At 38.1% G+C, this 72,089-nt stretch overlaps 1 protein-coding gene and 1 long non-coding RNA gene across 3 annotated transcripts; one reads left to right on the forward strand and one right to left on the reverse strand.

Annotated features, from left to right (window-relative positions):
• Window positions 1-5,768: 5,768 nt before the first annotated feature.
• LOC143560537 (uncharacterized) lies at window positions 5,769-11,588 on the reverse strand. Of its 2 annotated transcripts, none has more exons than XM_077048819.1 (10): window positions 11,283-11,588; window positions 10,470-10,513; window positions 9,749-9,866; window positions 9,542-9,662; window positions 8,882-9,459; window positions 8,516-8,804; window positions 8,057-8,339; window positions 7,794-7,955; window positions 7,120-7,563; window positions 5,769-6,260 (listed from the first exon to the last, which is right to left on the reverse strand). In XM_077048819.1, exons 1-10 carry the CDS (start codon window positions 11,467-11,469, stop codon window positions 5,937-5,939), a joined length of 2,550 nt encoding a protein of 849 aa, XP_076904934.1. In that variant the 5' UTR covers window positions 11,470-11,588; the 3' UTR covers window positions 5,769-5,936. The 2 variants fall into 2 exon arrangements, with proteins under 2 accessions (XP_076904934.1, XP_076904933.1); XM_077048818.1 differs by having other exon boundaries at window positions 7,794-7,958; window positions 11,283-11,587.
• A 1,448-nt stretch (window positions 11,589-13,036) lies between these two features.
• On the forward strand, window positions 13,037-14,524 carry LOC143560534 (uncharacterized). The gene is made up of 3 exons (XR_013140139.1): window positions 13,037-13,101; window positions 13,209-13,732; window positions 14,113-14,524. It is a non-coding gene; the product is annotated as an uncharacterized LOC143560534 (long non-coding RNA).
• The last annotated feature ends 57,565 nt before the right edge of the window (window positions 14,525-72,089 follow it).

Genomic DNA, 72,089 nt, shown 5'->3' on the forward strand with positions numbered 1-72,089 from the left:
TCAACAAGCGGTGAATTCCGCTGAAGGACCTCAGTGGAGGGAGGCCATCAAATGTGAGATAGATTCTATCTTACAAAATCATACTTGGGAACTAGTGGATCTTCCTCAAGGATGTAAACCACTAGGATATCGATGGATCTTCAAGAAGAAGATGAAACCTGATGGCACCATCGATAAGTATAAGGCAAGGTTGGTGATCAAAGGATATAAACAACGAGAAGGTTTAGATTACTTTGATACATATTCGCCGGTTACGCGAATAACATCTATAAGGTTGGTGCTTGCCATTGCCGCCATTAGAAACTTGGAATTTCACCAAATGGATGTAAAAACGGCTTTCTTGAATGGAAATCTAGAGGAAGAAATTTACAATGAACAACCGAAGGCTTCATAGCCGTTGGGCGAGAAAAGAAAGTATGTAAACTTGTGAAATCCTTGTATGGATTGAAACAAGCTCCTAAACAATGGCACCAAAAGTTTGATCATGTCATGATTGATGCTGGGTTCAAAATCAATGAATGTGACAAATGTGTATACGTGAAAGACACATCCGATGGATATGTCATTTTGTGTTTATACGTAGACGATATGCTCATTACTGGAAGTGATGACAAAATCATAACGTCCACAAAGAACATGCTAAAAGCAAGATTTGACATGAAGGACATAGGTATTGCGGATGTGATTTTGGGAGTTAAAATCACACGAACCCAAGATGGACTTGTTTTAAGTCAATCCCATTACGTGAGCAAATTCTTGAGAAGTTTAATGCAAATGACTCTAATGTAGCTAGAACTCCAATTGACACGAGTCAACATCTAGCTAAGAATAGAGGTGAACCCGTTAACCAGTTGGAATACTCAAGAATTATTGGCAGTTTGATGTATCTTATGAGTTGCACTAGACCCGACTTAGCATATGCTGTGAGCAAGCTAAGTAGATACACAAGCAACCCAAGTTCAAGTCATTAGAACTGTGTGATTCGGTTGCTTCGGTACCTAAGATACACTAGAGAATACGGGTTACATTATAACAGATATCCTGCAGTTGTCGAAGGACATTGTGATGCAAATTGGATATCTGACACGAATGATTCCAGAGCAACAAGTGGGTATGTATTCACACTTGGAAGTGCTGCTATATCGTGGAAATCGTCTAAACAAACGGTTATAGCTAGATCCACGATGGAATCAGAATTCATCGCCCTAGATAAAGCGGGCGAAGAGGCAGAATGGTTACGTCAATTTGTTGAGGATATACCAAGATGGCCTAAGCCGGCATCGGCCATCTGTATACATTGTGATAGCCAATCGGCAATTGGCAGAGCTCATAGGACAATGTATAATGGTAAGAATAGACATATTAGACGTAGACATAATACTGTACAGCAACTAATATCTACTGGAATTATCACTGTTGACTACGTGAAGTCAAAGGATAATATTGCGGATCCGCTAACAAAAGGCCTAAGTAGAGAGTTAGTTCAGAAGTCGTCCATGGGAATGGGACTGAAGCCCTTGAAAAATTAAAGTTCATGCGAAGGAAACCTAACTCAACAGACTGGAGATCTCAAGAGTTGAGTTCAATAGGAAAACCTACTTGTATGAATTAGTGCGGTCACTGTGGGGGGGGGGGGGGGGATAACCCTACAATTTTAAGTGGGAGTTTACCACGTGGCAAGGTAACCTTCCTAGTCCATTCCTAAAAGTGACAAGTGTGAGGCTAAGCATATGGCTTTTAATGATTCGACCAAGGTAGTCATACATAGTGAATCACCTATGTGAGAGAGAAGTGGGGTCGCTTCGAAGGGTGTTGTTGGGCACAATACTTAATAGCTCTTGCAGAACCAGGCTCATGTTCATGACCATAACGAACATAACTATGAGGACTTGACTTTGTCAGGGAGAGTCTTGTGTGAAGTATATTGTCGTCTACACAAACGGCAGACGAGTTCAAAGACATCACTGTCTACTCAGAGCCAGTGGGCTAAGTATGCTTCATAAGCAAAGGTTTAGAGGATAACACCTACCTATTGTATGCAAGATTCAACTGTTGAAATCTAATCGGAATAATGTTGTTGTTTCTACCTCCATTCTTGTGGGGGATTGTTGGAAGTTTTAAGTGTGAATGAGGGAAGTGGTAAAGGTTTGTCCCACATCGGTTTGGGAACAAAATGATGAATGGTTTATAAGGTGGAATCCTTACACCCATTTGAATTATTTGTGACATGTTTTACCATAAGTTCTACGCGCGCACAGGGGGGGGGGGGGTTGCAAATTTGGGTTTCTGGACTAGAAATCCATCGAACTCGTGCGTGCCCGCACGTCCCGTGGACACGAATGCAACTCCGAAAACCCGAGCCCGCGTCAGACGATTTTTTGAAATTCAAATTATATTGGTCTAGTCAATACCATTAATAATCATAATGATTATGATTATTATGTTTCAGTTTCTATTCTTTGTGATAATGGTCATTAGATGAGTATTATTATTATTTAATATTCTTTAATGGTCATAACTAAGAGTTGATTATATGGTTATGACTATTGGTAATAAATACCATGGCCATCCTTCATTTGTAGACACACCAAACGAAAATCACTTCATCTTCTTCCTACTGCAACAATACTATTTCGTTTTCGTTTTCAGGCAAGTGATCGAGTCCGGCAGAGCACCGATTCTGTTTCGAACCGGAGTACCCTGGGAACAAACCGAGAATCTGTTTAAGGGAATTGTGTTAAACACAATCCCGGTTTACTGTGTTGATTGTTTCATTATTTCTGTTGATTATTAATACAAGATTTCCAACAGTTATCCGGTACAGAACACCGACGGCGATGATTCCGCATGTCGCCGGTGAGGACTTCCGGTTAACGGAATCGTATACGATTCCCAAGGGTGCGATTGTTTTCCCTTCGGTGTTTGAGTCTTCCTTTCAAGGGTTTGTTGACCCGGAGCGGTTTGACCCGGACCGGTTTATGGGGAACGGCAAGAGGACCGGGTTTATAAGAAGAATTACTTGGCGTTTGGAGTTGGGGCCCACCAATGTGTGGGGGCAGAGATACGCGATTAATCATCTGGTTCTTTTAATCGCGATGTTTACTGCGCTGTTTGATTTTAAGAGAGATCGAACGGAGGGTTGTGATGAGATTGTGTATCTTCCTGCTATCTATCCACGTGACGGTTGCAAAGTTGTGTTGTCACGTAGATGTGTCTCATAAGTTGTCTTTGTTTCAGATTATATGGTTAATAAATGTGACAAGGTGTTTAACTGTTTATCCATGAATAATCAATAAATGTATTTTGAATCTTGTATAACTATCACTCACAAAGTGTGTACATGAGGCTGAAGAATCGACCTGTAACCAAAATAACTGATATAGCTTTGGCAAAATAATCAAACCCAATTTAAAACTAGTAAAGTTAACAAAATACAAAGGGATATTGGTTTTTAATACTCTCAACTTTCACCCGTTGGTTAATATCACTCCCAACTTTCACTTTGTCTCCCAACTTTCAACCTATTTGCTTTTACCCCCCCCTTAACCGACGACTAACGCCGTTAGTGAAGATGCTGACGCGGTTTTTTTTTTAAATTAAGTCAGACATGAGGTGGCATGCCTACATGGAAATCCTTTTTTTGTATATCAAACTTTATTATATATATCAAACATCAATAATAATACTTAAACAAAGCATGAGATTCAACAATTTGCAAATCAACCTCACCGTCACCATCATCATCATCCCACTCGTCACCACCGGGTTCTGAAACCCGAGCTCCGGATTCCGATATCCCCTGAATAACAAAACCCACCTCCCATCATCTTCAATTTCAAAATTCTCATCCAAAAATCTCACCTTTCATCAAAAGTCAAAACCCTAACTCTTGTATCCACCAACGGGAACACGTTCTAGGTTTCAATTACACATTTATTCACAACCAAATTCAACTTCTTATCATCCAACTTTGAGCCGTATAGAATCTCATCATCATAGCTTGGAATCCTAACGGTATCAATCGGGCGAATATCCGGCAACGACGATGATTTTACCAGCGGGAGGACATAGATTGGAGTACAGATTGTCGAACTCATTGTCTTCCACTGGATTATTAAGCTAGGGTGAAAAAAAACTGTGAAATTGGATTCTGGTGGTGAGTCGTACGGGTTATGTGGGTTGATTCATGACCAGTGTGATGGTTTGAAGGTGAATGATAATGTGGATTGTGTTAATTTTGATATGGATTTTAGGGTCTGGTGGTTTTAGGGTTTAAAGATGAATGATAATGTGGATTGTGTTATTGATGTTTGTTATAAATAAAAAGAAGGTAATTTCCAAGTAGGCATGCCACCTCATGTCTGACTTAATTAAAAAAAATTTAAAAAAGCCACGTCAGCATCTTTACTAACGGCGTTAGTCGTCGGTTAACGGGGGAGTGACAAAAACGAATAGGTTGAAAATTGGGAGTGGTGGGAGACAAAATAATGTTTTATATTTATCTCACAACTGGTTTGATTATCACAAACAACATATTTAAATAAGCAAGGTAAAACCCGAGTGTTGAGGCAGTAAGTCTACACAAATTCGGTTGGTCCGGGTCACATTTGTTACAATACCGGAACTAAAAAAAAGAAACAAGTTTGGCATTCGGCCGGTTTTCGTTACGGTACCGGAACTAAAACAAAATGGGTGAGCCTACGTGAATTCGGTTGGTTTACGTCACATTCGTTACGGTACGGGAACTAAAACAAAAAAAAATCAAAACAAAACTAACATTCAATCGGTTTATGTTATGTTCGTTACGATACTGAAACTAAAAAAAATATTGTCAACCACTAAGGTGCCGCGAAGTGATGCGACGCCAAAGTTGTCTTTTATTCTTTTAAAATAATTCGCTATAGAACCGACAACGTTGCGCAACACGCCGGATGAAACTAGTTATCCTATATATTAAAGAACTAATCTTTCTCAATTTAATATATAGACAACGTTGCGCAACACGCCGGATGAAACACTGGTTATCCTATATATTAAAGAACTAATCTTTCCCAATTTAATATATAGTTATCCTATATATTAAAGGTTTGACGTGTTAAAATGATTTTGTAATTAGTTGATCTTAAAATGATGTGATTTAAAATAGCACCTGTGTGGTGATTAACTTAAAAGCCATTGCTTTGACTGTTAGGTACATCACAACAGGAGCGAAGTTTTAAAATACAGGATAACGATGATTAGTGCATAATATTGTCGTTGATTGAATAATGGCTAAGATCCCTTCAGGACCTCCTCAAGTCTAGAGAATGCGGGCAACGATCCCAGAATCCTCTCATAAGCACAGCGCATTCTGTGATTAGCAAATACTTGCTGCAGCATGTCTGTCTTCGTTTTAACTGACCTAGTGGTGCACATGTCGGCCCAGGCTGGCCTAAAACAGAGTATAACAGTTTTAAAGACATCGTACTGATTATTATGATTCAATTCGCCAATGTAGTTTCAAGCTTTGATTAATAAGTTTAAATCCAGTTTTGAGCCATAGCAAAGACCAAATCTGTAATTAATTGTCAAAAACTGAGTTTTGTAGCATTATCTGCCATGCAAACAAATATAGCATAAACTCGCACCATTTAACTCAAAACAGGACATAACTAAAACCATATTAAACATCGCTTCATCATTAAAACCTATAAATTACTAAGGAGGAATTAACGCCCATTAATATAAAGCAACAAAAACCAAAAACAGTGAGGAACAATAAATAAATAAAAAGTCAAAAACTAACAAAAAATTAGCACGCGTGAACGTTCCTACAAACTAACCAAGAACCATAACCATAAACCACTAGTAGTAGTAGCAGTAAAATACAACCTCTCAAGGCACAGAGCAGCAGCAGCTACAAGACCCTGAAAAACTCGAGTCGGGTATGAAACCGATTAGTAGCTGTTTTGCCAAAGCTGTTGTGACTGCTGCTGAGGTTTTGGTTGACCCTGGGACCCACCAACAAGGGACCCATCCCTAGTGTTCTGTTGTAGTTGATGCTCCTGGGAGATTCCCGTCTGAGAATGATAGTAGTTTGGGTAGTTAAGAGTGGCCCCACCAAAACTCTGTGAAGGCAACTGCTGTTGCTGCGGTTGTTGGCCTTGCCTGAACCCACTTGGCTGCTGGTTTTGACCCTGGAAACCGTAATATGTGCTTCCTGGTACAGCTGACATTGTTCTTGAACCGGCTCCATGAACCCACGTTGCTGGATTCTCGTTCTGAAAACCATTCCAAGAAAACAAGTGACAGATCATTAAAAAAATATTATATAACATAAAAAAGCAGACTATTGGGCAGGGTAAATTGGGTAACATGTCAAAACAGTAAATTTTCGGTACAGGTTAACACTCTCTGTCCAAATGATTACAATAATAAAATTATTTCAATAAAAATGAAAAACTAGACTCGAATAGCATGGCTTATGCTTTATGGTATCGAGAACACACTTTTGGCGAGTTACAACATGTTTACCGTTTTACCCATTGTTATATTAAATTAGGTTTACAGTGGTTACATATATGATATTAATTCAATAACAAAATGGCAAACTGTTATCGTATTAATAACATGTTATTACGCAACTTCCAACCCGAGATTATAATAAAATTGGATTATACTATAATTAAAAATACAATATTACTTCAATAAAAATCTAGATTTGTAAAGAAATGGTGTATATTTTATAGTACTAATAACGTACCTTGACACTTATTTAACGTTTTTGTCCAAGATTATTATAAAAACAAAAGGACTTTATGTTTTCAAAGTATAAATAACATGCTTTTTGGCAACTTTCAACCCAAGATTATAAATATTAGGGTTCTTGTGATTAAAATATTATATTATTTCAATATAATCAATATTTGAATAAAGTGACTTATGCTTATAGTATTAACAACAAACTTTTAGCACTCATTTGCTTTTTTGTACAAAGATTATAAAACGATTACAAATATTATAGTAATGCAATAGCAACATGACTTCTGTTTTATAGCATTCGTCACATACGTTTTGGCGACTTGCAACCCAAAATCATAATATATTAAGTGTTAAACAAAATGTAAAAGAAATTAATACCTGTTGAAGAGAGAGCAACTGACTGTTCTCTTTATAATTATCATCGTAACTTAAATTGGACCCAGCAGGGCCCGCAGGTTGATTAACTTGATAGTTTCCAGGAAGTGCTGTGGAATTACCAAACAGCCCATAACCCGAAGGAACAGCTGCGGACTGAGGCAAGCTACTAACAGAAACACTGTTTTTATATTGAGGAAGAATAGCTGCCAGCTGTTGATAACTGCTATTACCAGCAAACGCTTGTTGAAATCCAGATGGCATGTATGTATAACTTTGAGGTAAAAAGGGGTAGCCAATCATGTTTGCAAACGGGCCCAATGGTAGTGTGTGTTGAGAGTACGGGTGCAGAAGGTGGTGTGGAAGAGCGGGCCCGGTAGGAATGGTGTTGCCAGGTGGTGTCTGTTGTGTCGGTTGAGATGATGAAAAAACACCAGTCTTTAAAGCCTGCATTTGCAATACAGTAATGTTACTGCTTAGTCTAGTTTTAATAGTTTTTTAGGTACAACACATTGTTCTTCACATTTACTTATAATTAGGTTTAGCCAGCTTACTTCAGTTACAATCGTTTGTTTATATTGTTAACAAACGAACATAAACGACCACGAACAATTTGTGTACGTTCGGTTTGTTTACAGGCCTAGAAGGACGAAAGCATCTTAAATTCATCACAATACCTCTGCCATAGAAATAGTTGACCCACTGATAGAAGGCGCTGAGTTGGCATATTTAGTAGCCATTGATTGACTAAGAGGAAACGGTGAGTATGAAAGATCTGATTCTCTAACTGAATGACCATTTGCTGCCAACGGATTTGGCAACGAGTTTGTAAATGCAGCCTGCTGCAAAATTTCACCAAAAATAATTAAAAAAATCAAAATTTGAAAACTTTATTCACTTTAGTAAAAGAAATAAAAGAGCGGTAGTTATATAACCATACCATAACGTTTGAAAAGGGAGTTGTGTCTGGCATCTGTTCAGATGTTTGAGATTGAGGGAAACCCGGGTTCAAAAGCTGGGTACTATCAAATGAATAACCAGATCCAGGTGTAGATGAAGGAAAGCCAAATTGATTCCCATGTGCCACCTCAGCATTTTCTTGCTTCAAACTGTCTCTTTGTGAACCAGAAGGTAAATCATAATTCCCAGAACTTGGTCCCGTTCGAAGAACTGGATTGTTTTCTGGTGCTATTATAGACTCGTCGCCAAAATACTCAGATTTTCTGCAAAAGAGTATTGAAAACCAATTAAATCCAAAAGAAAATAGATTAACATATACAGTTGGGTTATGTTTTATCTAGGCCTTTAAAAAACCGAACGTTCGGTGAACCGTACGACAAGAAGTGCGTTTATTTTGTTCATTTAATGCCACCTGTAATATTGAAAGAAAGATTTATACCTGGTTTCAGAAGGCCCAACAGATGAAGGATCCACCTCCACAGGTGTGTCTTCTACTTTGTTTCTTAACTGTCTAGATGCAAAAGATTCAGAAAACCCGGGATTCATTGTAGTAGAACCAAAGCTCCCAAAACTCAAATGTGAGCAATCAGCAGTTTGAACTTGAAGATAATTTGGAATTACTACAGAAGGAACTTCATCTTCTGGTTCATCCAAATGTCTTTCGTCTTGGATATTAAGTTGCTGCATGTTTTCATTCACTGCAGATGCCAACGCATCATCTTGTTCAACTAAACAAACAAAGTTCATTTTAAAAAACATCAGGTATTAAAAAAGAGTACATGTCAGTTTGGTACCAAGAACATACCTTCCCGGTGCTCATAAGCATGATCCTCAGGATGAAAGGAATCCATGTTTTTATACAAATCATTATCATAATTAGGTGCACTCACAGCTGCATCTTCTTGTATATTTCTACTAGAAACATGTTGTGCAGTATGATCTTCATAGACACGATCCACATTTTCATCTTCCGCATGACCCTCTTCAGTCTCAGAATCAACATATTGGTTGCTTCTTTCGTAACCCACACTCTCAGACTCCACGTGTGGCTCAGGCCCCACTACAGATTGCACACTAACGGTTTGTGGCTGCTCAACAGGCCAGTCATCATCATTAGAAGCATGATAACTGTCATGTTGTTCTCCATGCGTGATTGGAGCTTTTGAAGCATAGTCATCATAATGTGTTGATGGAGGCTGGGGTGGAACCTGGGTGCTGTAAGCCTTGTTTTGTGGTCTGCCCATTTTCACAATGTCAGCCATTGACTTTTGACCAGGTGCACCCCAAGAGGATTGAAAGACAGGGAGTGGTTGTTGTGAAACGGTTGCAGTACTGTCAGTTACACTGAAAGTCGATGCTTTATTATCATAGCCAACAGAACTACTGCAGTAGCAAGAAACTATTGATAAACAAACATGTGGGAACAACTAAAAAACAAGAAAAAGGTCCAACAAATTTTCAGTACCTGTAAGCTGGAGGTGTACGATATGTATTAGTTGGTGCAGCTCCATAAGATGGTGTAAATGAACTTGTGTAGGAACTTGTCCCGTTTTCCCTTTTGGATTTTCCATGTAAGCCACCAGATTCTATCAAAATGTGTTAAATGAGAATTAATATAGAATTTATAATTACAGATTATTGAATTCTTTACAAAAAAGAAACAGCCATATACCAGATGAGCTAAACTGTGATGAAACACCACGTCCAGCATAACGGTCTGTACCACTTCTGGAACCACGGTTTGAAGTGCTACCGCCACCACGAGGCCTAGACTCTGTTGTATCCTTAAACTGATGCAAATAAAGAAAAACCATAACTATTTATATCGGAGATTTGATGTAATGTGAAGACTTTGGACAGCTAAACACAGTAAACAAGACAGTCCCCAGCTACCAGTAGATTGAAAAAAATTGAAATTCATTGTATACAAGAAATTCAATGAACCATGAGTGAAAGAAAGATTCACACAAACGGGACAGGTCAGAAAAAAACAGTATAAATGCAAAAAAAAAGTAAGGCTGTTAAAAATATGTTTTGGGAAAGGGTGAAGCAAACAACATATTTTTTTGTGCCTCTTTCGAACCTAAGGGTGTGAATTTCTGACATAAAACAAACCTAACATGAAATTTGTGGGTTTAGGTTTAGTCAAAACGAGTCCGGCTGAGTGTACGTAACTTATGCCAAACTTGAAAAGTTAAAAGAGAAAAGGGTGTTAAGTTTTAATGTTTAAACTTAGGTTACATAACTATTTTATGTATTTTATTGTAAACCTGTTTAGTTAATATGCAAAAACACGAAAATAAATTTCCGTTTCAGGTTACACAGCTTATGTTCGTGTTCAAGTTCAACCTGTGAACACGAACCATCTAGCACCTCTACTAAAACCCACGCACCTCTTTTTTCTTCTCTCGCTTGCTCTTCACCTCGTGAAAAGGATCTACAAACAAAAACAAAAACTTTATGTTAGAAACAAAGTTTAAATACATAGACACATATATACTTATCATAATATGCTAAAACTTTACCATACGTTTAAAATACTTAAAAAACCCCCAACAACAACCAAAAGCAATGCTAGAACAGGTGTTTATTTCATGAAGTTAAAACTTAAAAGTTAAAAAGTGGTGTTCACACGCCATCAAATTAAGTTGTGACTTTCTCCTTGAGTTCTAAATCTTAACACAAACACATGCATACTTATCATAATATGCTAAAACTTTACCATACGTTTAAAATACTTAAAAAACCCCCAACAACAACCAAAAGCAATGCTAGAACAGGTGTTTGTTTCATGAAGTTAAAACTTAAAAGTTAAAAAGTGGTGTTCACACACCATCAAATTAAGTTGTGACTTTCTCCTTGAGTTCTAAATCTTAACAACAGTTATGCTTTCATATACAACTAAATTAAAAAAAAAAGATTTTTTTACAAAACAAGTCCCATGTGAATCAGTGACATGTACTCAAAAACAAGATCATAGTGTAAAAATATACAAAAAATCATAATACAAAAAGGCATAAGATATAACTAATTATTAAATCTTATCAAAGCAACAACTGCAGTTTCTTTCAATTAATTAACCCTAACTAAATCCCACACAATCAATAACCTTTTTTTCAAAATTAGGTTAAACTATTATTTAAATTAGGGCAAAAAAAAAAAAGAAAAGAAAACTAGTTTATAATAATAATAATAATTAAGCTAACCTTGAGAGAGAAGACGATTAACAGCTTCATTAGGGTCCATATTAGAGTCTTTAAGGGCAGCATAGATCTCAGCATCCGATAGACCACCACCACCGTTTACAATCTCCTTAAGACTCTCTACCATCTTCCTACATGCCGCCGGTATATTATTATTAGTATTATTATGATTACCTCTGGTGCTGGCCATCAGATCTATAAACTCACTCAACCACCACCGCCGATTGGTGAAGAAGAAGAAGAAGAAGAAGAAGAAGAAGAAGAGTGATTGGGGATTTGATGAATGAATGAACGAATGAAGTCCGCCGCGTATATCAAAACAAAACAACCAGAGATAATAATAACAATATTATTATTAACAATATTATTATTAATAATTGAAAACCCTTCTCTCCTCCTCTATTTATATAAACAAACTATTTTCTTTTTATTTTCTTTTCTTAATTTGAAATTTATTTTGATGATAAACATAACTATTTTTGGAATTCTTAAATTTATGAATCTTATTATTATTTTTATAGAAGTTTCCACATGTCATACCAATTAATATCATAAATAGAGGTGTATAAATCGGTTTAAAACATAAAACCGTTTGGTCACAAAAGTCAAAACCAGTTTATAATCGGTTTTGGTTCGGGTTGAAATCGGTTTCTTTTCATGTTACAATCGATTTTGGTTCAGGGTTTGACCGGTTTTTGCCTGGTTTTGGCCGATTTCGTTTCGGTGCTCAGGTACTATAAGCAAAAATCCTGACTGGGTTGTCAATTAATCCCTGATTAATCGCTACTCACCACTTCATTGATTAAATTTTGGGCTAGTCGGACAATTAATCGGTCAATGTTTAAATCCAGCCACAATCAAGATTAATCGGACATTATTGGCTTTTTTAGACGAGTTTCTGGTGAGATTCGGACCAAAATCAGTAGTTTTCGGCGAGATTCAAGCAAAAATCAGTGGTTTCCTTCGAGATTTCAACCAATTTTCAGTCAAAATGTGTTTGTGTATGTATAAAACTAAAAATTACATATAAAAATGTGTGCGTGTATATATAAAATTGAAAATTATACATTAAAATCTGATCCGATTAATTAATCCTGATTAATCGCTAGTCCCTGCCCTACCGGCCGACTAGCGACTAATACTTTTACAACAATTACTATATAGGTGATTCATAAAAGCATATTATATATATATTTAAAAGCCAAATGTTGGCTCACTCATATATTACACTGTTTAACTTTTGTACAACTACTCAAGCATGAAATACAAGCTTTTAATGCTATATTTGTTATGGTTGCTTAATGATAAGGTACAATCAAACAGGGTGGCCCCGTCCACGTACACCTACACTTTTGAGACACGTTAGCCACCTCCACATAGATCGATCTTTATTTACATCATGCTCAAAGTTTTTATATCTCTCTCAGAACATGTCTTCTCTGCTACCCATCCGATTAATGGTTGAGGTTTGTTTTGATTCTTTAATGTAAATAAATGTTTGTATCTCTGTATTCTTTGCCATTTTAGTAGTTCCTTATTATTTGTGTATCAAATTTGTAATAGGAAGCTGCAATCGACGGCCTGACTTTTGCATACGATTAAGGTCAGTTTCGATTTCTCATTTAGGGTTTTTACTAAATTTCTGATGTTCGCTTACTTCGTTTATCCTTTTCCCGCATTCAAACCCAAAATAGCATGAAATACAAGCTTTTAATGTATATTTGTTCTCTCTTGCAGAAATATGTTGGTTGGCTTCCTTTTTATTTTACTCGGAGTTAGGGTTCGATTGGGGTTCGTTCATCCGATGCATCGGCGAGTTATGGTTTTAACATGCTATGATTCACTTGATTTCCTTTTTGTTTTGCCCCGGATTTTGTATGTTTAAGTGACGTTTTGTTTTCCGTTGTCAACGATTGCGTTATTCTTAAGGGGTTAAATCCTGATGGTGATTCGGATTATATTTGGTGGAATTAGGATTCAAAGCATCGAATATTTTCTCTTGGATCATTCAATTTCATCATCACCACTGTTTTGCCATTAGTTAAATTTCCCTAATTTAATTGTTTTATAGTCATTATTAGATGAATTTGTGGCTTGGAAATATGCTATCTCAAAGCAGAATGCCAGTATGGCCATCTCCACTTTCTACCATCACTTATCAAAAGATTGTTCGTTGTAAGTATTCATTTTAGATTGGATGATATTATGTGATCTACAAGTAAACTCAATTATTGAAGAACATATTTATGTAATAATGTTTTTAACAAGTAAGGTTGCATCTGCATCAGTACCTCTTAGCGTTAGGAGTCGAAAGAGCCAGACCTGGATCCTGGGGTTTGCAAATTTGAAATGTTTTACTTCTGAATATGGGCATCAAGCAGCAAGAGTTGGATGGCATTTTAGCTTCTATGCGGTTCAAGGCCTTCCTCGCGGATCGACTCATGTTTTCTTTGGTAAGTTTTGTAACGTGTTTGCCTTTTTTATAAGTAAATTGATTTTCGTTTGCATTTGCATTTCTACCAAATGAATTTACCTTTAGTTTTATAGGGTTATTTTTAAGGTTTCGGGGATTACGTTATGCGAATAAATTTTTGTTGGTGCCATAGGTTTTTATTTTTATTTTTTATTTAAGTTTTGGTGTTTAGTTGTATTTATTAGTCTATATTAGTATGTTGTTCATGGCTTGGCCTGCACAGCCCACTGTCAAAGTAGTTCTGGCTATTATACAATTGATAATATATATTTAATCTATTTCGTCCCAAATTATAACATATACTAAGATATTTGTTTTGTGAAATTCCCGAAAGAAACCCATAACCCGTCTTTAGTGCAGTTAGAAAAACAAAGGAGATGATGGTAACTATCAAGATAGACCACATATTTGCTATCAACAACGTAACAGAGACGCAAAACACTGTCACGATGGACATACCACAAGTTGCACTCCCAATTCACCCCACAAACCCCGCTCCAAAATGTGAAGGAAAAAGGCCCTCTACTGAACAAAGGTGAGCAAGGAGGGAGCCTTTTAACCATACAATGAAGTCACAAGACGTTTGAAAAATATACTATTAGGCTAACTGTGGATAAATGTGTATGCAAAGACTACTACTTATTTTGGACATACCGACTTTTAGTTTACCAATGATGTGGCTGCTCTATAAAACAAATGACAATCTGAAACATGTGTTAACACAAGCTAAACACGTCACTTACTCGGCCCGTAGCAACGCGCGGGTACGAATACTAGTAACAATTATTAAGCGTAATATAACAATTGATATAACAATTGAATTTCATAATTCTTCTATATCACAATCAAAATCTTTTTAAGATTGAGTTACATATCTAGTTTAAAGAACTAGATATGAATGAGATATTGTTGTGTGTGGAGGACCGCATTTTGGGGACCTCCAGTGGAGGTTGGCTTCCTTCCCTATGCGTTGCGGAGGCTTAGGAATTTTCTCGGCTGAGGATGTCTCCGCATATGCATTTGTGGCTTCCAGGTCTCAGTCGTGGAAATTGCAGGACCACGTCCTGCGAAACGCGTGTGTTACGGGGGTAGATCCTGACTACTCTTTTGCACTTGGTAATATTGGAACAACTCTCTCGAACCTTGATATAGGCGGTTTTACTGATAAGGAGACCGCCCCCAAGAAACCTCAACAAACTTTGCTCTTTATGGTAAACACGTACATGATTTGGAGGAGCGATTCGATATGACCCCGAGACAAAAGACAGTTTTAGCTTGTCTCAAGGGGGCTCATGCCCAGGATTTTTTGACTGTTGTGCCCATTGAAGGTCTTGGGCAACGGATGTCGGCAGTTGAATACAGAGCCATCCTTAAATACCGGCTTATGATTCCCCTTTTCCCTCCAGATGAATTATGCCCCATTTGTAAAAAAGCTTGTTTGGATAGATTCGGTGAGCATGCCCTCCACTGTAAGGAATTGCCGGGATTCAAGTATCGTCATGACTGGGTTAGAGATGTGTTATAGGATGTGCTTAGACGTGCCAGGATCTCAGCCAAGAAAGAGGCACCTGTTAACTTTTTGACTGATCCGCGTGAGGGAAGATCTACCCTGCGTCCTGCGGATGTTCTTGTGTTTGGCTGGGCAGGTGGTAAGCATGCGTGTGTTGACCTCACTGGGGTGTCCCCGTTGGTGGGGCTGAGAGACAGTGGCTTCGTACCGGGACAGGCGGTTTTGAGAGCGGAGTCTAGGAAGGTTGCTAAGCATGAGACATCGTGTTTGGAGAATCAGCACGTGTTCATTCCATTTGCCTTCGACACTTTTGGATCCCTAGCTCCCGAGGCGGTTCGCTTCTTGGAGCGGGTGCAGAAGGTGGTCCACAGTGACTCGCAGAGCCCGAGGAACCAATGATTTATATTTAGTAGAATAGGCTTTGCGATTCAAAAGGGGATAGCGGCGCAGCTTGTTGCTCGCTTACCCATTATCCAAATGTAGTTGTGTTATATATAAAAGGATCAATATTTATTAAAAAAAAAGTTTAAAGAAATCTTAAAGCATTGCGAAATTTTATAAGAAATTCCTTTTGTAATTGGGCTTGGTGAGCCTTCCATCCCAGTTGTAAAAATTTAAGAATCTAATATCTGATCCAGACTTAACCGCATCAATCATATATAAAAATAACTAAAAGACGTTGTGATCTTTTAATAATTTATTCTCTCTCTCTCACTCTCTCATTTATAAGACATCCTCGTACACAAGTCAACTCAATTCAATATTTATTATAAAACTAAGTTCTCTCTCTTTCACCTACTCAACCTAACCAAACCAAAATTTCCACACTCATTGATAACACAACTTTTAATAATTTTTGTTATATAAATAAAATTTATAATTGTTTTTTAATTAAAAGTGAATAGAAATATAAAAAAATTATTTCTTTATGTAAAATAAACAATGTATATTTAATCTGAAATTATTTAAAAAAAATAAAAAAGTTCGATAATGATTAATATTTATTTTATATAAAAAGTATGTTTTTAAACAAACTCAGTTTTTTTATAAAATTTACACCGGTGTGTTTACAAGAAAAAAAAAACTAAACAAGACTATGTTTTTTGATTTATTTAAAAACTTAATCATTAAAAGTTATTAGAAAAAATCAAGATTAGAGCTAAAACTAATTAGTGTTAAATGAAAAAGGAAAAGAAACTAAAAGCATATCCATTCAAGTGGTGATATATGGCAAACGCAAACATTACAAACTAGTTTGGTGCACCAAACCGTTCGCCATATATTATTGCCTTTTTATTTATTTTTTTAATTCAAATAATGGGACAAACCTATGTTTTAATTGTTTTTTTTTCATCCCCTTACGATTCGTTTTACCAATATAACGAGTTCTAGGTCCTAAAACTTCATTTTCTTGCTTTACTCGATCCGAACGCCACCCGTTCGTCCCGGTTCGCACCCGGTAACTCGTTTACCAAAAAGTTTATGTTTTCCTTGCATCTTATGGTCCAATTTACTATCCTACTCATACTCGTTTTCAAGGTAAACCGACCTCAAACACTTAACCTTTTCATGAACCGAACATTACTCGTTTTACCCGAACCGAACCAACTAACCCATTTACTAACAAGTTTATTACTTTATCAATAATCATGATCTGATCTATCATCGTACCAAGTTTCATGAAATTCCGTACACGAAAAGTAAGCTTTTTTTAATAAAAGCGTACACCTGAGGTTTATGTTTGAAATCACTCAAATAGCCCAAAACTATATCAAAAAAACTCGTAATTGAGTGATTTAAGCGGACGCGAAATCGTCTCTCCACGATCTACGAACGCATCAGATCACAGTAGCCGGAAACTGCCGCTACAGTCGCCGGAAAAGCTGATAAGTCGCTGGAAAACTTCATTTTTCATTGTTACGGTTTTATTGATAAAAACCGGACTTACCGACCTCTGATCAGAGATCCGATTGGTTGGAATCTTTATTTATATGCTACGAACACTCTGTTAAAATTTTAGATCGATCCAACAATTATATCTTCGGGAATTGTCGGGTCTTTGTGGGTTGCTCTTTCTTGTAAGGCCCCATTCCCGGTGCCCTACTTTGGCGTTGGATTACTCATAAACACAGTTCTAAATATCATAGTTAATTAAAACTTTTGTGGAATAATAAAACTTCAACCATTCATTACAAACATTCAAAACTTGTCTTTAAAACATAACATAAAATAGCTTATTAAATCATCATGACAAATCTTCTTTAGATGTCAGTCCCTTCAAATCATGCCATGTGTCCCCCTCAGGGCAGCTGTTTCAGTCTATTTACTTGCGTGCATACTAAAAGTTAGCTATGCTGAGTGAGTTCTAGTTAAAATAGGTAACATACAATACATTCACATACTTATACATACGCATCCGAAGATACATATTATATACTTAGCCTGCTTATCTTTCTTTCGTACATACATTAGTATATACCTTCTTTCTTTCTTTCTTTCATTCATACTTTTATATTTAATCTTACTTTACATGCTTATACGTTTTAAAGAGCCTTTCGCCCTATAACCTCTCAGATATTATAAGGGTCTAGTCCCTATCCTCTCAGATATTATAAGGGTCTAATCATAACCTTTCTGATATTATAAGGGTCTGGTCCTTAACCTCTCAGATATTATGAGGGTCTGGTCCCTATCCTCTCAAATATTATAAGGGTCTGGTCCCTCCTCGTACCTTCATATCTTCATATATTTCTTCATACTATCATTTATACAATTACATACATACCTTGCTATATCATTCGTACATACTTCATAAAACAATCACATCTTCTAACGATTACCTTTCCTGGCGATACGTGCAATATCCGAAAATCATTCACGTATCGACAAACATTCATTCATAACCTCAATTAACGTCACATAAATCATATATGGCATACACTTACTACTTAAGGTAAGTGTATTAACTATCACATCGAGTATGCACACAGCCCCGAAAACATAACAAGGAAATAGGGCTAGAAGCTCACATGTAAGCGATTCTTTTCTAAATTTACGGTTATGCCTTTCTTGAGCTGTGCACGGCTAACTGTGTATCAATTAACAAGCATCACTAAACTACTCTTTATCATATTATATTTCAAAGTCATTTCCCGTTTTAAACGTTATCTTTTCTTATTAAATAATTACTTATTTTTAGCTCACATATCATTTAAGTCCTATCTATCGCGTGTGTACGCATACGTTGCTTATCTTTCGTTTATTTTGGAAAATCACTTTAGTCCGTATAAGTCATTGGGCGTGTAAGTCACTCCAGCGCGTAAGTCCCTATAACGTGTAAGTATTTTGATGTGTTGTAAAACACACTTATTTTCATACCTCTTTATCATCTTTTTATTACTAATTTATATAATAAATAATGTTTTTAACTCGTTTTAACTTGATCTTACAAAGTTTATTATTTTGTGATAGTTACAAGTTTTAAAGGAGAAAAGGTTCGGGGGTTTGAAGACATTGGAAGCCTTTATGATTAAGTTAACAAGACCAAACTCAAAGCCCGACCCAAGCCCCCAAGTATTAATCCTTTCATACTTAATATATTAAGATATAAAAAAAAAAAAAAACCCTAAGCACCTTAACTCTTGCTGCTCTCTTTTGCGATCGGACAGAAGAAGAAACATATAAAGTTTTTGTGGTGTCGGCTAGAGTGAGATATCATTATTCTTAGTTGTTTGGTTTTAGGAGACATGATTAAAAATCTGATTTCTTGGAAGCAACTCACATAGCAGCTCAACATTTAATAGCAATTATAATATAAAAGCAAAAACCAAATAGCCCCAAGGCCGATCGAAACTTTGGGCAGTAAGAAGAAAGAAGAAAGACATATTTGGTGAAGGTTTGTGAGATTAAAGAAAGAAAAAGAAAGCCAAAGGTGATTCGGGATAGCAACTCGGGGTTAATATTCCTCATAAAACTCAGCCTCAATCGTTAGTAAACATTCCATAAACTTTGTTTTATTATTCAAGATTCATACTCTTTTGATTTTGCTCTTTAAAGTTATTTGTTTTGCAATTGAGTTGAAGATTGAATTGTGTGTGATCATAGTTGATTGTTGGATGATTTTGATTACGTTATTGGTGATTAATATTTAGGAACATCCCCACATTTAAGACTTTTTCGTCCCTGAAAAAGAAATCTACACAGGATCATAACCAAGTGAAAAACAACAAACTCCCAGATTATTAATCATTATCAAAGCACAAGAAACAGCTCGACATATTGACCGCGATTGTCGATATTGTTGTCCACTTAAACCCAGCCACCAGCCAATCAAGCCATCCTTTTGCATTAAACGTTTAGAGTCCAAAAATCAAGGCTACACCTACCCCATCTCAGACAAAGAGAGATAGAAGAACTAGAGTCGAAGAAAACTGGTTCCACATATCACCATAAGCCAAGGACTCGTTGATAGTACTAATTAGATGCACTCGGTGAATTTTTGATGGATGAATGGTCATGTGGAGGTCGTACGAGCTATTCCTAAATTTTATTGGACTTTGTCCTATAAATTCATAATTTGATATTTATTCACTAAGAACCTTCGAGCCCCAATAGTGTATCCTCAGAGTCACCATCCCCAAGGTAACACGTAAACTCTAAGTCTCGTCTAGTATGTGCATCTTTGGCATCTTTTACTAACTTTAAAGAATGCTTCTTTGACATTTTACAATACATAACTTTCTTCACAACCATTTGCTTTTCTTAAACAACTTTTGATAATACACATAACTTTCAAAACATACTTCTTTTTTTTTTTTTTTAATATTTTTTCATTTTTTACAGTCTTTTATATCACCCTAAAATATATAACTATTTCTAAGCTCGTAAAAAGATGGACATGTGGTGTGTGCTGGTTTGAGTGCATCTAAGTATAACCATCTCAAAGTTTTTAGATTATGGTAATCCTCCCTAAGCATCGAAATTTGGTTTCACCGTTTTTCAAATTATTATATATATAAAAACTGCTAAAGAGGACTATCAAAGCTAGTTGGGCCTACCGACACATCCCAAATCAGATACGCAAACCATCCCTTCTTTTATTATTATATTATATATTTCAAAAGTTTCGAGACTTCGTTAGCACATTGGTACTAATATCATTTCCTGCTTAACGTAGAACAAAAAACAATTTTCAAGTGACATTTTTCTTTAAAACTTTTTTTTAATATTCAGTCGCCCCAGTCACTTTCAGTTTTCGGGTCAATGGCTATCCCGTATGTCTACAGGTAGATAACGGGACCAAACATATACAAGTATATATCTCTCGAACTTATGCAGCCGACATAATTTTCAGCGAAAGAACAAAACAAAATTTTTTATATTTTTTTCTACAACTAAGTAAAATAAATTCCCATCCCCACACTTAGAACGAAATCGTCCTTGATGAGAACAAGGAAAAGAAATAAAATAAAATAAAAATGAAAATTTAAAGCAAAAAGTAAAACATATAACGGGTTACTCCCCTGGTTTATATGCAAAATCTTCACTAGTTGTGTATCAATCGAACGACCGTATAGCATTTCATTCGGTGCCGCAACCTCAGGAGAACCAATTCCAAAAAGTCATCAGAGCTACCATGCGCATAATAATACCTGCAATAATTCAAACTCACTCGCATGTAGCGGCGTACAAAACAAAAAACAAAAACATAAGAAATAACCATATTTATGTGTTTTTTGTATTTTTTAATTTTTTTTTATTTTAAATTTTTTAAAGTTTTTTTTATATTATTTTTTTATTTTTATTAACTAACAAAATTAAAATAAATAAAACAGATAATAAAGAAAATCATAATACACACTCTACAACTCATCCAACATGTCTATGCCTCGGTGAATGAGTCAAGGTAGAATACCTCGACTGCCTGATCAGCTATCGGCTCGCCTATGTAATGCTTCAACCTATGACCGTTCACCTTAAACTTCCCGCTTTGATCTTGTATCTCAATAGTGCCATACGAGAATACCTTAGTGACCGTGAACGGTCCCGACCATCGGGATTTCAACTTTCCCGGGAATAACCTCAACCGGGAGATACAATAAAACCTTATCCCCACACTTGAACTGCTTATTACCCTTCAGCTTTCTATCATGCAGTTCCTTCGTCTGCTCCTGGTACTTAAATGACTGTGCATACGCATGATCCCGGAGCTCCTCTAACTCGTGCAACTGATGGAAACGATTGCCCTCTACGGCGGATAAATCAAGATTAACCCTCTGAAGGGCCCATGAAGTGCGGTGCTCTAACTCAACAGGAAGATGACAGGCCTTCTCATAAATCATCTGAAATGGTGTGGAACTAGTTGAAGTCTTGTAGGCTGTACGGAAGGCCCACAAAGCGTCATCTAATTTGCCGGATCAATCCCGACGATTCGCACTAACGGTTTTCTCAAGAATAAGTTTGATTCCCCGATTACTCACTTCCACCTGCCCACTAGTCTGTGGGTGGTAGGCGGTCGCAAGCCGATGGGTGACCCCATAGCACTGCAACACCTTCTCCATCTGCGCATTGCAGAAGTGAGTACCTCGATCGCTGATCAAGGCTTTCGGGACTCCAAAACGAGAGAAAAGATTCTTCAAAAATCTCACTACAACTCGGGCGTCGTTAGTGAGCAAGGCTTTGGCCACGACCCACTTGGAGACGTAATCAACAGCCACAAGTATGTACTTGTTCCCTCTAGACGACGGGAACATGCCCATAAAATCAATACCCGAAATGTCAAAAACCTCGCATACCCGAATCACATTTTGGGGCATCTCATTCCGGGATGAGATATTACCGACACGTTGGCATCGGTCACAACTTTTAACGAACAAATGAGCATCTTTGAAAATCGATGGCCAATAGAATCCAGAATCAAACACCTTCTTCGCCGTCGAACTCGCACCGTGGTGACCTCCTGTCGGTCCCACATGACAATGGCTCAGAATCTGCCATCCTTCCTTAACATCTACACACCTCCTAATAAGCTGATCAGCACCGATGCGGAAAAGATATGGGTCGTCCCATAGTTAAAACTTAACATCAGCAAAGAATTTCTTCTTTTGCTGGTAAGGCATCTTCGGGAGGTACCCGTCAGCATGATAGTTCTTGAAGTCAGCGAACCATGGAAAACCCTCCTCCTGTGCCGTAACAAACATGAGACTCTCTGTCGGAAAACGATCGTCGATCCTGACCCACGAATCTCCTAACTTAGCTCCCTCTAGACGTGAAAGATGATCGGCCGCAACATTCTCGACCCCCTTTTTATCACAGATCTCAATATCAAACTCTTGAAGCAACAAGATCCAACGAATAAGATGAGGCTTAGCATATTGGTTGTTGAAGAGATATCGAATAACGACATGGTCTGTGTACACAATTGTCTTGGACAGAACTAGATAGGACCTAAATTTATCGAATGCAAACACCACAGCTAAAAGCTCTTTCTCGGTGGTGGTGTAACTCTCATGTGCACCATTTAAGGTCCGACTAGCATAGTAAATCGGATGGAAGTGTTTATCCTTCCGCTGTCCAAGAACCACTCCGACTGCGAAGTCACTCGCGTCACACATCAAATCGAATGGTAACGACCAGTCGGGAGCAACCATGATTGGGGCATTAACGAGTTTATCTTTCAGAAGATCAAATGCCTCGTTCACTGCTCAGAAAAAACGAATGGAGCATCCTTCTCCGGAAGTTTGGTCATGGGTCTCGCGATCCTAGAAAAATCTCTAATGAACCGGCGGTAGAACCCGTCATGACCTAGAAAACTACGAATGGATCTCAAAGAAGTGGGCGGGGGAATATTAGAAATGGTCTCAACCTTCGCTCGGTCAACCTCAATCCCCGCACTCGAAATCCGAAGGGTTGATACCCTTAATGTCGATAATCTTCCATGCAATCGCCTCTTTGTGCTCTCGTAGCACCCTTAAAAACTTCTCCTTCTCGATCTCCGTCAAAGCAGATGCAATGATAACCGGTAGCTTCCTCTCTTCATCTAAAAATGCATACTCAAGATGGGCAGGCAAATCCTTAAGCTCTAAGGATGAAGGAGGACTATCGACAGAAGGTCGGTTCATCGGATCGCCTCGTACGATTTCAGCAGACACACCAGATTCAGGGATATGCGACTCGGTGTCATCATCTAAGGACTGATTGGTCATGGCAACCATCTCAATCTCTGGAATCTCCCTATCGAGAATCTGGGTGTCGAAGGCAGATCCTCCATAGATCTCACTGAAAAACTCCCCAACATGTTCCATGATGGTATCGATGATGGAGTCATCAGCAGACTTGGGGTGTTTCAGTGATTGTCGAACGTCAAAGGTGACGCTCTCATCCCCAACTCTCAAAATCAACTTACCCTCGCAGACATCGATCAGCGCCTGTGCAGTAGCAAGGAATGGTCAGCCTAAGATAAGTGGGACACTATCATCATCGTTCATGTCCAAGATGACAAAGTCCACCGGGAAGATGAACTTGTCGACACGAACTAGCATGTTCTCGACCACACCTCGGGGGTATTTCACAGAACGATCAGCAAGCTGGATACTCATACGGGTAGGCCTCGGCTCGCCTAAACCCAACTTGCGATACACGGAATACGACATGAGATTAATACTGGCACCAAGATCTACCAGCACATGAACAACCGTATTATCACTCAAGATGCAGGGAATCGTGAAACTCCCAGGATCGGATATCTTCTCTGGTAACTTCCTCTACAAGACTACAGAGCAACCAACACTCAGTGGGATGGAAGAGACCTCGGCTAACTTCTCCTTATTCGAAAGAATATCCTTAAGGAACTTTGCATATTTAGGCATTTGAGTGAGTGCCTCAAGGAACGGAATGTTAAGGTGAAGTTGCTTTAGAAGATCAAGAAATTTGGGAAGATCAAGACTTCCCGGGATATGGAAGTCTAGGTTTGTAGACTCTCGCTAGTGTGTTGGGTAATGGCTGATTCCCGGCCTGTGCTGTACTTTCTGGCTTCGCCTCTGATGCACCTTTGCCGGTGGAGACTCCAACTGAATCTCCTCATCCACCTGCTCCTCTCCATCGACTGCAGGTTCCTGATTCATGAGCTCACTACGTGCCCCTGCACCGCTCCTCGTCGTCACAGCTTTTGCAAACGCCTTCGGATTTTGCTCGGTGTTACTTGGAAGTGTACCTGGCGACCTCTCATTCAGACAACTTGCTATCTCTCCCATCTGCCGCTCAAGATTTTGAATTGACGCTCCCTGATTTCTCATGAATGACTCGTGCTCCCGAAATTTCTCTTGAGTTTCTTTGTGACGGGAGTCCTCTCGAGTCATAAGCTGCGACAGCATCTGCGTCTGCTGTGCCATCATCTCCTCTAACGTGGGCTTCTTCTCCCCACTACTCCATCCCTCACCGGAATCCTGGAATAGACTCTGACACAGCTGGAAGCCAGAATGATTTCCGTTCCTCTAGTTGGAATTTTGGTTACCTCTCCAACCCGAATTATAACAATTGAAAGAATTTTGGTTTCGGTTCGGATTACTAACAAAGTCAACAGCCTCCTCTTGGAAACCTACGAGGCAATGAACGGTATCGTGCCTTCCTCTACAGATCTCGCACAACTTACTCTTCACTTGCAAGTCCTTCACAATCTTCGCCAATGCCTCAACCTGTGCCGCAAGTGCGGTGCTCGTGCCGACCGAATGCATACCGCGTGATAAGGAGTCGATGGTTTTGGTGCTCTTAGCGGGTGGTCACTGGTATCCACTCATGGCTAAACCGTTAAACAAGACAATGCACTCATCGGTATCCTTTGTCGCCAATAAGTTGTCTCCCGCAGCCGTATCGAGCATACTCTGAGTCGCGTACGTCACTCCGTTATAGAGTTTTTCAACAACTGCCCAGTCTTGCAGGCCGTGGTTCGGGCATAAAGCAAGTAGATTTTTGAATCTCTCCCACGTCTCGTAGAATCTCTCGGTGTCCTCCATCTGGAAAGAATGAATCTGGTTACGCAAATGAGCGGCCTTAGCCAGAGGATCGTATTTCTCAAGAAACTGGGTCTGCATGGTGGCCCAAGTAGCAATGGATCCCTGTGGGAGGGACTCAAGCCACATACTCGCATGATCAACGAGTGAGAACGGAAAAACGCGGAGTTTTATGGCGTCTTCGGATACGCCGGCAAGATGAAAAGTGTCGCAAATGGGGATGTTTAACGTGTTGTAAAACACACTTATTTTCCATACCTTTTATCATCTTTTTCTTACTAATTTATATAATAAATAATGTTTTTAACTCGTTTCTTGATCTTACAAAGTTTATTATTTTGTGATAGTTACGAGTTTTAAAGGAGAAAAGATTGGGGGGTTTGAAGACATTGGAAGCTTTTATGATCAAGTTAACAAGACCAAACTCAAAGCCCGACCCAAGCCCACAAGAATTAATCCTTTCATACTCAATATATTAAGATATCAAAAAAAAAAACCTTAAGCACCTTAACTCTTGGCTGCTCTCTTTTGCGATCGGACAGAAGAAGAAACATATAAGGTTTTTGTGGTCTCAGCTAAAGTGAGATATTATTATTCTTAGTTGTTTGGTTTTAGGAGACAAGATTGAAAATCTGATTTCTTGGAAGCAACTCACGTAGCAGCTCAACATTTAATAACAATTATAATATAAAAGCAAAAACCAAATAGCCCCCTAGGCCGATCGGAACTTTGGGCAGCAAGTAGAAAGAAGAAAGAAGAAAGAAATATTTGGTGAAGGCTTCTGAGATTAAAGAAAGAAAAAGAAAGCCAAAGGTGATTCGGAACAGCAACTCAGGGTTAATATTCCTCATAAAACTCAGTCTCAATCGTTAGTAAACATTCCATAAACTTTGTTCTATTGTTCAAGATTCATACTCTTTTGATTTTACTCTTTAAAGTTATTTGTTTTGCAATTGAGTTGAAGATTGAATTGTGTGTGATCATAGTTGATTGTTGGATGATTTTAATTATGTTTTTGATGATTAATATGATGTTTACATTAAGTGTTTGCGGCTGTCCAATAATCATGTTAGGCTAAACTTGTTAGTTCTACCTAGGTTAGATGTTTATTGTTAGGTTTTAGTGAGTAATATGGATTGTTGATTATCATGACTTGATTTGTTAATGAAAATTTTGGCTTAACACTGAATTAGGTTGTGTTTAGTGGCTGTGTTTTTATTAATTAGACTCATATACCTCTTGCTTTGATTGATTGAATCGGGTTTGGGTTTGTGAGCGATTAGTTGATCTAGTTTAAGTTAAACTAAATTGTTCCTCTATCCTTGGTTGCGTAGTATTCGTCTCCATTAGGGTAGCGTGTCGGTGAGTCCGAGAGGAGAGTCTGCATTAGAAAACTTTAACAATTTGTTTCTCGGTTTGTTCTTAAAATCAATTAAGTGTAAGTTAGAGTTTGTTGGTGAGACCGAGAGGTGATTTAGATTTCTTGAGTGAACCTTAGTTGTGTCATCCTTAGAAACTGGTGTCGTGAGATTTTTCAATCCATTATCTTATTATACCTTCAATATGATTCTTACCTAGGTAGACGTTTTCTCTAATTGCAGTTAAGTCTCTAAGTTTTATCAAGTGTTTAGTTAAGTTAAGTTAAGTCTAGTTAATTAATTTACTTAAAGTAAGTTAGGCTAAGTAGTTAATTATTAAAAATCATTTAAATATTCTTAGGTGAGTCTTGGTTAGGGTTAAGTATTAAAAACATTTTCACGTGTCCTTGTGTTCGATACTCGGACTTCCTTAGTTCTATACTATTTAAGATCGGTATACTTGCCGGTTGTGTGTGGTTTCTTTAGGAGTTTCGTTTAATAAATTTAAAGCTTAGTTGTGAGTTATTTAGAAAGAGCATTCATTAGACACACATCATATTTCCACGTATAAGTTGTCTAGCGTGTAAGTCCTAGATATACGTCAATACATATGCGTTTTATATACATATATGGACATACATACATATACGTCCATACGTATACGTTTATATGCATACACGTTACATATATACATATACGTTTATATACATACACATTACATGCATACATATACGTTTACATACATACACGTTACATGCATATATATATACGTTTACATACATACACGTTACATGCATAATATACGTGGCATACATATACGTTTATGTACATATACGGACATACATATACGCCATATACATATACGGGTTACACATACATACACGCTGCTTATACTTATGCGCTGCTTATACATATATAGCTACTCAGACTTATATGATGCTTAAACTTATACGAGGTATATACTTATACGCCGTAATGTACTGTTTAGCTTTCCATTTCGTGTTTTTAAGGTTTTTCTTCGATTCTGGCACCGTTAGCCGCCGTTAACTACCATGTTTGGTAGGGGTTTGATCTTTTATGACTTAGGTAGCTTCGGGGTGTCCAAATATGAGCTAAGGTGGCCCTAAGGCTTGTTTTTGTTTGATTAAACACACGTATAAAGCTAGATCTAGGTTCAAGCGGATCATTCGGCATCCCGAGCTGCGGTGTCGGGTTCTAATATGTTGAGTCAGCCAAGATAAATGATTTCTTACCTTCGGTTGGTTTTGGATCGTTGAATATAGTGGAGTAGAGAGTGTTTGGCTTTAGTGTATGTTTTTGATGGTGTAGGCTAAGGTGTAGAATGGATGGAAATGGAAAGGATTAGGGTTTAAGGGGTATTTATACTCCTTAAGCCCATGGACCTTAGGCCCCTCTTTCCTTTTAAGTCCATAATTAATTTCCATTTTTTAGCCTACCATTCTTCTATCTTTATTATAATATTATTAGTATTATTCTTCTAGTTCAAATTAATTCTTCCAACGCAATAATATATTTTATTATTATTCTCAAAATTTCGGGATGTTACAAGTCTACCCTCCTTAAAAGAGGTTTCGTCCCCGAAACTAACTCTTACTTAAACAAGTCTGGGTGAAACTTGCGTATCTCTTTTTCAAATTCCCAAGTAGCATTTGATCCCTTACGATATTTCCATATTACTTTCACTAAGGGAATAACTTTATGACGTAGCTGCTTTTCCTTACGGTCCACTATCTTAATAGGCTGCTAGATGTAGTTCAATCGTTCATCAACCTTGATGTCTACTAACGACACATGGGACGTGTCATTAGCCACACATTTCCTCAAGTGAGAAACATGAAAAGTAGAGTGAATCCCTTCTAGCTCTTCAAGCAAATCCAGCTTATAAGCTACTTCACCAACGCGATCTATGATCTTAAATGGTCCAATGTACCTTGGACTTAACTTCCCTATCTTCCTTAAACGAATAATTCCCTTCCACGGCGAGACCTTGAGCATCACACTATCACTAACATTAAACTCGATTGGTCGTCACCGCTCAATATATGACTTCTGACGGTCTTGAACAACTTTCATTCTTGCCTTGATTTGATCAAACCTCAAAGAGGTCTCTTGCACAACTTCTAGACTTCCAATTTCCTTCTGACCGATCTCTTTTCAATTTCCTTCTGCGTTGGGTAGGTACTCTCGTGAACCTTCAACTGTCTGGACGCATAAGCTATAACCTTCCCTTGTTGCATTAACACGCAAGCTAACCCACGCTGGTACAAACAACCAAATCCTCATCACCATCAGGTAGAGTAAGGATTGGAGATTGCGTGAGTCTTTTCTTTAATTCCTCAATAGCCTCCTCCTGAAACTTACCCTAAGTGAATACTACAGACTTTCGGGTCATAGCGGACAACGGTGCATCTATCTTGGAGAAGCCTTCGATGAATCTCCTATAATAGCCAGCCAACCCTAAGAAGCTACGCATATCAGTCGGGTTCTACGGAGTCTTCCAATTCGGTATCGCCTCAATCTTAGTTGGGTCCACAGTAATCCTTTCAGGATTAATTACGGGACCTAGAAACTGCACTTCACATAACTAGAATGCGCACTTCGAAAATTTAGCATACAACATTTCCCTCTTCCGAATCTCTTAACACTTCTCGCAGATGCTCCACGTGGTCAGACTCGTTTTTTGAATAAATCAATATATCTTCGATGAACACGATAACTGATTGTCTAACATCGGCCGACATACCCTATTCATCATGTCCATAAATGCCGCTGGAGCATTCGTTAGACCGAACGACATCACTAGGAACTCGTAGTGCCTATACCGCGTCCGAAACGCTGTTTTAGGGTTGTCTACCTCTTTCACTTTCAGCTGATGATAACCTTATCTAAGATCTATTCGTGAGAACCAACTCGAACCTTGTAGTTGGTCAAACAAATCATCAATCCGCGAAAACGGATACCTGTTCTTCACCTTAAGCTTATTCAGCTCACGATAGTCTATACACATTCTCATGCTTCCATCCTTCTTCTTAACAAACAACACCGGTGCACCCCATGGGGAAACACTCGGCCTAATAAAACCTTTGTCTAGGAGTTCTTTCATTTGGGACATCAATTCCTTCATCTCGGACGGCGCCAGGCGGTAAGGTGCTTTCGAGACAGGCTGTGCTCCTGGTATTAAGTCTATCTGAAATTCTATCTCTCGATGCGGTGGCAACCCCGGAAGATCCCCAGGGAAAACTTTTGGGTAGTCGCGCACAACAGGAACATCCTTCAATTCTTTCGTCTCCGCCGTGGCTTTGACAACATACGCCAGGTAGGCACCGCACCTTCTTCTTAACAATCCTTCAGTTTTTATCATCGAAGTAACATTAAGCCCTGAACTTTCTTTATCACCATAAACCGTCACTGTACTACCATCCAAGGATTTTATCCTTATTATCCTACTCCTACACACTATCTGAGCTTCGAACTAAGATATCCAGTCCATTCCCAAAACCAAATCGGACCCTCCTAAGGTCATAACATACAGGGTAACAGGGAACTCACGTCCCTCCAACTCTATCTTACAATCCTTAACCATTCTCACTATCCTAACCGAGGTTTCACTAGCGGTTTCTACTATAAGAGTTTCAGGCACACGAAAACATTTCATCTTTGCTAATTTACTAAATGGCATAGCTACAAAACTCCTATTGGCACCTGAATCAAACAACACGGAAGGGGAAATACCATTCACTAGAAACGTACCTGTCACAACGTCAAGGATTTGCTTATCCTGCTCATGAGTCAGCATGTAGGCTATAGTCCTTGGCCGAGATTGGTCACCGTCCTTCTTTCCACTTCCCCCAGCATCCCCATCAGTGCATTCCCTCGCCAAATGGCCCGTCTTACCACATTTGTAATATGCGGGCTTTGCACTACATTCATGAGTAAAATGCCCCAAATTCCTGCACTTATAACAAGCATTTGATCCGACTCTACACTCTCCACCATGAGCCCTTCCACACTTGTGACAAACATCAGTTCTGGCTCCCCACTTGCACTCACCAGCGTGCATCTCACCACAAGTCTTACACGACTTCTTTTCCCACACCATCTGCTTCTTATCTCTGGGGTTCAACAACAGTGTACCGGGTCGTTTGACATGAGAAACCCATTTCTTCTCCTTTTTCTCTTCTAACACCACTTCATACATAGCCAGATAATTGTAAACCATCTCTGTGAGTTCAACAGAAGAGTCAAAAGTAGTAGGTTTACTTGTCTTGACCAAAGTGCGGACGTTCTATGGTAGTCCTCTTATGTAACACCTGATTCGCTTGGCCTCAGTGTTCACCATGTCAGGCACCAACCTAGACATGTGGTTAAATTCATTAGTGTACTCGCAGTGTGTCATCTTACCCGCCTTCAGATTTAGAAACTTCATCTCAACCCTTTCAACCTCAGCATCGGCACAGAATCGCTTCATCACCAACTCCTTCAGGTCATCCCACCTCATCGACTTGATCTCTTCTTGAGTCTTCCTCTATTCCACAGTCTCCCACCAATCCATATCCTCTTCACCAAACGACTGAGTGGCATAACCCACCGCTTGGTTGGGACGACACTCGCTAATTCGGATAATCTTCTCCATGGCAGTTATTCACTGAAGAGTAGCGATTGCATCACCTAAACATGTCAGCTTCGGTGGGTCGCAACCTTTGAATGACTTATAGTTACGCCCAACTCGTCCTCTATTTCCCTTGTTGATGTGAGCCCATGTATTGAAGACCAGGCTGTTATGTTTCTGGAGGCCCAAGATCGTGCTACAAAAGGTGGCCCATGAAAACGGGCATAACTTGGGCCACGAAGCTCCGTTTCAGGCCTATTACCAGTCAAATCGAAGCTTGAGACGAGGAGCACATTGTGGCAAATGCCTACCATGGTTTGGCCCCTGTACGAAGCCCAAAAACGCCTTCTAAATAAAGTTATGGGCATTTTAATGTTTTTCAGCACTTTTTATGTTTTTATTTTTGGGTTTGTGTTTGGCCCATGGCCTTTTTGGGCCCATTTCGTATTAGAAACTCTTTTTATATTCAGTTTATGTAATATGAACAATCAGACTTGAATTTGATAATAATTATTTTCTCTTCACTTTCCCTGACCTTTGGGTGGCATTTGGGGGTGGGGGGGGGGGGGGGTTGGAAGTTCATCACGGGTATTCGTTGAATCAACGTGATTCGATCTTCATTATTGTTTTACCGCTGCATCACTCGTCAACCTTCACAGATCGAACTTCACTCGAGTTGCCTTCCACATCATCAGCTTTCTTACCATCATCCCCTGCCTTCTCAGCGGTTCTTGCTTGGCTTTCAGCAAACTTGCCGGGATGTAATTCCTTTATTGCAGCAACTACATCCTGGGCAGTGGCAGCTTGAACAGCGGGGTCAAGTTGATACCCTTCATTGTTGCTTGGGTTCCGTCCAGCTGCACTTTCTTCTTCTCTCGTGTTAGTAACGGGTTCTTCAGAAAGTTCTAGAATAATAGGTGGCCTACCACAACGTTTAGTATGTCCTCCTTGGCCAACAACCTTCCTTGCTCCAACCATTAGTTTTCTATAAAGGAAACACAAACTTCATCACTCAAGGAACTATTTAGTATAAGGATAGTAAGGCTAACAGGTAATAATAGTGGCCGGCTGTGATTAGCTGATCACATTACTTTCCGTGTCCTATACACTTCCCTTAGTGATTCTATTTGTGTTGATTCTACTTCTAAACAGTTAGGCAATCAAACAATTCATTTAATCATACACTCCTATCCCTAGCATTTAAGCTAACTTCCTTTCACATTCTTACATTATTCATGAAATTAATCATATACTTTACCTTTACTTAGCTTGCTTGAGTGACACATGGCTTTCTTGAACTCGCATCTTCTTTCTTTTCTTACTTAAGTCCCATTCTCTGATCAAGTCTAAGCATGTAGGATGCTTAATTCTCTCGAACTTATGCTCTGATACCAACTTGTAATGCCGCGCTCCCGGTGCCCTACTTTGGCGTTGAATTTATTCATAAACACAGTTCTAATATCAGGGTTAAGTAAAACTTTCGCGTAATAAATAAAACTTCAATCATTCGTCACAAAACATTCAAAATTGTCATTAAAAACATAACATAAAACATCTTATTAAACATCATGATAAATCTTTCTACAGATGCCATCTTCTTCAGATCCTGCCATGTGTCTCCCTCAAGCTAGCTGCTTCAGTCTATTAACATGCGTGCATACTAAAAGTCAGCTACGCTGAGTGAGTTCTAGTCATAACATGCAACATATAATACATTCACATCCTTACATATATACGTATCCGAAGATACATATAACTTACTTAACCTGCATATCTTTCTTTCGTACATACATAAGTATATACCTTCCTTCTTTCTGCATTTCTTTCTTTCATACTTTTATAATTAATTATACTTTACATACATATACGTTTTAAAGAGCATTTCGCCCTATAACCTCTCAGATATTATAAGGGTCTGGTCCCTATACTCTCAGATACTATAAGGGTCTGGTCCCTATACTCTAAGATATTATAAGGGTCGGGTCCCTATCCTCTTAGATATTATAAAGGTCTGATCCCTATTCTCTCAAATATTATAAGGGTCAAGTCCCTATCCTCGTATCTTCATATCTTCATATATTTATTCATACTATCGTTTATACAATTACGTACATACCCTTCTATATCATACGTACATACTTTATAAAACAATCACGTTTTCTAACAGTTACCTTCCTTGGCAATACGTGCAATATCTGAAGATTGTTCACCACCCGACAATCATTCATTCATAACCTCAATAATTAACACATAAATCATATATGGCATACACTTACCACTTAATGTAAGTGTATTAACTATTTACGTCGAGTATGCATACATCCCGAAAATATAACAAGGAATGGGGCTAGAAACTAACCTGCAAGCGATTTCTTTCTGAATTTATTGTTATGCCCTTCTTAAGCTGTGCACGGATAACTGTGTATCAATTAACAAGCATCACTTAACTACTCTTAATCATATTATATTTCTAAGCTATTTCCCGTTTTAAACGTTACCTTTCTTTATTAATTAATTACTTATCTTTAGTTCATATGTCATATAAGTCCATATCTATCGTTTACATACGTACACGTTGTTTATCATTCATTTATTTTGGAAAATCACTTTAAGCGTATAAGTCCAATTGGCGTATAAGTTACTACTGGCGTATAAAGTCGTATCTAACATATAAGTTGTCCTTGTAAGTCATACAGCGCATAAGTTGTCTAGCGCGTAAATATTACATATGCGCTTTATATATACATATACATGCATACTTACATACACGCCCACATACATATACGGCTGAGCACATATACGTTGCATATATACATATACGGCTGGGCACATATACGTTGCATACATACATACACGGCTGAGCACATGTACGTTGCATACATATATATACGGCTGGGCACATATACGTTGCATATTATGTAACAACTCGGGTTTTTCAAATTAATACTTATATTAAAATATTATTGGTTTAACTAAATATATAATATATATTTATAACTTTCACTTTATGATAAATTTAACCCAAAACCTAAAGATTTGCCTCTTTTGTATCCATTCTCAAACTCCAGGGTGTTTTCAGCAAATATTGTTATAACCAACACCCTAAACGAGTTAATATTATCATTGGTGATCCGTTTTTACGTATTAAGCAAACCGACGTTCGTGAGTCTTGTAGGACACTATATAACGAGTTATATTTCAATTAAATTCATATATATAATCCTTATATACTAACCATCCTAGCCCCTTATTTAATTGGATCTGTTTCATCGTTAGCTGCTCGTTTATACCCTCGTAACCGCCGGCCCTGTTCTACTTCTGTTCACCTCTTATGATCATTAACTTAGGCAAATAATGATAAGGTTTTGATCGCGATAATGAGTAGATCAAAAGCCTCATCACCAATTTGATTTACAGGGACGTGATAGATCAAATTGGTTTCTAGGGTTTGTATGAACAAAACTATTTTGATCTGCTTGTGTTTTTAATAAATGGAAACCATATTTGTTTGCACGTCATTGGTCAGCCCAGTTGGTTAATCATATAAGCTATGGGTGGCAGAGGTCTCGGGTTCGAACCTCTACACCCCGTTTTTGTTGGATTTTCTTGTTTTATTTTTCTGTAAACCATTTAACCTTTATATAACTAATAGTAATAACTAACAACGGTTATTTTAATAAAAAAACGACCTTTTAATACTCGTTTAACTCATGTTTACTTCCGTGTATATACACATATAATCATATATATATATACACACACTTGTATTATTAAAATTAAATGTAATATTTTCCAATATATGTTTTCATGAATCCAGATAATTATTTTATATATATTATTATATTATTATCATTGTTTATCTAGTTGTCGTAATAAAACTTATACTTTACTTATTATATCCGTATTTCTTTAGTTTCTCTTAGGCTTTAATGTTCGCGTGTGACTTTTCCCGTCTTCTATTTTCTTAATCATCCTTTGCTCGTCTATCGAGGTGAGTACCCTCTTTTTACTTGTTTTCTCACATTTTGAGTACATATGCGTAAATTATATTTCTCTTATATACTTATAAACAAAACTGCAACTTTGTCTTGTGTGTTAACAACTTATACTTTACTTGTTTATGTGCTTATATGCTTTCGCATTCGGAGAGGTCCAACATAATCACAGAATAGTATGATCATATGCCAGTCGTTATAGCCTTTGTACTTCTCGACATTTCAGTTATACTTGCTCATTTGATTAATTTGTTATTCTTATATGACTTGTTGCAAATACTTATTTTCTATATGAACATTCAAACTTGTGTGTTGCTCACGCATCCTTGTGTTGACAAAACTTCTTTATTTTCAACGCATATGCAGGTGATCGTTTGATGTGAAGTACAAGATCACTTAAGGATTTATGCTAGAAGAAAACTTAATGAGACATATTGTTATTGCTTGATATATGTACTTGTGTATTGGGATTTTGTATGGATAATTGTTATTTGGAAATTTATTTAATAGATATCGACACTTTTAATAATGCATGATAGTAACCTTGAGAGCTGTGACAATCAGCTCACGCCCTGGCATTTCCGCCGTAGGTTGGGGTGTGACAGATTAGTATCAGAGCCGAAGGTTTAAGTGTTGGAACCCGGTGGATCAATCCTATAACTATAACAGATCTCGGATCTGTGTGTATTTGATTAATCCATAACTTAGATCTAGCTCATAATTACGTTTGATTAAGTGTTGTATATGTATATCTATTATCAGTATATTAGTAGTTGTATAAAATTAAGATGAAGATCGAGAGCGATTTGGACAGCGTATCGTTAATTAACTCTCAAAACTTAAATTACTTGTGAACAGAGTTCACTATAAATAGAAGATAGGTCCAGTTCGCTAACATTCCCTAGAGAACTAGACACTACTTCGTTACATACATAAATAACTTAACGAAACACCCCCTGATTCGTTAACATCCCCTAACGAATCAGAAGGGAATAGACTTAAGTCTTAGTTCGCTAAACAACCTTAGCGAACTAGACGTTACATTAACGAACTAAACAGATAAATACTTGTTTATTACATTAAACAAAACGACAAATACGTTAAAGATAAATACAAAGACTCAAGACGCAAAACCGTGCACTAACAGACACCCCCTCGTCTTGAGCTCTTTGTCTTTAAGTTACTTGAAACGCTTGGACTGCCAGTCTCTGCAACTATGAATTCCATTTTCATAACAAACACGCACAACGCGTTGGAATTGCATAGCTAGATCGTAGTCTTCATTGCGTTCGATCAGAATCTGGCTCCTGTGTAGCACGCCATTGTCTGTTTCAAATAAATTAACCAACCACATAGGGTCGATTATCTTGATAAGCTCAGTCTTCAGTCCTTTACCAAGTACAATGACGGCCTCGCCAGTACGATTGTCATAGTACCAGCGGTTGAACGAGAGATGCATGTGTTGGGGCATCGTTTTCACAGGTACCCGCTTCAACGTCTTCGGCGGCTTTACCTTAAGAACCAGTTTCCTCCAGCCAGTCCTTGGATCAATCTCGTCAATACGTTTACGTCTTGGGACCTGGGGCTTGAAGAACTTGAAGCCATGATTGACCTCACACAGTAAGTGTTGATGAAACCACTCAGCTGTCCGGTAGCCACCACGATTGATAAATGGACGACACACGAGGGTACGAACATCCCACCGCGGTAATGTCAGAACATCCATTATCATTTCGTAGTACTGGATCCCCTTCTCCCATTTAATTATACATACCTTAAGCTCAGAATCATAAAGCCATGAGACTATATCACCATGTACCTTGGATATAGTCTTGAAGGAGGTCACTTGGTTTGCCTTGACCCAAGTTGCAGCTATGTCTTTTCGTTCTTGATCAACATACCGATATGCCATGATAATTTTACCCGCCGCTTTGTAGCTGAACCACTTAGCAATATCAGCATCGGTTGGATTCTCAATTGAGTTGAACCGAGTGTCCACAACCTTCTTTCCCTTTAACGTCTTTTCCAATTCATCTTCAGCTGCTTTAACTGTTTGTTCATCAAACACTGGAGCACCTTGATCAATGTTTGTGTGTTGATACAAGTCAGGATACTCATCAGCAGTGACATCTTCCATCTCAACTTCCTCGTCTTCATAGATAAAATCCGTATTCATTTGAATAGACGGATCATCTGTTATACCCTCCTCATTCACCACCTCAATGTTTGGCTCAGTCTCTAACACGGTCAACTGTTCGTCATTCAACCCAAGCAGTATGGAAATCTGCTCCCGTGTCAAAGACCTATCAACGAACTCACCAACCTCTATCTCATCCCTATTCACCATACTCTTCACAACTCCCGAACCATCAATAAAAATTACCGTATCAGCTTCAATTCTATCCAAAGGCTTAGCCTCTGTGTAATCTTGATGAACAATGATTTGTTTATCTAAGTCACCACCTTCACTAGTACCAGCACCCGAAGATGAGCCGTGCGCTTGTTTAGGCTCACCTCCTGCACCAGACTCGTCAGGATCTTGATCATCATTCTTGAGTTTCTTTAAGGCATCCTCTTTGCAAGTCAACTGCAAGATTAAATCCTCTTGTTCCTTCATTTTCACCCCCTGCGACTCAACAATCGCACGTAGCGCTTTAGTCTCTTTTTGGCAAAAAGAAATATAAATCATCATCCATCTTTGAGTTCCTGATTCTGACGGTCAACAGACATTTGGTTTTCATAAAGATGAAGAAGATTCAACAGCATATCAGTCTGACGGTTCGGTGGCAAGTTGTAAAGGGATGGATGAACAGGTTGGATCGGTCCTTGAGGCCGAGTGATTCTCATGAAAGAGACATCACTGGGAATAGGAGGAGGAGGAGGAGGCCTCATGGATGATGTTGGGGGGACAGTAGAAGATGCAGCAGGAGGCCTTGGAATTTCAGATAAAGCCATCTGTGGAATTAGACCAAGCCTTTCATGAGACACCATCGTTGTTGTTAATGTGAGCATCGGAGTGCTAGTAGTAGGCGGCACTACCGAGCGTTGAGACATTGTTTGATGAGGTGGTGGCACACCAATAATTACCCCAGCCCCAGCTGATACACGTCTTTTCTTTGATGGTTCTCCAGTTGCCATTTCTTTCCCTTTTCTCTTTCTTTCTTGTTGAGCTGCAATGGTGGCAGCTAACACAACATTTACTGCATCTTGTTGTTCTTGAAAAGCAGCATCACCAGCTCCACCATTCCCACCATCTCCATCATTATTATCATCATCATCGTTCCCACCTTCTCCCCCTTCACGATCGGAATCTGATTCGTCATGGATCCAGCGTTCATTAGGAGGACATACATAGTTTGGATTAATTATATGACCAATCATTCGTTTATCTGTTGGCCTCCCCTTTCTATAAAGCGACATTCGACGCACGGTATCCGCTGTCATGTGTTCCATAGGAAGCACATCATTCACCAAGGGCTGATCAATAGCTAAATTAGGTATCAAATCTTGAATAATCAACTGCAAGAAACGAGGATACATTAAAAATTTCTTTGACTGAATCGTTTGCTGAACTTGTTCTTTCAAATGATCGAAGACTAGCTCCGAAAAGTTAAATGGCTTGTTTAAAATTAAAGCTACAAAGGCTAATTGCAAACTAAGTCTACATTTGTGAAATCCACCACGACGACCACTCATGCAATGAATTAGAACATGGAGAAGATACTTGCATGGTGGGCATAATCCATTCTTGTTCAACATAGATTTATCAATGTCTCCACCATAACGCACACGTGTAAACAAACCCTTGATCAGTTGCTTGTCAAATTCACTCGGGTTGTCATCATTGTCATCAAATCGAAACACACGACGAACGAATTCAACATCAATTGTAATAGGAGTTTGATTAATCGTTGCTCGAATATGATTCTCCACCTCAACATACTCAGCAGTAGCCCAAAACTGCCTGATAATATTTAGATACACCTTAGGGCTTAGGTCGAGCAGTGATGGCGTAATGTATTACTGACCGTCTTAGAAAAGCCAACATATCTCTAAATGTTGCTACATCAGCAACGTCTGAGTCAACATAAGCACATATGTTGTGCTTCTTGTCATATGGTAACAAAATAATTTCATCTTGTTGTTCCTGTTGAGGTGGTTGTTCTTGTTGTGGTTATTCTTGTTGCCCTTGATCGGCAACCGGTAGATCTTGATTTAATTGATCAGCCATTTCAACTGAATGAAAAATTTAAACGTGTATAAGTAATGTGAAGATGTAATATATATTTAGCACTTATGTTATGTGTATAGATAGTGTATGTAATTGTAGATGTTGTGTAATCGATATATCGACGCGTTTAAACGATTGGGATAATTTATTAAATACAACAGTTAATTAAAATTTAAAAAATTTCAAAATGAGAATGTCATTCGTTTGATTATCACTCTGATTCGTTACAATCTTGTAACAATTCAAGTGATTCGCTATCAGGTAAATACGTTAACGAAGGTAAACTAGCTAACGGAACAATTAAATATAACGAACTAACTATTAGTTCGTGTCAAATTGACGAATCCAATTCTGATTCGTTAACTAAGTGATTCGTAGGCTAGTTCATGTATTATCCTAACGAATTGGACACAAAATAGTTCCAGTTCGCTAGGATTAACGAATGGTCAATAAATAGACTTGATCTTTGACTCACACAGTCAAAGTCAAAATTAATATGAACACCGAAAGTCAACAACATGAATCAAGCTTCAATTAATCCATAACTATCGTCGGATAACCAAAACATTATGTGTAGTGATCTCGGAAACATATTACTAAGCACATGATGTTGAGATTGAGACTCAAGACCAAGAAATAACTTAGGTTAACCAGAGTATAAAAACCCTGAAACCATAAACACTCAATCGACCCAACAAACAGGAATCATACTTCGATTAAAGTCTACCAAGGGTCTCGGTATCACATTCCGATCACAAATAACTATACATCAACTATATTAACACAGTATATCATAAATAAATAAGAGTTTTGAACTCAGAAAACCCTTAGAACAAGAGAATGCATAATTAGTTTATCAACACAACATCATTTTTGACGAAAATCACAAAGATGTGATCGTCTATACTTGAGCAACACAATAATATTCTTGAAAGATCGAAATTCGAAGGTCGAAAATCAGAGAAAAAATTTGAAAAGGGTGACTTTAGGTGTAAGGAAGATGGTGAATAGTGAAAGGACGGTTTGTGTAACCTGTCTTATATAGCCTTACACGCTACCCTATGTACCCTATGTACGAATCAAGAGATTCGTTTGAATTCTTAAATAACGAATCAGGCAATTCGTTATCCCGATTCGTTATATCAGAGTAGCGAACAAGACATGTATCGTGTCTTGATTCGTTAAATATGTATAAGAAGTAAGAGTGGTTCGTTACAGAGTGCGGAAACGAGTTAGGTGAGCGAACTAGAAAGTAGTTCGCTAGAAAACCACCTAATTCGTTATCCATACTTAACGAATTAAATTTTATTTAATTTTAACTAAAATAATTAAATAAAATAAATAAAAATTTATTAAATATTGTCCAATAAATAAAAAATTTAACTTAAAAGAATTACCGAGGACCTTTATCCCGATAATCAAATACATTAAAAATGTTTCACGTTTTCGTAACATAATTTTAAAGATATTAAATAATATGTAAAGTAAAAAGATAAAATATTTTTGGTATTTTGTAAAAATTAAAGAATGTATTTAAAAAAATATCCGAACATTAAAAATAAACAATCTTTTGTGTTTTTTTTAAAGCAGTACATATTTTTGTGTTTTTGTTGAGTTTGAGCAGAGAATCATATTGACTAAAATGCCCTTCCATCAAAGTTTTATATTTCAGCGATATTATGACTGACGTTAAGTCGGTCATTGATATTGTTGTCCACTTAAATCTTATAACAAACCTTCGAGCATTTATGGGATATGATTTATGGTTCAATTAACGCACAGAATATCAGAAACCATCAGCCCCTAATTTCGGTTCAAGCTTAATTTGATTTTTGCCAAATCACCCCAACTTGACTTAAACCATTATAGTGTAGATCAAAGTTTTGAATACCCATTTTGAAATTTTGAGCAATGCATCAAGTTTCCTTTACTGTGAGTGAGTATGCACGAGTCCATCTGTCGGCTTACATACATTGTATCCCCTGGGGTCCGTTTATTATTGGTATTGAGACGCACGCAAGGGAGGAACAATTGTATGACTAACAGCGGATTTTGATCAAGTCAGTAATTTGGATTGTACGAAGTACAACAGTGATCAAGTTTAATGACTTTGGGTTTACTCTAAAAGCGAGTGAAATATTCATGCATATGAATACCCAGATGATTAAGCCGCATAAAGACTCACAGTGTCCAGAATCCTAACGCTTGTTATTTGCTTTATTATATTTTTTGGATGATCAACAACTATAAGGCTTGAGTATGACTGGTTATTACATTTCTGCCATCTTCACCGAGACTTTTGCTAGAGACTAACACCTCTTTCAATTTGGTTTTTCTTTAGGTTTATATCACTTACTTTACTCTAACAGCTTTTTTAAGACCTATCAATGCACTAATAATTAAGCACTCAGTATTTTAAGCTTATTTCTTTTTGGATATGGGGTCAAATAATCAATGTACTATAATTTTCTCTTTTTGCTTCAAAAAACTCAAAATTTTGAGGAGCATAAAATAATTAAAAAAATTTAATCGCCCCAGTTACTTTAAGTTCATAAATTAATAGCTATCCTGTTCATCTACAAGTAGATAACAGGACCAATACATGCAAGCATGCTTCACAAACTTAAATAACTGACATAATTCTCAGCTAAAAATAAAGTAGAATACTTAACGAACACCCCAAGTACTTTCCATTTGTCAGATAAATGGCTATCCCGAATATTTACGAGAAATTATCAGGACCAAACATATACAAGTATATGTCCTTCAAAATAGAAGCAAATGACATATTTTTCAGCGAACATAAGTAAAATCTTTTTGGTTTTTCTTTTTACAAACTAAAAACACAATCTTTTTGTGTTTTCGGATTTTTCTTTACAAAACGAGAAAATTCACATTCTTTTTGACTTTTTCAGAATTTTCTGTACAAACAGAAACCACAATCTTTTTGGTATTTTTCTAATTTTAAAATGTTTTTAATTTTTCAAAGTTTTCTAATGTTTTTGGGTTTTATCTGTACAAACTAAAAGCACAATATTTTTGTATTTTCTAAGATTCACTCCCTAAAACAGAAAAACAAAATAAATTGAAACTAAAACACACTAAAATAAAATAAAAAAATAAAAAAAATAATTATCCTAATGTTAGGATCTCAGCAAGGGTCTTCAATCCATTTAAACCAAGCAAAAAATGAAAACGTGTTTTATCAAAGGCTTTGGTAAATAGATCAGATTTTTGAAAATCAGTATGTACTTTCTCAAGGTCAATTAATTTCTTTTCATAACAATCCCGTATAAAATGATATTGAATTTCGATATGTTTCGTTTTAGAATGTTGTACGGGATTCTTGGTGATACTAATAGCAGCAGAATTATCAATCAAGATGGGAGTAGTAAGAAACTTCAAACCATAGTCGCGAAGATGTTGTTGTATCCACAAAACCTGGGAATAACAACTCGAGGCTGCAACATACTCAGCTTCGGCGGTTGAAGTGTAGACCGTTGTCTGCTTCTTACACTGCCAGGAAACAAGCCGGCTTCCTAAAAATTGACATCCCGCTGTAGTAGACTTGAAATTGATCTTGCATCCTCCATAGTCTGAGTCGGAATAAGCGGTAAAGTCGAAAGTATCATCTTTGGGGTACCATAACCGGACGTCAGGATTTCACCTCAGATATTGAAGAATACTCTTAACCGCTGCCAGGTGAGTCACTCGGGGACTAGCTTGGTACGTAGCACATAAACAAACAGCAAACATTATGTCGGGTCGAGAAGCAGTTAAATACATTAAAGAACCAATCATAGCACGATAGAGGGTCGGATCAACGGTATCCTCCAATTCATCCGGTGATAAATTGTGACCCACGGGAAAAAGAGTAGAAGGGATTTTTCCGGCAGTAATCTTGAATCGGCTCAAGACGTCGTTCACATATTTTGTCTGATGAATGAAGATTCCCTTCGCAGACTGATGAACCTGTAACCCTAAAAAGAAATTCATCTCTCCTATCGAACTCATCTTGAACTTGGTTTGCATCGATTTATCGAACTCCTTACACAACGTGTCGTTTGTAGACCCAAAGATTATATCATCAACATAAATCTGAACGAGTAGAAGATCATCAGCAATATTTTTATAAAACAAAGTGCAGTCGACAGTTCCACGTTTGAAACCATTATCCGTCAGATGATCGGCAAGTGTGCCATACCAAGCTCTCGGGGCTTGATGTAGACCATATAATGCCTTGTTTAATCGGTAAACACGACCAGGATAATCAGGATCTTCAAAACCTGGAGGCTGTAAAACAAACACTTCCTCATGAAGTTCACCATTGAGAAAAGCAGTCTTGACATCCATTTGATAAACTTTAATATTCTTGTAAGCAGCATATGCCAGAAAGATTCGAATCGATTCTAATCTTGCAACTGGAGCATATACTTCAGTGTAGTCAATACCCTCTTGCTGATGAAAACCTTGCGCAACTAATCGTGCTTTGTTTCTCACAATTACCCCACGGTCGTCTTTCTTACACTTGTATACCCACTTAGTCGGAATCGCTTTCTTGACTCTAGCAGGTTTGTCGATAAGATCCCAAACACCTAAACATGCAAATTGCTGTAATTCTTCTTGCATGGCTTCTACCCAAGAAGGATCTTGAAATGCCACACGAGGAGTCGTTGGCTTTACTTGAGATAGAAAACAAGTGAATTTAGCATGATTTACAATCCCAGACGAGTGTAAGTCAGCATAAGCACATACAACATTATTTTCACTTGAACAAGCAACTTGATGTCGTGTTTGAACTCCCACATCAAGTTCTCCAATAATGTTTTCTTGTGGATGGTAATTATGAATCCTGAGAGTAGGATTCTCAGGAACAACAACATTTTCAAATAAATTAGTGTAATGTTCACCCAATTCAGGAGATGAAACATCACTCTCAAGTTCAATAACTTGATCCACAACTGCATTATCATAATGAACAGAAGACTCATTATTAGGTTCTTCAGTTGGAACAACAATTGGAGCTTCAACATCATTTGAACTTGCAAATCTTGGAATTTCCAAATGTTCTTCAAAATAAGCACGAACTAAATCTTCATCTGGATGATCAGTTGTTGGAGTAAACGAATTAAATAAGCCATCATAGTCAAACATCCAGTCGTGACCTTTTCCTTGAGAAGGAGTAGTGTACTTTTGACAGTCCACATGGTACCATTCTTCAACACAACCAGACGTAAAGTTAAACACTCTTTTCTTAAGTGACGCATACCCCAAGAAATAACCCTCAATGGCTTTTTCATCAAACTTTCCCACATCCTTTTTCATCATAGTACAAGGACACCCAAATGGTTCCAAGTACTTTAAGTTAGGTTTACGATTATTCAATAATTCATAACTGGTCTTCTTGAGTCGTTTAACAGTTAGAACTCGATTGAGCGTATAACAAGCAGTATTCACCGCCTCATTCCAAAATTTGGACAGGAAGCTTTGAATCAGCAAGCATCGTTCTAGCAGCTTCAATCAACGTTCTATTCTTTCTTTCAGCGACACCGTTCTGTTGTGGTACATATGGGGCACTATATTCTCGATGAATTCCTTTTTGGACACAAAAGAAATCCAATACAGTATTTTTAAATTTAGTACCATTGTCACTTCGAATTCTCCTCACTTTCAGTTTGTATAGTGATTCGATCTTAGTGATTAGAATTTGAACAAGACCCGGTGTTTGATCTTTTGAACTCATAAACAAAACCCATGAATATCATGAATAATAATCTGTAACTACTAGGCAATACCAGTCTCTAGAAATACTCACACGATTCACTGGACCAAATAAATCCATATGAAGTCGTTCAAGCGGAGTATCAATAGAATTTAAAAACTTAGATGGATGCGATTTCTTCTTCTGTTTGACCTTCTTACAAGCAACACAGTGATCAGATAACTTAAAATTTTTTAACGACACACCCTCTACCAAATCATTTGACATCAGGTAGTTCATTTTTCGAACATGAATATGTCCCATTCTTCGATGCCAAAGAACTGAGTCTTTGTCGGTTGCTTTCGAGACAAAACACGTTTCGATCGATGTAGATACATTAGAGTTCATATTCAAGACATAAATATCATTTGATCGAGGTGATCGCATGACAACCATGTCCTCGGGAATCACGTTACCCGGTTTCAAAATCAGACACTCTTTATCTGTAAATACTGTAGTGTATTGCTTATTACAAATTTGCGATACACTCAATAAATTATGGTCCACTTTATCACAATAGTTAGCCTTCTCAAAGTAATCTTCCCGTTCGAAACATCACCTTCTTGTGTAATCATAACCCCAGAATTCCCAGCAAACGCCACATAACCCCCTTGAATATTTCTCACGTTTGTTAAGAGGTTGAGATTCCCAGTAATATGATGAGAACATCCACTATCCATGATCTAGTTTTCACCAGAAATGGTCTTGGATGTACCCTACACACAAATGAAAATGATTAGTTCAAAAAGGCAGCCCAGGCCTCAGTCTTGGGACCTTTTGGTTTTCTTGAGAAAAATAAACCTTAGTGGCATTCAATTGCTGTTCAGCAACTTGAGAATAAGTTACAGGTTTCTTAGACTTTCGTCTTAGATACGCAGCTTCAACCACATTTGAATTAACATTTTTGCATAATGGTTCAGTTGGAATAAACTTAGGTTTAATGGAACCATGAGTTTCATTCATATGAATAACTTTTCGAGGATGTATATCAGAAAACATAATATGAGTATCATCAGCATACGACACAGATCATTTCAGAATCTCCTTTACCAAAGGAACCGGTTTGGAATAGTCCTTGATAAAAGGATGAAGATTCTGATAGTTCTGATGGCCACAGTTTCGTACTACATGACCTTGTTGACCAGAAAGGAAACATCTTCGCATGTCAACATGATGATGTTGAGAATTAGTTGGAACTTGTGACACAGATGAAGAATGATGACTCACATTTTTGGTCATGCTCTTAGCAAAATCATCAGATAATTCAGATATCCTTTTCAAGTAAAAATCTAAATTAGAACAATTTGAAAAACTTTTCAATGTATTTGTTCCAGTTGACTTTACAAATTGAATTTTCTTAGCTTGTTTTAAAATGTGTTTTGCTTTAGTCAATGAATCAAATGAAACTGATGTTTTCGCTTGAGCATATTGACCGTTCAAGTTCACGAACCTTGGATGTTTCATTGTGAAACACACTCTCAATCAATTCAGGTTTAATGATACTTATTGGAATGTCTTTCTCAGTGAACATCGTTGCCATCCCCTTTAACTTAAACACACGAGCAGATGATGGCTTAGATACATTAGGATTTATGAAATGCAACAAATCCTCATCAGAAATTTTTGGTTTTTCTGGTTTCTTAGCCTTCACTAGTTTGACATGAGCATCTTGTTTCATCTTAGTTGTGTGCGAACCATACACAGCCTCTTTAAATTCATGAGGTTCACACAATATGTGATTAGAACTTGGAATGTTCTTGTTCTTGTGTATAATTTCAGGTTCAAACACATCCTCAATGATAACTTTTTCAACATTTTCAACAAAAACTTTGTTGCTTTGAACATGAGGTTTCTGAGAAGCAAATTGGGTTTTAACAGTTTCAGACTTACTAGGTTTAGATTTTTTTGAAATCATAGGTTCTTTAAGGATAACATCTTCCTCAGTCTGAGCAAAAGGATTAATTTTATAATCATTGTGAAATGGTGGAGGAATTCAACAAAACCTATACCTTTCTTTGAATCCTTTTGTTTTCCAGAAACTTCTTTAATTTCATTCAACAGAAAAGAAGAATTTCGAAATTTACCCAATTTATTCTTTAACTCAAGAACCTCATTCTCAAGCTCGGTTATCTTTGATCGATGTTTCAAAATTTCTTGAAACTTTTGATCATTAATTGTCATTTTTACAGATAACTCAGCTTTGAGATCATGGTTACTTGTCGACAATGCTTCAATATTTTCACGAGATCTCATTTGAGATTCGAGAGATTGTCGATAAGTATCCTTTAGAGAAGCAATTTCTCTCACTAAATTGTCATTGTGATTCTTTAAAGATTCTAACTTAGGTTTGTTAGATTCACATTCAGCACAATTTACTTTAACAGATGATGTAGCAGAAATAGAATGACTAACCTCATTGATCTTAGCCATGCAAGCAAAAACAGTTGTAGGCTTGTCACAGGAATCATCAGAATCCGATCCAGAGTCATTATCAGAAGACACCTCACTTCCATTAGAATCATGAAAATCTTGAGTTATCCAAAACAAAGCCAGATTAGCTTGAGTATCGTTGCACAGTAGTCGTTGTGACCAATCATCTCCATTAGCAAACATTTCTTGTGACCCAGAACTTGATGGTTTCTTCTCAGCATCATTACCTCGTGGTGTTGAAGAGTTTGAATTTTGACCACGAGAACCAGTATACTCCTTTTTTGGTTTGTCACACTCTTTTGCAAAATGTCCGAATTCTTGACAATTATAACATTTCACCTTCAACTTGTCAAATCCCAACTTCTTGTTCAGGGCAGGAAGATCTTTTCCGGTTCTTTGCATGAATCTTTTCACCTTACGAACAATCATTGCCATGTTCCACTTTAAATCCATGATTTCTAAGTCATCTGGATCAATCTGATCATAGTCTTTATCAGTTAGATCACTAGTGGCAATTTTGCTACTCACCAAGTTTTCATAAGAAGTCATAAAAGCTTATAAGAAGTCAAAATTTTGTTCAGCTTCTTTCATGTTGACGTTTGGAGGTGATGAGTAGGGCTGGCATATCGTGTATACCCGTACACGATAAGACACAAACACGATAAGACACGAACACGGAATGGGTATACCTGTACACAACACGAAAACTTATCGTGTACCTGTAACCCAAACACGAACACGAACCTGTTAATACCTGGTATACACGATAGTACACGGTAATAGCTATTTAGAAACACATATTTGACAACCTTTTAGCGAAACAAAAGTCGACGAAAGTTCATAAAAGTCTTAAAATAAAATATCAAAGTCGACGGGTGGAGGCCGGAGAGAGTATGGCCACGACGGGTGATGGCCAGCGTGAGAGGGAAGGCCGGCGACGGATTTCGGGTGATGGCCGGCGTGAGAGGGAGGATGGATGTTGAGACTTGAAAGACAGACGGCTGTAAGAAACTAAGAATGAATTAGGGTTAGGGATAAATGGATAATGAGATATAATATAAGTTATAACTATATTATATATATATATATATATATATATTTAATTTTATAAATAATCAGGTATTAACAGGTACCTAACAGGTAAACAGGTATTATACCTGTTTAGACACGAAAATTAATAGGTAATTTCGTGTCTACCTGTTTAGTACACGAAACCTGTTAAGGTCTTACCTGTTACATGTTAAAGTCGTGTAGGTACGTGTCGTGTATTCGTGTCTCGTGTATAAATTGCCAGCCCTAGTGATGAGTATTGATTTTTCGATGACGAACTTCCTGAACCAGTAGAAACATTTGGTGATTCAGAGTTACCAGCAGTATAAAAACATGCTCTAGGATCACTATAAATTGTTGTTTCATTTTCTCTTGCGTTCTGTGTCAGAAAAGCAGTGATCGGCGAAATTGTTGAACTTAGAGGCATGCTACCACCATAGAGAGCAGGATCTTGACTTTCCTTTGATGATTTTTGACACTTGAGATCATACTCACGAGCTTCAATATTTTGTAAAAATTCACTTGCAGTCAAGTCTTCATTGAAATAACTGTTTTCTTTTAATACCATCAGAAAAGTAGAGCACGAACTTGGTAGTGCACTCTTAATAGTATCAATCTTGTCAATCTCAGAAATTTCCAACTTCATTTTATCCATTTCTGCAATCAAGTGATTGAATCTTGTTGTCATCTCTCAACCGTTTCACCTTTGAGTAAATTAAAGTTTCTGAATTGAAACTTAAGCATCACCTTTTTGCTTTCAGCCGTGTTTCCCATACTTCTCATTCGGATATGTTGAAATAGAGAGGCACAGATTTTAATACTACCCACTTGGTGAAATATATTTTCAGGTAAAGCCATGGTTAGAGTAGAGTAGGATTTTGTTTCTATCTCTAATGCTTTCTTCTCTTCTTGTGAATATTGAGATATATTTTTAGGTCTGAATCCAATAGTCTCATCCCCAATCATAGGAACAGTATAAACTTCATCTAAACAATATGAGCAGTCAGGATGAACTGATCCTAAATGAGCACGAAACCTAGGTTCCCATTTGGCAAAGTCACTCAACTTCATCAATCTTGGACATTTCGAATGTGACCCTATCTTAGTATCAAGTTGCAACATTTGTTGCATCAACATGTTTTGAGAAGCTAATGCATACATACCGGCCATTTTTGACAAGTTTCAAAAATTCAAGGATGTAACAAATCAATTAACGAATAAGGTTAACGTATAGTGAACAGTGAATGTAACGAACTGTAAACAGTTGTAGCGAACTGTGAACAGTAAATTAACGAATCAAATCTTAACGAAGCTAAGATTGATCAAATAGAGAATCAAGATTGATCTTAACGAATCAATCCAACGAATCAGAAAGTCAACGAATCAGATTTTACAATAAGTCAAATTAACGAAATGACTAACGAATTAGCTTGCGAATTGATAAGAGGAATCTTGACGAATTAGAAAGTTTTCAGTAACGAATCACTAAGAAAGACTTAGCGAAATAGATAACGAACCAGCTACAGTTGATAACGAATCAACTATAGCGAATCAGGTTGTTACAACGGTTTGTAACAAACTTTGACGCCTAATGCCACGTGGCAAAGGTTGTTATGACACAAATCCCAAGGTAGACACGTGTCACACGAATCTGTTAACCCAAATCACGAATTAGGTAACACGAATCAAATATTGATGCGAACTGGTTAACGAATTACTTGGAGGTTATAACGAATTGACTAACTTAGATAACGAATCAAAGTGAACAAGATAACAAATCAACATAAAGATGATAACGAATCATGTTCATCTTCAAATCTTCAAAGAAGATTTTCGGATTTTCTGGAAATGAAGAACACGAAACCTAGAAACCCAGAATCTTAAATTCGTAATACAATCTCAATTCTTAACCAAAACGCCCAAATAAAATACCAAACGACTCGTAAATCGATCGCGAATCCAAAACACCTAAAGTCGTAACCAATTAACCCGATAACTAGTCCAATTATACCAAAACACAAACCCTGTTTCGGTTAACACCGAAATCAGCACCAAATCAATCCAAAACCAAACCAAACATCAATTCCGATTCACAATACCTTTCCTATACCTTAACCAACTCAAATCCAGTCCAGTTCGCTAACATTCCCTAGCGAACTAGACACTACTTCGTTACATACATAAATAACTTAACGAAACACCCCCTGATTCGTTAACATCCCCTAACGAATCAGTAGGGAATAGACTTAAGTCTTAGTTCGCTAAACAACCATAGCGAACTAGACGTTACATTAACGAACTAAACAGATAAATACTTGTTTATTACATTAAACAAAACGACAAATACGTTAAAGATAAATACAAAGACTCAAAACACAAAACCGTGCACTGATAGGTCGTTAATGATGCCATAGTAACATGCTTAGGAGCCCCATCGTGCTTATCTGTATGTGTTCAAAATTTGATTGTTTACAACTTTCTTAGATAATTTATTTATTATCTATTGCATTGTTATGCACACACACATACAAACTCTGAGGCTATGCCTCAACATTCAAAGAAAACTTTTCAAAAATTAGATTGCTTTTATTTTCGGGAAATTCCTTTAGAATTCCCACCTGTTGTTTTCACTCGTTCACCTTAGGGCTAGGTTTTGTGGCATGTCCCTATCACAAATGAAAAGGGGAGAGAACCTGTCAGTTGGGCACCGGTAAAATGGTTCCTAGAACTAAAGGTAAGACGTTATTCCTTACTTGGGTAATAACCTGACCACAATACTCAACCCTATGGACCCGAGCAAGACCCGAAAATGCCATATGACCGACACCCTAAGCTGTCAACCGTGACCACATTAGTGGTTACATCTGTCACACCCTCAAAATCCACTAACGGAGTTTTACCATCCGAGGGTGTGAACTAACAGGATCAGAATCATTAGTTATAATCAAACACCATAAATAAAGTTTTCAAACCACGAAACATTTAAGTTTAAATAAGTGCGGAAGCGTAAATTCATAAACCAAGTGTTGCGTCACGCAGGACGACTTAAAACCCAATTAATAACAGTTTAAAAACAAGTTTGCAAAAATGATAGATTTCAATGAAATGCATGTTCCTATACGGCGCGCCCGCCTCGGCTACCTGAGAATAACATACTAAAAGCGTCAACACAGGGTTGGTGAGTTCACATATATAAATAAAGAAAATGTTTGCGTTTAAGTGTTCGCGTTTGCGTTTGCTTTTGCATTACCGGATAATGTTATGTCAATTATATATCGATAGGTAGCTAGCCTATAAAACAAGTATTACTAAGTATTCGACACCGAAGCTGACTGTTTATCAATTGCCTTGCCACCATGTCTACCACGACCATGGAAAATGTGTTAGCCAAGATTACACCCACTTGACCTACCGTCGAGTTTAGAGTTGGGTGGGGTTTGTCAAACCCAGTAGTACTACTCAACAGTGACTCGCTATTATACAAATACTAAACGGTTCGATGTTATGAAGGAATTTAGTTGGTTCGTTTGCCACTTAGCCTTACAAGTGATATATAACTAATAACAAAATCTAAAGCGTTTTGGAGTATGTTATCTCCCCCAAGTAAAAAGCGTTTAAAAGAGTAAAAGGGGAACGTGAAACTCACTGTTTGAGAAGAATTCAAAAACAAATCCGAGAGATGCGCGTCAAAGAAAATCCTCACTAGTGCTCTAAAACAAAAATGAGATTCTCTAAGTATTTAAACTATTATTGAGTCTCCAGACTCGACACATAATACCTATGCATGAGATACGTTTCGTGTTTTGTTTGTGAATTATGTGTGACTCGACAAACACATTGGTGACACGTTTCATGTGTAAACAACTACATAAGTATCAAGTACTAACATTGTACATTACTAGTAATTATTCCCCACAAGGGAAATTTAGTCAAAAACTTAGCAAATATCGATCAACAAACACGTTTCATGTATTTTCACATAGTTCATAAGCTAGTTTTATCAAGACAGAATTCTACTTGGAAAGATTACTCAATTCAACAGATCATAACATATCAATTAATTTACCAAAAATCGTCACAGAAGCACACATGAGCTAGGTTTCCAGAACTATTTTTATTGTATTTTTATTCAACATAGATTTTTCACAATAATCAAAACATTACAGTAAACTCACAGCAGTCAAAATCATGCGCAACAGAATGATATTTGTTATTTCCGTTAAATGGTAAATTCAATTAATGCAAGACCAATTGGGTCAGATTCTTAACTCAATATGTTAACTTCCAAAAGTGGAACTAACCCATTTGGTCTTGTAGTTTATGAGTGAAGGTTCCTGAACGGATCGTACACGGGATATCGCTAACAACGCAGGTGCGGAATCCCTGCGCAGGTAGTTACGAGTGTAGAGATAGAATCACACGAGCAATAAATCAAACACGTTATATTGATAACCGAACACGTGACTCACGATCACTATTACAGAAGATGACACGTAACAATACGAAACACACTGAAACAAACCCTAAAACGACCACACCAAACTGTTTCGTCTGAAACAGTTTATATACACGACAACTTCGCCATAGGCGAAGTTGTCAATAACTTCGCTGATTCAACAAGTTCGCCATAGCGAACTTGTTGACAACTTCGCGCATTACAAAACAAACATAAACAAAACATAATTACATTACAGACTCGATTACAAATGCTAGACTATGAACTACTGACACACATGTACCAACAGACTCCCCCTTGGCAGTAGCTTCATATCTTGATCTTTAAATCTTGAGTCTTGTAATCTTCACCTCTACGCGTGCGCCCCTTCTCTCACACATACCGACACTACCCTTTGATATTTCCTAGCTTGATCCTTCCAAGCAGGAATGTAGAAGATCTTCTTCTCGTTGAGCACTTTCAAATCGGCCTTCGATAGATTAACAAGATGCATCGGGTCGTACACCCGAAGTACTTCTTGTTCATCCTCATCTTCCATTACCGCCTCAGCTGTCTCACAATCCACGTACCACCATTTTAAATCTTTTAGGACGTTCTTGGGCATAACTTTCATCGGTACTTCTTTTAAATGACGGACTGGTTTATACTTCATTACCATCCAAGGTTTGCCGTCAGCCCTCATTCCACGATCTTTGTCTTCTATCAACTTTCCTTTTTGAGGCTTTAGCAGTTCAAACTTTTTGTCTTTAATGGCTTCTTTCCAGACGATCTTCCCAATGATTCTTGCCATATCATCATTACTTCTATTGATCAGCCCCAATCTCGCTAAATCTTTCACCTCACATTCTGGTAAGGAATTCAGAGATCTCAACAATCTCTTAAAGTACTGAATGCCGTCGTACCGTTTGATCACAAATAGTTTCAGCTCTTTGTCGTACAACCAGCATATGATTCCTTTCTTTGACTCTACATAGCCCTTTATATTATAAGTCTTTCTGAACATCGTTGGCACTGCAGGCTTCTTGGTTTTAACAAACCACTGAGCACAGCCTTCTTTCCAGTTCGGCTGCTCCTCCCATACTGTATCTTCTATCACGCTCTCATCCCCCAATTCTGATCTCTCAACAGCTGGAATCTCATGTTCCACTGAATCATCCACAATCTCACCTTCTTCTAATACATCTTCCACATTAATCTGTTCTCCAATCCTCTCAATCTCATCCATAGGCAACACGTCATCATCATCCATCAACTCATCGTCCTCCTCCTCATCCAACTCCTTCAACGCATCAATAACGTCTTCAACATCAGCGTCGTCATCCACAACTACAACATCATCACCAGCTGCATTTGTAGACTCCCCCTCAGTTGTGGAAGCTCCAAGAGCCTGAGAGGTTCTTGGCAGCTCATCACCTGCACCTGAAGGTGCATTGGGATCATCGTCATGATCTTCTCGTCTTTTCGTTCTCAACTCATCGCCCCTACACGTCTTCTCCCCCTGAGATGCCAAGTAATCCTTGAAGGCATCTATTATTCGTCCATGTTCAACCAGGAGGGCAGCTTGTAGTCGATTGGATTCCACTAGGCGGTCAATAGTCTTTGACTGTTCAGCAACAATCCGCTCTAGCGAAAGAATCCTCTCGGTATCTGAAGTAGGCAATGGAGTTGGAGGAACATCAGCAGAAGTGACCGCAGGTGGTACACTTGGTAACCCTGCAGTAGAAGTGATTGTCGACTCCACAAACCGTGCAACTACCACCGGTGGATTAAGCGGTTGAGGTGGTAGGGACACAATTGTTGGTGCCGACGTCTCGATCGCTGTAACCTGTGCAGTAGTAGGAATAAGAGACATACCAGATAAGGCAGGTGGAGCAAAACGTACTAGTCTTGAAGATTCTCCAGCTCCCGAACCTATCCCTCTCTGTTCTCTTCTTGAACGTCTTAGCACAATCTGTACTGCCTCCTCTTCATCCACTTCATCCTCCTCCACGGTTCTCGGCCTCTTTCCCGTAGTCCGTTCCCGAGACACCATAAGTCTTCTTGCCTCAGCAAACGTCTCGTCTAGATCAGAGTCAGCTACCGAAGTAGCTGCTCTGGTAACATCCATAAACTGAGGACCCGAGACATCCATATCAAACAAACCATGTCCACTAAAAGCAGCATCTAGATCAACATGTTCAGCAGTGGACACAGCCTGAGATATAGTAGCTGGCACAGCAGCAGAAGATACAACAGGCGCAGCTGATACAGCATGAGGTGCTGCCGCCTGATGTGGTTGCGGATCCCTGAACTCGTCCCCTCCTGCAGGAACATACTCCGGGTTAATGAGATGCCCGAAAAGTGGAGTATGCCTGGGACGCCGCTCAGGGTTGCTACGAGTGCTCGACGTTCTGCACTGAGCAAAGATACGTTTTGTTACGCACTCAACGTATCTGATAGGGCGTCTTTGCGGTATAGACGGAGCGACATGATTAATAATCATTTGTAGAAACCGAGGATACATAATAAAACGCTCGCGCGCCGTCGCCCGTCTCTGACGATCAATCTCGTAAAAGATTAGCTGACTAAAAGAATATCTGCGGTTGTAAGTCAGCGCAATCATAGCCGATTGCATCGTCGCACCCATCCCGTCTGTTCCTGCCTTTCTGCCGGACATGCATACTATCAACACATGCATCAAAAAGCGCCATTGATCCAGCAGAAAGCCTTTCCTCCTCTGCGAGTCCCCCAGCGGACCCGAATAACCCATCCTTAAGTAAGCTCCGTCACGGAAAGGAGCTACGAATTCCGTTGGGTCGTCTCTCGTTTCATCACCGAACTGCAGAGCCAACCGTATGTCTTCCGAGGAAAACTGTATGTCTTGACCATTGACAGTTGCTCGCATCACTGGAGGCTCAGGTCTGCAATCATAATACACCGTCTGCCAGAAATCTTGAATGTTGGGCAGAGATATGGGTAGTGTATTAGTGATCGCGTGAAAAACTCGTGATCGTTGGAGAAATGTGATAATCTCCCTATAGTCTTCAACGCCTCGTGCGTCTGGATCCAAAGTGATGTATTGGTTATGGGCTGGGAAGAATTGTCGTTGCTCATCACCATCATCACCTCCAGCACCTCCAACAGCAGCCATATCTGCACAAAACAAATCAAGTTAGAGACCATATAACCATCTCACAAGTTCGCTGTGTACCATGTGCGAAGTTGTGATGTACAGGCGAATTTAAAGGTGAGGCGAAGTTGGGAACAACTTCGCTTCATCTGTAAGTTCGTCTAAAATCTTATAAAAAATTTGAAATAGGCGAAGTTGTGTTCAAGGCGAAGTTATGGATAACTTCGCCATAGGCGAAATTAAGCTTCAAGCGAAGTTGTGGATAACTTCGCTGAAGGCGAACTTAAGCCACTGGCGAAGTTGAGAATAACTTCGCGTAAACCTTAACTTCGCCTGAATCTGAACCGGCGACTGTTCAGATTCAAACAAGTTATATCCGACGTTTCGGACCGATTTAACGATCCACCAATGAAGAACGGCATGGATTAATGATATTGAGACGTGAAGGACGTCCATGAACACGTAACACAAAGGTGAAAAACTTGGTTTTGAAGGTTCGACGACCCGAGGTCTCGAACCGGGTAAAACTATAACGAACGAGTAAGTTTGGATGATATTGACAACACATACCACGAGTATAGTAGAAACTAGGAACACAAGATCGAAATCGAAAGTGAAGAATAAGATCTGGATGTAATGGTGTTTAGAACAAGTTCGCCGGTAATTCGAAAAAAAATGATACTGTTACTGTTTACAATCCCTTATATAGGGCAGAGTTGGTTCAGGCGAAGTTACGCTTAACTTCGCCAAGGCGAAGTTAAGCACAACTTCGCCGAATTCAACAACTTCGCCCGTAATTTTCAAAATCAGCCCTTTAAGTTTGAATAATCTAGAATTTAACCTTATAAATTACCAAAAAGAGTTAAACAAATATGATCAAGATCTAGTAACCAACAATAATATAACTACAAAAAAAAAAAAAAAAAAAAAAACTTAGAAAAATTTAAACGAAATAAGGGATCAAATTTCAGTCTAGTCAGGGACCACTACGTTTTAGAAAAGATCCTAACAGGAATCATACTAACGATGTGACTGTCACTTAGATCCGTGTTTAGCTGTATTATGACATAGAGACACAGGTTGTAAGCATGTAAATAACGTAAATGGTTTTCATCGTTTCTGTGATACGGATTAAGGTTCAGTTAAGCTCAAAAGTTTAAGTTGGCAACATCTCAGAGATAATGATGTCTTCTATCTATTTTCAAAGCGTATTTGGCTATACCCAAGTCACCCCGAATTGACTTCGACCCATAATGTCTGATTATCTTGTAGATACACTATGTCTGCCTCCCGTTTTCTTCTAACTCCAGACTTGAGAAGTCTTGATTGTTACTATGTCTCATAAGTATTTAAAAATATACACGTATATATATATATATATATATATATATATATTTTTTTTTTTTTTACTTTTTTTTTTTTTTTTTTTTAAATTAAACATTTTTATCGACTTCGGAGTACTAAATCACTGCAAGTCCCGAATCCGGATCACTGCAGTATCTTGAAATGCTTTCTTCACGGGAATCAGAACACTCACGGGCTCGTGTATGACTGGGTAGTCGCTTTTCTGCCTATCCTTCGAAAAGATATGTATGAAGACATACAAAACTCTTAAGGAGTTTCCACGTAAATTCGAGTAAATTTAAGTTAGTATCACATACACTTTTACGCACCATAAAAATTACCATGACATACAATGACTGTTCTAAAGCCTTTTAAGCCTAATAACTTCACTAGTTAAGCACACACAATCAGTATATATATCATTTTCCAAGGTTGGATCAATTTTCTGTTAAACACAGCATAGAACTTCATACGAAGTAACAGACTTGAAAATTAATTTCATTTCCCTAAAAAAAACTTTAAATTCAATCGCCCCAATCACGTCAAAGTCGTCAGGTAAACGGCTATCCTGAAGATCCAATGGATCAACTGGACCGACCACATACAAGTATGTGTCCTTCTTACTAAGTATGACCGACTAATTTTCAGCAACTGAAAGAACACACGTCATAGCTGCCCCGGTCACTTTCAGTCTTCCGGTTAATGGCTATCCTCATTCTCTAAGTTGAAACGAGGACCAAAACATATCCTAGGATATGTCCATCAAACTGAGGTAACCGACTAATTTTAAGCAAAAATGACCCATGTTTTTTTTTTTTTTTTTTTTTTTTTTTTTTTTTTTTTTTTAACAAAGACATGGTTACTCGGGATTGATCATCCCGTTTAGCTCAATTAGGTTTTGAAATCTGGATTTATCAAACGCTTTTGTAAACAAGTCAGCAAAATTTTCAAGTGTATCAACTTTTTCGATCTTTATCAGTTTCTTCTCAGCACAATCCCGTATGAAGTGATGACGAATGTCAATATGCTTAGTTTTACTGTGCTTCACGGGATTGTTAATTACTGAGATGGCGGCAGTGTTATCAATTAAAATAGGAGTAAGTAAGAAATTCAGACCATAGTCGCGCAATTGTTGCTGAATCCACAAAACCTGAGAGCAGCAGTTGGATGCTGCCATGTATTCAGCTTCGCATGTTGAAATTGCAACTGATGTCTGTTTCTTGCACTGCCAGGAAACTAATCTTCCTCCAAGAAACTGACAGCCTCCTGTTGTTGACTTCCGACTCTGATTACAGCCACCATAATCAGAATCTGTATACGCCACCAGTTCAACGTCTCCTCCCTTTGGGTACCACAACCCTAGTTTCGGCTTGCCCTTAAGATACCTCAAAATCCTCTTCACACCTTTCATGTGAGATTCCTTTGGGTTTGCCTGAAAACGAGCACAAAGACAAACAGAAAACATTATATCGGGCCTAGAAGCAGTTAAATACATTAATGAACCTATTATCGCCCGATACAGAGTAGGGTCCACATCTGCGTCACCGTCTGATTCAGCGCCCAATCTGTGATTGACGCAGATTGGGGTGTCATATGGAGAACTGTCCTCCATCTTGAATCTTTTAAGCACATCATGAACATACTTTGTTTGATGAATGAACATCCCATCCTTCTTCTGATCAACCTGCAATCCTAGAAAGAAGGTTAGTTCACCCATAGCACTCATCTCGAATCGTTTCTTCATGACAGCCTCAAAATCCTGACACATGGATACTCTTGATGCAGCAAAAATGATATCATCCACGTAGACTTGAACCAGTAAGAAGTCACATCCTTCTCTCTTCACAAACAGCGTACTGTCAATCAATCCTCTTTCAAAACCATTTTCCAGCAAGTAGTCCGATAACGTTGAATACCAGGCACGAGGTGCCTGATGTAACCCATATAACGCCTTGCTCAACCTGTATACGTGATCCGGAAAGTCTGGGTCAGGAAAACCCGGAGGTTGCTCAACATACACAACCTCATCAACTTTTCCGTTTAGAAACGCGCTCTTCACATCCAACTGAAATACCTTCATCTTTTTAAATGCAGCAAACGCCAAAAACAATCGAATCGCTTCTAACCGGGCAACATGAGCAAACACCTCATTGTAATCAATACCCTCTTGCTGATTAAAACCTTTAACAACCAGCCTCGCCTTATTTCTCACGATAATTCCCTTATCATCTCTCTTGCACTTGAACACCCATTTCGTGCCTATAGCATGCACATTCTTTGGTTTTTCAACCAAGGTCCAAACTTCCATTTTTTCGAACTGAGCCAACTCTTCTTGCATGGCTTCGACCCACGAGCTGTCCTTTAAAGCCATTTGATAATTCTTTGGTTCAATTTGGCTTATAAAGCAGGAGTACAAACATTCATTCATTATACCCGTTTCTTTTATGCTTGAATAAACACAGGTGTGCTCATTCAGGCTACTTCTGGTTTGTACACCAGAGGACACATCACCTATAACATTCTCCAATGGGTGATCTTTGTGAATTCTCGTGGTCGGAACAGCACCGACATGCAAATTGTCTTCCAAGTTTGAAGAGATCTCATCTATAGTAGTTTCAGGCTGAGAGTGAAAAGGATTAATAAACTCATCTTCAGTTGAGGCCGCAGGGGTATCGATAGGGTTTGATGTGGAAGGCTGAGATCTTTCTGTCATCTGATGTTGCATTACCTCCTCTTCCTCATCAAATATCATCTTCGTCACTGCTCTTTCGTCTTCTTCAGAAATTTCCAAAGTAGGTACGTTAAACGACTTAAAAAGTTTAACATAGTCAAACAGCTCAGCAGGTCCATTGCTTGGTTTTGGCGGTTGGTAACTAGTAATGTCGGTGTTACAAACCACCTCCACCTTGCAAGTTGTCGTATTGAAGACCCGTCTGTTGGGAGTCCCAACAACATAACCGACTAGGATTCCCTCATCAGCTACTTCACCAAATTTCGAATTAGTCTTCAAAATCGAACAAGGAGACCCAAAAGGTTCAAGACCGCACAAGTTGGGCTTCCTTCCGTGCATAAGCTCGTAACAGGTTTTTCCAAGTCTCTTAACGGTTAACACCCGATTCAGAACATAGCAGGCTGTAGCAACTGCTTCAGCCCAGAACATCACAGGAAGCTTTGAGTCTGCCAGCATAGTTCTGGCTCCTTCAATCAACGTTCGGTTCTTCCTTTCAGCTACTCCGTTCTGTTGTGGAGTATACGGAGCGCTGTATTGATGCTCAATACCCTTCTGAAGACAAAAGATTTCCATCTCAAAGTTCTTGAACTCTGTCCCATTGTCGCTTCTGATGAATTTAACTGATTTACTCATGACGTTCTCGACTTTTGTAATTAGATTCTTCACCATCTGAGTCGTCTCGTCTTTCGTTTTCAGAAAATATACCCACGAGTATCGCGAGTAATCATCAGTTATCACCAAGCAGTAAGAAGTACCACCTAGACTTTGTACATTCACCGGACCGAAGAGATCCATATGAAGTAGTTCTAGAGTACCAGCAATTGAGTTGATCGTCTTGGTGAGATGGCTTTTCTTGTGTTGTTTTCCCTTCTTGCATGCTATGCATTTATCTTCAAAGTTAAAACTCTTTAAGGGAACGCCCATCACAAGCCCATTTTTGACAATGAAGTTCATCTTACGAAGATGAATATGTCCCATTCTCCTGTGCCATAATTCTGATTCTGATTCGCTTGCCTTTGTCATTAAACAGGATTCTCCGGTGACCATTTCAGTAGACCTCATATCCATCACGTATGTATTCGTTTCACGTGGAGCTTTCATTACTATCCATTCTTCTGGTATATGAAAACCAGGCTTCAATACAATCGCTTCATTCTTAGTGAAATGGACAGTGTATTCTTTATCACAAATCTGCGACACACTCAGCAGATTGTGCTTTAATTCCTCCACAAAATTTACATTTTCAAGTGTCATTCTCCCATTCGACACAGTTCCTCTACCGGTAATCCTTCCACCGCTTTCACCAGCAAAACTAACTCTTGCTCCCTGAACAGGTTTTAAATCTTGCAACAAGTGTTTGTTGCCCGTCATGTGCCTGGAACAGCCGCTATCTACAATCCAAAGATTGTTGGCAGCCCTGTTCAACTGTTCCTGCACAATAAAACAAAGAGTTAGAATCTTGGGACCCAAGACCAATTGGTCTTGGATCGATACATCCCGTACCCTGGCTTTCTCAAGTTAGCATCAGGATAATTTCTGTAAGTCCTGTTAGGGAATCTCCCTGCAGATTGAGTGTAATGCCTTCCAAACCTTTGAGAATTGAAAGTGTTATATCTTGTGGTTTGGTTGTAAAACTGAGGTTTGGTTTTATGAAAACATGAATTCGATACATTTTGGCATTTTTTAAAGTTTTCATTTTTAGCAGTAGCATAATGACGCTTATACTCAGTTTTATTTGGCTTCTCATCTCTAAATCTCGGTTTCAAAGGGCAATCTGCAACTAGATGTCCTAACTTGTTACATCTAAAGCAACATCGACTCTCCATTTTCTTGTCAAATGTTGGTTTGGATGTAGAGGCAGTGTTACCAGCCGTTCGTCTCACATAAGGTGGGACGTACGGATTGAGTGGAGAACTCTTTTTAGAAACTTTATTTTTATCTCCATCGGTGGGTAAACCTACCTTCTCTTTTGTCTGACCAGATTCGGACAACTTATCCGAATCTGATGAGACTGGACTTGAAACAGAAATATTCACACTAGAAACAGGCGAACTTGTTTCGCCACAGCTAACACTTGGTTCAACACTTGTAATCTTGATAGGAGTTGTCTGAGAAACCTCGAAATCAACAGATTTCTGAACACTTGGATTATAAGTATAGTTGTGGTTAAAGGGTGGTGGAACTTCGTGATATCCGATTCCTCCCCTCTTTGCAGAGGTACCTGGATCACTCACAAGGTGATCAAGGATTGCCGAGGAATTCCTGAACTGCTCAAGTTTGCGGTTCAGTTCCACCACCTTTACCTGGTGGTCAGCAATCTGTTTATCCCGATCAGCAATCACTTTAGTTTTTTCCTCCAAAACTTCATAACTAAGATCAATTATTTCAATTTTCTCAGCAAGTTTAAGCTTTAAGCTTTGAATGTCTTTTTCACATGCTTTTATTTTAATTTTATAACTTGTTTCTCTTGCTTTTGTAAAATGGTGATCTTCTTTAATAGTTTTAAAGTCAGCATCTAAACGGACGTACTGATCAGTCAAAGTTGTTAGTTGCTCAGACAAATTTTCACAATTAGTACAAATATTTTTATTTCTTACCTCGGAGCGAGTGTCCTTGTCATTTGCCATGAAAGCTGTTTCTTCTTCAATAGCTTTCTCAGTTCCATCAACCTTCTCACATTCAGTCTCAGCCATGTTTGCTTGCTCACCAGAACCACTTGAATGCAGGTTCCAGTTGTACTCACCTGCTTCTCTGGTCAACATGGCGTTAATCTCTCTGTTAATTCCAGAATGTTGTGTAGGCCGACCTTGTCCTCGTTCAACCCTCTCATTTCTGCATTCCTTGGCAAAGTGCCCGTACTGTTGACAATTATAGCACCTTACCTTGGATTTGTCGAACCCAGGCCGACCACCAACAAACTTTCTCCCAGTTTTGTTCATAAACCGTTTCACACGCCTCACAATCATTGCCATTTGCCATTGCAAGTCCATCTCCTCCAGATCATCAGCATCGATCTGGTCGCAATCCTCATCTAGTACAGCAGGGTCCACAATCTTCCCCTGGATGTAGTTTTCGTAGGAAGCAATAAATGATGCATAGACTGCAAACTGCTCTTCAGCAGATTTTACACTCATAGGCATCTTGGAATAACTATTGCTTGATGCATTTGCAGAAAAACTACTTGTGGATGCTTGAGGCTTTGAAGTACTAGATCCTCCAGCAACGAAACATACATCACCATTCGTGTTTACAGAAACGTTTCCTTCATGAGACGAGTCAGAGCCTGACTCCCCTTTAGAGTAATAAGCAGCAGATTCAGGCCTTGAACTTGAGCCTGAGTTAACCTTTGCACCATACATACCAGGGTCTTGTATCTGATCTGTAGGTGTTTCTTTTCGAACCATATTAAGCTCATAAGTTCTGAGCTTGTTCACTGCCGTTTCAAGATCATAATTAGGAAAGTCTCTGTCTTCCCTCATAAGAACGGTGTACATTTCCCACTTCGGTGGGAGAGCATCGAGAAGTTTTTCAACGATCTCTTCTTCTCGGTAAGCAATCGAATAATTGCTAAGCTCTGTCATTAGATGATAGTATCTGGTGATAATATCATCCAGCGATTCGTTCTTCAAAAATTTGAAGACGGAGAACTGGGTCTTCAAAAGTTTTACCTTCGATGCACGGATACCCACATTCCCCTCGAATCTATTTTCAAGAGCATCCCAAAGCTCTCTTGCAGAAGTGTACTTTCGGAACGTATGGAGAACTTCTTGAGGAAGTGCCATTGTTATCGCAGCATGGGCCTTGCTTTCGGCCTCGTACATTTTCTTTTCTTCGTCCTCCATTTTGCTGTACTTCTTAACTACGTCACGGCCTTCGTATTGCATAGTAGGAGGGATATATCCATCCTGGATGCACACCCACATTTTGGCATCCTGGTATTTGATGTATTGGATGAATCTATCCTTCCATGCCACGAAGTCAGTTCCTTTCATAAGCCTCGGGGCCTTAGTGGCAGACCCCGCTTCTACTTCCATCTTGACCAAATCGGAGATATTGATCGACGACATCCTTGCAAAAACCTGAAAAACCTGGAAAAACAAAAAAAATATTAAAACAGCTCAGTTGGCGAAGTTAAGAATAACTTCGCTTGAAGGTTAACTTCGCTGAAAGAGAACTTCGCTGAGATCTTAAATTCGCTTGAATTGGGCGAAGTTAAGAATAACTTCGCTTAGCTCTGGCGAACTTATGAGTTGAGCGAACTTGGGTATGAAGCGAAGTTGCGGATAACTTCGCTAAGGCGAACTTATGAAGTGAGCGAAGTTGTAGTTAACTTCGCTAATCCTTATATCTTCGCCAAAAACCCTAATTCCAGCGACGGCAACTTCGCCTGAAGAATGGTAACTTCGCCCGATGAACGGTAACTTCGCCCGATGAACAGGGAAGTTTGTTCAGATCTGTTTTCGTCAATCCAGCAGCTCCCGATCAATGCAAAGGCTTGAAAATGACTGTCAAGCACTAGCAAAACTCAATCCCAACAAAAACACGTCCCGCGAATAGGTCAAACGAGACGTTTTCTACACCCGCGTGAAATCCCGAACCTCACAATCGAGCCGATTGGCTCTGATACCAATTGAAGGTTCCTGAACGGATCGTACACGGGATATCGCTAACAACGCAGGTGCGGAATCCCTGCGCAGGTAGTTACGAGTGTAGAGATAGAATCACACGAGCAATAAATCAAACACGTTATATTGATAACCGAACACGTGACTCACGATCACTATTACAGAAGATGACACGTAACAATACGAAACACACTGAAACAAACCCTAAAACGACCACACCAAACTGTTTCGTCTGAAACAGTTTATATACACGACAACTTCGCCATAGGCGAAGTTGTCAATAACTTCGCTGATTCAACAAGTTCGCCATAGCGAACTTGTTGACAACTTCGCGCATTACAAAACAAACATAAACAAAACATAATTACATTACAGACTCGATTACAAATGCTAGACTATGAACTACTGACACACATGTACCAACAATGAGATATGATAATTTCAAAACAGCCTAACAGCAGACCCCACAATTCAGACTTGCACTACGTTTTTGTAAAATAATAAAAGTAAACTTTTACACGTCAAAAATTGCAAATCTGGACTCTTTAGAAACTAGACTCAATATAGTACACTGTAGTGTTAATAATTTTGACCAATTACCACATTAACATTCAGTTACAGTCGTCTAAACATAGACTTAACAATCTGTCTAGTACCAGTTTACATCAAAACTCAACATAACCACAATCTATGAACCATAACCCATGCATATAACACTCTAGACACAATATTTACCAACCATGCATATCAATTTTACGTTACACACATAGTTAGGGTTTTACTTGAAAGTTTAAAATCAAAGAACAAGTAATTAATCAAGCAATTAGTTATCAATTCACTAGCAATTCATCATCAAACATACAATCAAACCCTAACTCATCTTAATCATCACTTTCAAGAATCTAGGGTTTTGATTAACCCATTCAATATCAAAATTAAACACATAGAATGCATAGAGAAGTAGTTAATTACCTATTAGCACCTTAATTCTTCAACAAAAGCCTGAAAAATCCTTGTATGTGTGTATGTATGTTTACGGCAGCCAAGAAGAGAGGGGGGGGGATCCGTCTAGGGAGAGGGTAGGGGGATTAGGGTTTTGTTATTATTAAATAATAATTATGTTACACAATGGCCCTCTACTTCTAGTTATTAAATTTTTTAGTGTAAACAATTAGTTCTTGCTTCTTGTGTTTAGCATTACACATAACATATCAAGTAACATATATGTTAACACATAATTATCACGTATATATTGTTTTGATATTTGTCGTTTGTTCACCAATGGTTTGAGTCGACTCGTGTGCGTTTCGGTGCAATCCCGAAAGACTACATGTGTAGTGATTGTCAAGCATCATTTAAACCCTAGTTTAAATGTAATGAGATGTGCGTTATAGTTCTAGTAATCTTAAGTTTGAATTTACGGAGTTTGGATTAATGGAGTTAACCTGAAATTGTCGAGTGTCACAACATCCCTATAATATTTTTTAAACCGAATTCACGGTGGTTCGTTGCTAAACTCGGTTTCCCCGATTATTGTGTTCCGTTATTTAAATGGTTAGTTGGGTGAAAAATCCATGGAACCTATGGGCACTCCTACTATCCATTTTTTAACTTGTTTTAGTATTTTTGTTTGAGTAATTAAACGTGGTGATTCACAAGATACTCCGACTACCCATATTTATTTTGATAGTTCGTTATTTAGTTTGGTCGGTTAAAACGCCGTGTAACGCTCATTGGGCCGACAAACTTCATTGCATTGTTAATTCGTTAATTAGTTGGGACAATCAAATTGCTATGTAACGCTCATGGGCTGTCCAACTCAGTTGTTTTGCGTTAGTTCGTTGGGCCATTCAAATTGCCATGGAAAGCTCATGGGAGGCCATCCACAATTTATATTTCGTTAGTTTATTGTAAACTGACTTAACTCCTCATGTGGTCATCACACATTAATCTTATTGACTACATCATTTAATAACTATTTATGCTATGTAGCCCCCCCCCCCATCTTATAATCTTTTACTTTTAACCTTTGTGACACAAATCCCTTAACTTCTTAAGACAACATTATTATTTCCACATAATTAAACATTTTACTATTCTTAGGATTTTCTCAATTTATCCTTCATCTTATAAATCCTCATTTCTGGTTCCTATAGAATGTCTTCTCTAAGAAATCACCGTCGTCACCAACGTTCATCCGGTTCACGCGATCGCTGCTTGGCTTCTAGAATCACAAAGGAATTTGCTGCTGCAATGCCCACAATTGTCACCCAGATCCAGAGCCTTAACTCCAACGGTTCGGCCACCTCAGCCGCACCCAATAACCATGACTTCCGTAACTTCTTGAGCACCAAACCTCCATCTTTCCTTGATGAGGAAAATGCCACCCGCTTTGCTTCAAATGGAAAACATCTTCATCCACTGCGAATGTCTGAGTACCAAGAAAACCAAGTTTGCTTTAGCCGTTTTGAGAGTCGAGCTGTCATTTGGTGGAATGCCCTGAGGAACGACCAAGGGTCTAATTTGTTTGTGTCTATGCCTTGGGAAGAACTTAAGGAGGCAATGAAGAAGGAATTTTGCCTGGAACACCAGCTTCAGATATTGGAGGTTGAATTCTGGGAACTTAAGCATATTGGTGGGGATAACTTCGCCTACTCTAACCGGTTTCGTGATCTTAGCCGCATTGTACCCCATTTGGTAACCCTCGAGACCCGCGATATTCAGAAGTACATTCGCGGTTTTCCGATCATTTTTCGTGATGCCGTGATGAGTCGTGACCCGCTAACCATTGGTGAGGCGATGGACCTAGCTGCCTCTCTCACCGATAGTCATGTTAGGGATGGAACCTTGTCTCGCAAGGATTCCAAGCCTACTCCCGACAAGACTAAGACCGACTCCTCTACCGTTGCTGAAGCTGAGACTAAGCCTTCCTACAACAATCACCGCAACAACAACCACAACAACAAGCGTAGAGCCTATGCAGTTAACCAACCTCCTCATAACCAAAACCCAATTTCCCCGAACAAAAAGACTTACCTTGGTCCTCATCCCCTATGTGTCAAGTGTAACTTTCATCACTCTCCCCAAACCCCTTGCCGACTTTGTACCCAATGCAACCTTTATGGCAACCTTGCTAGCACTTGACGTATCCCGCCTAATGCACAAGCCACCCCACGTGCTCAACCCGATGCTCCTATTACCCGTGCTTGCTATCATTGTGGAGACCCAAACCATCTTCGTAATATGTGCCCTCAACTTATCCATGCCCATCAAGCCCAACCCTTGACTACACCCGACTACTTGACCCATGCTCACCAAGCTCAAAATCAAACACCTCATGTCCTGCAAACTCCTCCTATCAATCCAAGTCAACCTTACTTAGCCCAACTCTATCAAGAAAGTGTACCAAGCCTACTTTACTCAAGCCCCTGCTATGCAAGCTCAACCTATTCAAGCTATTCCAAGCCAGTCTACCTCAACTTCTCCTACTCATGCAACTCCTCATGGTGCCTCTAGTCAAGTCAATTAAGCTACTCATCGACCGTGAAGACTTTTGTCATTCCCTTTATCTATCTTGATCATTTTGTCTTTTTCTTAATTATTGTAACGCCACTTTATGGCCTTGGATTATTTCTCATTTGAACTATTAATGTTTTATAATCTATCTTATGAATAAAGTTCCTTTTTGGTTCAATAGATTGTTTATTAAAGTTTACTTTTATCTTGTTTATTTATCTTCATAAGTGATGTCTTCTTCAAATACTTATAGTTTTGCAATAAAATTCCACCGCAACTTTTGGAATTATTTTATACATTGATTTATGTTCCTTCAAAATCATGTTTTACTTAAACGTTTTGTACCCCCACACAACGGGACTAGTTATGTGGACTATCCGACGATCTAAGTAATTATGGATGCATACATAATAACCAAAGTCCTCGCATGAAAATCATAATCCGAATAGTTGTGAGTCATAATATAGAACTGTAAGTAGTCGAGATAACGGTACAAATGTAAAGATGACAAGGACAAGGTGGATACGCCGCTGGTACATCCTATATATAAGTGCCCTTATCGGATTTTCATTTGGAGCGTTACTTCAACTATCTAAAGTTTTGTACTATGTATTTTTATTTAACGGTGTTGTTATGATATTCTTTAACTTCGGGACGAACTTCCCTAAAGTAGGGGAGACTATAACAACTTGGGTTTTCCGAATTAATACTTTTATTAAAATATTATTGTATAATTAAATATATAATATATATTTATAACTTTCACTTTATGAAAAATTTAACCCAAAACCTGAAGATTTGCCTCTCTTGTATCCATTCTCAAACTCCAGGGTGTTTTCAACAAATATTGTTATAACCCATTTATACGAACGGGTTATTCTGATCCAGATCCTGAACCAAGCCCATTTCTTATATCCGTTTACCCATATCCTTGTTTATGTGGGTTTTCTTATACTTGACTCCAATAATCACCAAATTATGCTAACAAATCCTTTTATAATCAAGTTTTGATCTAGGAAATCGTTTACATATCTCTATCGCGGCCAAACCGACACCCTAAACGAGCTAATAGTATCATTGGTGATCCGTTTTTCCATATTAAGCAAACCGACGTTCGTGAGTCTTGTAGGACACGATATAACGAGTTATATTTCAATTAAATTCATATATATAATCAACGATCCTTAGCCCCTTGTCTAATTGGATATGTTTCATCGTTAGCTGCTCGTTTATACCCTCGCAACCGCCGGCCCTGTTCTACTTCTGTTCACCCTCTTATGATCATCAACTTAGGTAAATAATGATATGGTTTTGATTGTGATAATGAGTAGATCAAAAGCCCCATCACCAATTTGATTTACAAGGACGGGATAGATCAAATTGGATTCTTGGGTTTGATGAACAAAACTGTTTTGATCTCCTTGTGTTTTTAATAAATGGAAACCATATTTGTTTGCACGTCACTGGTCAGCCCAGTTGGTTAATCATATAAGCTATGGGGGAAGAGGTCGCGGGTTCGAACCCCTGCACCCCGTTTTTGTTGGAATTTCTTGTTTTATTTTTCTTTAAACCATTTAACTTTTATATAACTAATAGTAATAACAAATAACGATTATTTTAATAAAAAATGACCTTTTAATACTCGTTTAACTCATGTTTACTTTCGTGTATATACACATATAATCATATATGTATATATATTTAAAAATATATATTAACTTAAAAATCTAATATTTATATATAATATATATAACTCAAGTAAAACTATATATATATATATATATATATATATACACTTATATTTATAAAATTAAATGTAATATTTTTCAAGATATGTTTTCATGAATCAAGATAATTATAAATATATATATATATATATATATATATATATATTATCATTGTTTATCTAGTTGTCGTAATAAAACTTATACTTTACTTAGTATATCCGTATTTCTTTCGTTTCTCTTAGGCTTTAACGTTCGTGTGTGACTTTTCCCGTCTTCTATTTTCTTAATCATCCTTTGTTCGTCTATCGAGGTGAGTACCACATTCCCCTCTTTTTACTAGTTTTCTCACGTTTTGGGGACATATGCGTAAATTGTATTTCTCTTATATACTTATACACAAAACTGCAACTTTGTCTTATGTGTTAACAACTTATACTTTACTTTTTTATGTGCTTATATGCTTCCGCATTCGGAGAGGTCCAACATAATCTCATAATCGTATGATCATACGCCAGTCGTTATAGTCTTTGTGCTTCTCGACATCTCATTTATACTTGCTAATTTGGTTAATATATTAATATCATATGACTTGTTGCAAATACTTATTTTCTATATGAGCATTCAAACTGGTGTGTTGCTCACTCAACCTTGTGTTGACAAAACTTCTTTATTTTCAACGCATATGCAGGTTATCGTTTGATGTGAAGTACAAGATCACTTAAAGATTTATGCTAGAAGAAAACTTAATGAGACATATTGTTATTGATTGATATATGCACTTGTGTATTGGGATTTTTTTTATGGATAATTGTTATTTGGAAATTTATTTAATAGATGTCGACACTTTTAGTAATGCATGATAGTAACCTTGAGAGCTGTGACAATCAACTCACGCCCCGACATTTCCGCCTTAGGTTGGGGTGTGACTATATATATATATATATATAAATGAATGTAGTATATATATATATATATATATAAATGAATGTAGTGGACGAATGCAAACGAACGTAACCAGGCGAATGAACGTAAACGAACGTTAAAAACGAACCTAAACGAACACAATAACGAACGCTCATGAACACAATTGAACGAACATGGCCTCTATTCGTGTTCGCTCTTGAGGCTTACCAAACATAATTCTTTGTTCATGTTCATTCATTTTTTAAATGAATGAACACAAATGAACTTCTAGCCGAATTGTTCCTCGAAAGCGGATTAGTTTCTAAAGCATCCATGGTCGGTCCAATGATCATAGACGTCCAATCTACATCGTCTTGGTTTTTGCATTTATGAATTTTGTGCCTAATCTTATCCCAATTTCTGTTGTGTGTAGTGATTTTTTATCACTCTGGTGAATTTAACTTTGTAGTTTTTTGTATTTTCAACATGTATTTTTATTTTTTTAACATATTATGTGTTCCATTGGTGATCAGTCAATGGTTTTAACATTTAAACCCGATTTTAATTATAGTTTCATAATTAATTAATCACATTAAATATTATCAAGAACGCAACGAAAAAATAAACGAGTAATCATCACTTTATGGAACCATACATGATCTTGTTACAAACAATACGAGTAAGAAACGAAACCAAACAAATTAAATCTAAATGACAATATTTAATTTACCTCGGTTAATAAATATCTGGTTGAAACACCGAAGAATAATGAACTTCGCTAGGGAACCAAACGAGACCCTGTGGTGGCGATGCACGATGGCAGTGGCGTGCAGGGTGGTGCAGCAGGCTCTCTGAAGGAGTAGCTAGCCGGCGGTGGGAGTGAGATAAGAGGAAGAGAGTTGATGGCAAGGGTTTTGCTTAATCTCTTATTCTGAAACCCTAATTAACTAGTTA

Source organism: Bidens hawaiensis, unplaced genomic scaffold (assembly GCF_021521415.1).
Source record: "Bidens hawaiensis isolate Kalapana, Puna unplaced genomic scaffold, B.hawaiensis_p1.1 tig00020377_1, whole genome shotgun sequence".
NCBI lineage: Eukaryota > Viridiplantae > Streptophyta > Magnoliopsida > Asterales > Asteraceae > Bidens > Bidens hawaiensis.

Bases quoted from the DNA above. Each gene is read 5' to 3' on its own strand.
- LOC143560537 (XM_077048818.1), bottom strand. From the start codon at position 11,469: ATGGCCAGCACCAGAGGTAATCATAATAATACTAATAATAATATACCG. The intron at 10,514-11,282 runs GTTAGCTTAATT...TTTTGTTTGTAG, and splicing joins TAATCGTCTTCTCTCTCAAG to ATCCTTTTCACGAGGTGAAG. The intron at 9,460-9,541 runs GTACTGAAAATT...TTGCTACTGCAG, and splicing joins CGTACACCTCCAGCTTACAG to TAGTTCTGTTGGCTATGATA.